Here is a 55,173-nt window from a genome sequence, read left to right as displayed (position 1 = left end):
TGAAAATTGTATTAATAATATTATTGATATACTACGATATGATTTACTCTAGATTAATTATTATTTAATACCAATCAAGCTTTGAAAAGCTTTGAAAGTGTTGTAACTTGAGGGGTAACCTTTGACCTTTCAAAGGTTGAGGTAATTAGGAAAAATTTATTTTATACACTTGTGTGTTAATTAATTATTTATATTTCTGAAACAAATGAATATGTGTGTATATATATCCAAATCTTGAAATTATTGTTTGTAATGCTTATGTGGCTTATTGAGATCGTATAATTTATGACCAAATTAATTGTGGCACATGTAAAGAATTTTAGTATGATGGTCAAATGTGGAGAAAAAGAAATGAATAGGAAAGCTTGCTTGTAATGTGAATTGTTAATATTAATTTATGCTCTCATAGTATAATGTGACATGATTTGAGTAATAAAATTGAGAGCTGATGATAATGTACATACTCTTAATTATAAATTGTGGATTATATATAGTGATGAATTGTACATGAGTATGTTGAGTTTTCACATGATGCTAATGTGATTTATGTGATAGTATGAACATTGATGTATGAGGCATGATTGAGATATGATAATTCTTGATGCTTGTTGAGCAAAAAAATCAATGAACATGTGGGATAATTATACATTACATATATGAGAATTATTGAAATGCATTTTTTCATGAGCATGATCATATGGCGAGAGTTTACCTTAGTGAAGGGGCTAGCGGTTGTGCAAAATCCATATCGTACTTAGCTGTTAACCAATAATCCTAGGGGTTATAACCACTATTTAACTTGTAAGGTATTATAGCATTATTCCTATAAAGGGACTTAACCCCACTATCCTATTTGGAGTTTTGGTAGAGTTAGTCTTGGATATAACACCCTACAGTGTGTGATTTAGAAGAAACCATGTTCATAAGTGAGTAAGGTAACTTTAGCCTTATAGCCTCTCATAATATGTTAAGGCCTTAAATAGTCTTACCATATGGACGATCCCTTTCAGTTGTTGGTCCATGAATTTCATGTCAGAGGAAATAAAGAGGGATATAAGGAAGAGATTAATCATGCATTTTATTATTATTATTATTATTATTATTATTATTATTATACTATTTGAGTGATTAATGGCTATGTTTGATACTATAATTGTAATTGTGGAAATGAGAATATGTGGTGAATATGTGAATAATGTATATGTGGCCACTTATGCCAATTTTGTACGAACATTCAGTACTTGTAGGCAATTGTGCTAATTTTATACTTGACTTTATTCTTGAGATTATTCACATGAGTTAGATGTTAATGTGATTAACATGATCTTGATATGATTGTTTACATGGTCAGTGATGAAATTTTTAGCCATTCATGATTAATTATCATGCATTTGTATAACTTAGATGTACCTTGGTTACTGAATAGTTATAATCACCTTCTATTTTAATATGTTATAGGAGCTAGCTCATCTAAAAAGAATAAAGGAAAGGAACATTAGGCCAAGTGATAATAATCACTTCTATAGGCCTTCTTTTTATTTTAATATATATATTTAGTTTATGATATTAACAACTAGGTAAATATATTCTTGATCCATTTGTGTTATGGGTTTTGTGTTAGGTGAAAATGTATTTTGAGCCCTTAGGAATGTGGTTTAGTGCTTATGTTTATATTAGTGGGCTAAAATATTTTTGCAAGTGAAAATAGTTATTATATGCATGATTTGAGAACTTGAATATTGATATGGTCTCCTCTTGTATTTTTGATATCCAAAGGTAAGAAATTGATATTAACTATATATGAATGAAAAAGAAAATTTATGCATGTGATGAGCTATTGATGAATATATGATATATAGAGTATGATGATTAGGTGATAATCATTGTAATAAATGTGTTTGAGACCTTAGCCCCCCACTGCTAGTTATATAAAATAAGTGGAAAGTTTTTCTCCCATCTTAAGATGTGTTTCTTAATGTTTAATTAATCTCATGCTTTTGCACATGTTTAATTGAATGATATGAGTTTTTGAAATATTTTAAAGACTTAGGATCCCTTTGTTTTAAATAGTTTGTGAAAATACAAGGTAAGAATTTGTTTAGGTTAATCTCTTATAGGATAATCCTTTTGGGTTAATTTTTAATTAAATGTGATTGGTGTGATGATTTAAGTTCTAATTTAGCGCACCCTTTTACATAAAGGGTAAAAGTGTATATTTATAAGATACTTCAAACACTCAAAGGGTTATGTCTTCATTAGTGAAAATGATGATGGCTCAATGACTAAGGTTGAATCTAAGGACATGATGTTTTTAGTAACCAAATTTCCTAAGGGAGAAATTAACCTATCACAAAATCTCTACAAGACTAATGATCAATTCAACAAGAAACTAATAAATATTCCTCAATCTGTTGATTCAAGTGGGAGAGATGAGCCATTTTCATATGAAAACTTCACTCAAATACAAAAAAGATAATCTTGAAACTATCCCATTTTAGAGAAGTGGAAGGGACAAAGCTTTGAGAAGACCATTCTTAATTGAAGGAGTAGCCTTCATCATTGATCCTGATAGAGAATATGAAGATGAAGTGTCCAAGAGGCATTGATAGGGCCTACCAAGGAAAATTGGCAAAAGGCCATGCAAAAGGAAATGGATTCCATGAAGACCAACTAAGTTTGAGAATTGGTTGACTTATTGCTAGCCTAAAGGCAATTTAGGAGAAAGTGGATCCTCAAATACCAAAAAAAAACTGGATGGATTAATTAATAAAGCAAAAGCCCGCTTGTTGGCTAAGGGGTGTACACAACAAGAAGGTGTAGATTATAAGAACACTTTCTCACTAGTTGTGCATTTTAACTCAACCAAGTTAATCCTGACTGTGGTAGCAAGTTTAGACTTGGAATTACATCAAATATATGTAAAGACCACTTTCCATAATAAGGAACTAGATGAGAAAATATTTATGGAGCAACCAGAAGGATTCATACAGAAAGGGAAAGAGCACAAAGTGTGTAGACTCGTTTAATTCATATATGAGTTGAAGCAGTCATCTAGGCAATAGAACTTGAGGTTTTACAAAGTAGTAACCTCATTCAACTTCAAGATGATCAAAGAAGACTATTATGTGTACATTAACTAGTTTAGGGGTGAATTTATCATATTGTCCCTATATGTTGTTGACAAACTATTAGCCGACACTAGCCTTAAGGTAGTTAAACAATCCAGGACTACTTATCCTTGAAATTTGAAATGAAAGATATACTGGAAGCAGAGTATATATTGGGAGTCAAGATAAACAAAGATCGCTTAAGGAAACGCTCATCTTTGTCACAAAAGACTTACATAAGCAAAATCCTTAAGTATTTCAACCTGAGAAATAGCAAACCCATAAACATCCCTATAGTCAAAGGTCATAACCTAAGTGAGGAAATGCATACCACTAAGGACTCTAACATTGAATGAATGAAAAGAGTCCTATACCCAATCACAATTGGCAATCTAATGTATGCAATGCTGTAACTTGACTAGATAATTGTTATGCAATTGGATTTGTGAGCCAATCTTAGTCCAACCTAAGAATTAAGCATTAGGATGCTGTGAAGAGAACAATAAGATACCTAAAAGGCTGTTTCTAAAGGAATAGCCTGCATTTGGAAGATTACATTGATACTGACTAGGTAAGAGATGTAGATTTACAATATTCAACTTCAGGATATGCATTTCTATTAAACACAGAGCCATCTCCTGGAGCAACAAGAAACAAACGTGTGTCTCTGTCCTCCATGGAATCAGAGTATGTAGCATGCTCTGCCATGGTATAAGAAACTATATGGCTCAAGCAATTCCTAGCATGACTAGGAATAAGCTATAGGAAAAAGGTTCCAATCTAGTATACTATGATATGCATAGGTTGTAATGTATTGAACTTATCTCATGAATAAAATTATGCATTTTTCTTAGTAAACATGAGTGCAATAGTATACCATATACAAGTATGACATAGCGGTTTGAATGATTGGTTCTCTCACACAAACACCCACCTTTAATGCTCATAAGGAGCAAAGGAGATGAGACATAATGTGATCACGACCCACTTAGAGAAAATAGTTGGTTAGTTGAGAAGAATCACATATCAAATGTCACCTCAAATAGTGATATCGAGCTTAGATCTAAAACCTAAAAACTTGGATCAAATCATAGATACCTATAATCCATGATACTTGTGGCCAAGCAAATAATTCCTAAATAAAAACATCATGAGTACTGATCTTGTCATAGGATTTCTAGTGCAAACCATCCAAGTTGAGAATGTTATGCCTATATGATCATGGCAGAGCACCAAGTCGGAAGTAAGAGAGAGAAGGGTCACATGATGGTAGTCCCATCAAGTGTGAATGAGAGATGTTTGAATTTATAGATCCACCCTTAATGGAAATTGGATTATTATTTCCAAGCAATAAGTGGATTTGACATTATTCTGAAAATCGTAATGTTTGATTGGAACTAGGAATTAATGCAAGATTAATTTTTGATTGAATTTCAAAATAAGAAATATTCCTCTTCAATTATGGTGATTATTCCAATTAGTTATTCCCTCTATTATAAGGCGGTTTAATGTCATTTGGGTTTTCCTTTACTACAGTGGCCTCCCTTTACTATAAATAAAGAAGGATAGCTAAAGGAAAAACTCACTCTGAAGCGAATAGGTCTTTATCAGTGTTCATTCTTCCTCTCCCTTTCATTTTTCTCTTTGGTGCATTTGCCGTGCATCGTAGTTTAGACTCTAGTAATCTAAACTCGTATGAGTAGTTAGGTAGATTTTGATACACTCAAATTTGGTGACACTCTAACCTAATTCCATTATTTGATATATTATTTATGTTTAATATTCATTCAATAATAGTTAAGTTTTTGAGAAAAAATTCAAGAAATTACTTTCAAATATCAACATATATCGTTGCAAGTAGGAATCTCAAGTTATATTTGAAATATAAATACTTTATTTGCAATTAAAACTTCTAAATTTATAAATATCTAAATTGACATTTTTGACTTATTTTTCAAAAAATTTCGTCAATGATCTAACTATCGTTTTTCCCAAAATGTTTTTGCTTCAAGAAGAAATAGATAGACACAATGTGGCCATCTAAGTATATGTTTGGATATGTCAAAAAATCTATTATGAAAGTCCAAAATGTGAAATTTTTTTTTAAAAATTATTCATACACTTATATTTTGATTAAATCAATTATGAGACTCTCAACTAAACATTCATATTTTGATTAAATCAATAATGAAAATGTCACATCATATATTTTGTCATGGTCATCATAAATCAACACATAACGACCATTTTTGTTTCAACTTTGAAATAGGCGATTTATAAATATTTTATAGATTTTATAAAAAAACAATTTATTGTGTAGAGATTTTATAAGATGTAGAAATTATTTTGTGGTCGATTACAGGTATAAGAAATAATGTATTATCTAGAAATTTTAAGATTTTATGAAATCTTTGGGAATCTTTATTCATGAAAATGATGATAATTCTCCTAACATGTTTTTTTTTTTTTCCCAATCCACTTAGTTGGAATTCAATACCTTGCTAGCTGAACTTTAATATTTTATGATAACTTTGTGAATCTTTATTCATTAAAAAATGACGATAATTTTCTTAACATGTTTTTTTTCCAATCCACTTGGTTCAAATTCAAGACCTCAATCCGCTGGTCGAACTTCTTCTTTGATAAAAAGAGCCGGAGGTTCTAGTTCAATGATTATAAAAGATATTTGCTCTTTTCTTACCAACTTCAATATAGTTTATACCGTGATTTTGTGTTTGAAAGCAGTGCAAGGTCTCTTGTGTTTTAGCTTCTTCTCTTAGCATACAGCCTGTATTGTTTTAATTTTTTTTTTCTTTTTCTTTTTTAGTTTCGGGTTTCTTTGAAACTATTTGTACTTTTTTTCAAAAAAAAAAAATGAAGACCTTGCTTAAAGGATATTGAATATTTTTCTATTCAACCCAACTATTGTTGGCTGTTGGTTAAATTTCTAATGCCATGATTTTATAAAAGGATAAAGGGTAATTTTACTTTAACCTATAAGTCTAGAAGCATGTATAATCCTAATTTATTTTTTGGTGTAATGTTTTCTTGAACATTTAAAAATGATACAATATTGTCCCTAATGTGAACATACATTAATTTTAACTGATAATTGATTAAAAAATTAAAGAAAATGACCTCAATAATTAGAGGAAAGGACAAATTATTAATAAGTACCTTATAAGAAAATTAATTTTTTTATTTTTCTAAATTACAATAAATGCTAATAGATAAACATCATTTTTGTCTAGTAAAAGACCAAATTACAATTTTAACCAACCACTTTGACCAATTACTGGGCAATTAAATCATATCATCGTTGCTAGCAATAACACCGGTAAATAATTAAAATATTATATGTATTTTACTAATATCATATTGTAAAAGTGCCTAAAAGAGGAGTGAATTGGGCAAGATAAAAAATTTAACAAATTTTGCATAATAAAAGAGATGAATCAAGGAATGATATCACCAAATATATATAGAGAGGAAAGGAGAGAAGTCTTGTATAAATATTTATTCTGATTTAGCTCCAACAACTTAAACCTATATCTAGTCCCCAAGACACATGATAAATAATAATTTTATATATTTTTATCCTTTTAATTTAGACTTTTAAATATTTATTTGAGGCTAAATGAATTTAATTAGATATTATTTGATTTTATTAGCTAATATTCAGTTTTTAAATTTTAACTATTTAAATCTTTGATTTTAAAATATAAATGATATCTTTGATATTTTTGCACAGTTGCTATTTAATGTTATCTTATTTGTGCAGATATTCTAGACCAAATTTGGAAGATATCAATAAAGCTTATTTTGGATAAGAAGAATATGGGCATGCTTGGAGATCAAATAAAGAATTAGATCTTTAAAATTTTGTTTAAATTTGTTTTGAATTATTTAGTGTAGTTTTTAATTGGCGTTATTTAGAGTAGTTTTATCATTTTATTAAATTATTAATAGTTTTGCTTTAAAAGCATGCACAGGACGCATCATTTTTTTTTATCTTTATAAAAGCCTCACAAGCTGGGATTTAAAGGGAAAGAGAGACGCAAAACAGCATGCAAACGCATCACTCATACATATAATTGGAGAGTAGAGGAGGATCACGATTTTGTACGAAGAGGAGGAAAGAATCAAAGGCGACGCCAATGTTTTATTTTTAGTTCTATGGAGAGTTAATTTTTTTAGTGTGATCAATCATAAATCATGATCCTAAATTTTAATCAGAGTCTTTGATATTCAGAGAATATTTTATTCTAACTTTATTCCAATTTGCTCTTTTTCTTTCTACCTCTAAATTTTATGTTTTACTTGCTATTGCTGATTAGAGTAGCTTTACTGCATAATTTTTAGGTTATAAATTTTATCTAAGGTTTTACTTGCTATAATCAATTTATATAGCATTATAAGGGTAATATGGCCTAGCTTGGGTGATTATCCATGCTTTGTTTCTGGTATGACTAACATAAAACAGTTATTAGGTTGTGGGTTAAAGAAAATCTCAATTAATCTATAACTTAATTTCTTGTTTAATTGTTGAATGATAATTTGAGAAATATATAATAAAATTACAATAATAAAGTTAAATAAAATTGATTTATTTGGTGGATGAGAAGATTAACTTTAGGTGATTGGGTTGTGATTGATTGCGCTGCTTGTGCTTGATAATTTTCATAGTTGAATTTCCTCTATTTATTTATTTCTAATTTAGTTTTTAATTTTATCATAAAACCCCCCCACTTTTTAGTTTTTCATAATCATAATTCAAATAATTACTCTATTGACTCTTAGAGAGACAACCTAGGTTGTGCTTTACTGCAAAATCTAGTTTTTATTAATTTTGGTATTATTCGACAGTAGTGTCAAAATTTTGGCACCGTTGCTGGGGAGTCAAAAGTCTTAACTTTTTGAGTTTGGTTATTAGTTTTTTTTTCTTCTTTCTCATTATTTTTTATTTTCTAGTATTTTTTATTTTTTTTAGAATTTTTATTTTTTTTCTTTACTCGTTTTAGGTGTTTTTCATTGTTTTTTTTGGTTTATTAGTGCATGACAAGATCTTTGCAAGATAAATTAATTGATTTAAACTCTGAGATTGAGAGAACTTGTCGTAGTAACCGTAAGAAACAAAAGTACCGTAAAATTAGGGATAGTGTGATTTCTAAAACCTTGTCTAAATTGATTGATAGTATTATTAGTAATTTTGAATCTGACTGACTCTACAGTTAAGTTAGAAAACATGACAGAAAATAATAATGATAATAGGACAATTAAAGAATTGGCTGCCCTTAATGTGCACTATCAAAATTTGTGCATTCAATATCCTAAGAAACAAAAGTACTGTAAAATTAGGGATAGTGTGATTTCTAAAACCTTGTCTAAATTGATTGATAGTATTATTAGTAATTTTGAATCTGACTGACTCTACAGTTAAGTTAGAAAACATGGCAGAAAATAATAATGATAATAGGACAATTAAAGAATTGGCTGCCCTTAATGCGCACTATCAAAATTTGTGCATTCAATATCCTAATTTAGATGTAAATGCTAGTTTTGAATTAAAATCTGGTTTAGTACATTTGCTACCTAAATTTCATGGTCTTGCAGGAAAGGACTCAAACAGGCACTTGAAGGAATTTCATATTGTGTACTCTACCATAAAGCCTCAAGGAGTTTCAGAAGGACAAATCAAATTGAGGGCTTTTTCTTTTTCATTAGATGGAGTGGCAAAAGATTAGTTATATTACTTGCAACCAAGTGCCATTTCCTTTTGGGACCAAATGACACAGTTATTCTTGGAAAAATTCTTCCCTGCTTCTTGCACAGCAATAATTAAAAAAGATATTTATGGGATTCATCAAATGACTGGGGAGACATTTCATGAATATTAGGAGATATTTAAGAAATTATGTGCAAGCTACCCTCACCATCAAATACTTGATCAGCAGCTAGTTCAACATTTTTATGAAGGTCTCTTACCAACAGATAAGTGGTTTGTTGATGCCGTAGCTGGTGGTGCTTTAGTAGAACTTACTCCAACTAATGCCATGAATCTCATCTCTAAGATGGCATAGAATTCTCAACAATTTAGTATGCGAGCTAACCAAGTAGTCAACAGGGTAAATGAGATTCAGACACCACAATATGATCCTAAATTTGAGAACAAGATGGAGGAGCTATCTAGCATGGTTAGGCATATTGCCTTAACACAATAAAAATTAATAAATTCACTAGTAGTGCCAACTTTTCCACAAGTGTATCCTTTACAGACATATGCACAACCTCAATTTTATAATCCTCAATAAGCTACTGCATGTTTTGCTTTAGTTGGGCCTCCATGTGGCATCTGTTGTTTGGCCACACACACTACTGATCAATGCCCATAATTGACTGATAAAGTTGAGAATTGTGCTGGGATTTTTCCAACTAGACCTATGCAATAAGGCTAGAAATATAATCCTTTCTCTAACATTTATAATTTAGGGTGGAGAGATCACCCTAATTTCAGATATGGAGGAAGTCGCAGGTTAAAATTCACAACCCATACAACCAATGAGGCAATTTACTCTTATTCAAGAGTCTACAAATGATGGACCAAGTCTAGAACAATTAATAAAGAAAATGGCAAGTAATAACATCCAATTTCAACAACATATTGAGATAGTCATTCAACAATTGGAGAATCAAATTGGGCAATTATCCACTTCTATCAATGAATTGAAGAATCAAGGTTCTGGAAAGTTTCCTTCTTAAACAGTTATGAATCCTAATTGCAGCAATGTTAGTGCCATCACTCTTAGAAGTGAAAAGGGGCTTCCAGAGCCTACTACAACATCTACTAGGGATAAGTCAGCTATAGTAAAAACACAAGTCACATCTGAGGAGTCTAATGAAGAAAAGGAACCAAGGAAAATCTTTCCATTCCCAAATGGGGAGACCCAAAGTAAGAAGTTAAAGGAAGCTAAATTGAAGAAAGAAGTGCTCGACGTTTTCAAAAAGGTTGAAGTCAACATTCCCCTTTTAAAGGAAGTAAAGCAAATTCCTAAACATGTAAAGTTCTTGAAAGATCAATGCACGAAAAAGAGAAGATTTAAAGCTAATGAGAAGGTCAATCTAGGAAGAAGTGTATCAGCTTTATTCCATGGAGGAATGCAATGCCAACCCCCCATGCCCTTAAAATGCAAAGATCCAAAGAGTTTCACTATACCCTGTACTATAAGAAATTTAGAATTTTCTAACGTTTTGATTGATCTTGGTGCAGCAATAAATGTTATGTCCAAGTCTCTATTTTTTTTGCAGGGTTCTGAGATAAAGCCAACTGGGATTGTTGTGCAATTAGCAGAAAGGAGACTTGCCCATCCTAATGGTATGCTTGAAGACATTCTAGTTAAGGTAAAGGATTTAGTCTTTCTTGCTAATTTTTATATTTTGAATATGGGTAAAAATGATAGTCATTGGCCACCACCACTGATTTTGGGTAGGCCATTTCTTAGGACAGCTAATACTATCATCAATTTTAAAGATAGTACTCTTTCTATGGAATTTACAGGAATTGTTGTTCAGTTCAATCTCTTAAAAGATATGAAATATTCTATAGAGGATCATTCTGTTATTAATTTGAGCATGCTTGATATATTAGTTGATGATACATGTGATGAGCCTTGGAATAATTTGACTACTGAGTTGCCTAATGTGGTGAATTATAAAAACATTATGCATTATACATCTGATTGCTTACATAACTGTGCTACTTGTGTTGAAATAGATAAATTCATAAACTCTGATGATTCTTTAGATCCTCTTGTTTGCATTAACTCTATTGAGTGTGGTGATCCACTTGACTGTATTGATTCTACTGAGACTATTAACCCATTTATTTGTGTTGAGCCTCCTGATTATGATAATACTTGTGAGACCATGCAGTCGATAGGTTGCTTAAATAGCACTAATTTTATGATCCCTATGGCCTTTTGTGATGGTATTGACTCTAATGGTCCTTGTATGGAGGATTTTGTTATTTCTGTTGAGTTTTGCGAGCAGATACCTGTGATTAAGAAAATTCTTTCTATTACAATGAGACCATCTTCAATGGAGATATTATCATGCGACCTTCAACCAGATAAAGAAAAGTCATCGCCTAAAGGAGCTTTTGATGAGCTTAGAGAGAAAAATGTTTTGAACAAGCATCTATTCTCCATCAGAGATGAGAATTTTAACTTTAAGAGCTTATAGAGGTTTAAATTATCTGGTTGTCTCTTTTCCTTTCACTTTTACCTCGCATTTTATATTTTTTTTTCTTGATTGATTGAATTGTTCTAAATTGAGTTGCATTGAGGATGATGCAAGATTTAAGTGTGGGGGAAGGGATTTGTCTTTATTTTGAAAAGTTTTTTTTTAAAAAAAATTTAGGTGTTTTCTTGCATTTTTTTTAAATACTTTTAGTGTCTTTTTTTTTTTTTGGTGAAGTTGCAAGTTTAAAACAATTTTAGTTTGGATGCATTTGAGCATGATAAGTAATGGATCTTATATTTGAAATTCAAGTTAAGTAGGGATGAATTTGGTTTCAATGGATTAATGTGATAGTCTTTAGCTTGTAAGAATTTGGGCCTAATATTATTCTCTTCTTATGTGTATTCTCCCATTACTACTCTTACTCTAGAACTTGTCCTAATTCTTAGTTGAGACTATAATTGTATATGCTTTGCATGAAGATGATTTAGAAATTTTCTTTTTTAGCCTACTTAGCCAAATAGTCATCCAATATAATTTATCCCTTGTTAGCCCCTTTAAACCTAGACCTTTTCTTTAAAATTTTAGCCAACTGAAAACATAACCAATGAAATCTTTTCCCTTCATTTTTCTCACCCCACTTTAGATAATGAAAAGTATGTCATAATATTTGTTAGAATGAAAGAATATGCTTGAAGGGAGATTTGGGTTATTTTGAAAAAAAAAAAAAAAGAAGGAGCCAAAAGGCAAAGAAAGAAAAAAGAAAAGAAAAGAAAGAGCCAAAATGGCAGAAAAAATAGAAAAAAAAAAGGTGCATGAAACAAAGGAGATGAAAATAAAACAAAGAGGGAAAAAAAACCCAAATCAATTTATTTTGTTACTTTCATTCTATATGTATCATTTCAAATATGCTTTTCATTATTCTAAAATTTATTAGCCTTCATTTTCCTATTTTTATACCATACCCTTACCTAAGCCCTATTATAACCTAAAATAAAGTCCTATTGATTCTTGTATTGCATATGCCATACATAGTATGGTAGTGAGGTTTTGATAGGGGAACGTGAGTGAAACACTTACTTATATATATATATATTTGAGAGTTGAGAGTTAAACACTTGATCTTTGTGAGGGGTTATTGCTTGATTTATTCTTACCAAATGAAATTGCCATGATACTTGTTATCTTAAATATAAGAAAAATTGATTAGAGTGTTAAAGTGTTGAAGAGCTATGATTGCTTCTTATTCTTTATTGCTTCCACATTTTTTTTCTTGAAATTTGAGATTTAAGTTTTGCTCAGGAGTACAAAAGTCTAAGTGTGGAGGAATTGATAAATAACAATTTTATATATTTTTATCCTTTTAATTTAGACTTTTAAATATTTATTTGAGGCTAAATGAGTTTAATTAAATATTATTTGATTTTATTAGCTAATATTCAGTTTTTGAATTTTAACTATTTAAATCTTTGATTTTAAAATATAAATGATATCTTTGATATTTTTGCACAGTTGCTATTTAATGTTATCTTATTTGTGCAGATATTCTAGATCGAATTTGAAAGATATCAATAAAGATTATTTTGGATAAGAAGAATATGGGCATGCTTGGAGATCAAATCAAGAATTAGATCTTTAAAATTTTGTTTAAATTTGTTTTGGATTATTTAGCGTAGTTTTTAATTGGGGTTATTTAGAGTAGTTTTATCATTTTCTTAAATTATTAATAGTTTTGCTTTAAAAACACGCACAGGATGCATCATTTTTTTTATCTTTATAAAAGCCTCACAAGCTGGGATTTAAAGGGAAAGAGAGACGCAAAATAGCACGCAAACGTATCACTCATACATATAATTAGAGAGCATAGGAGGATCACGATTTTGTACGAAGAGGAGGAAAGAATCAAAGGTGATGCTAATGTTTTATTTTTAGTTTTATGGAGAGTTAATTTTTTTAGTGTGATCAATCATAAACCATGATCTTAAATTTTAATCAGAGTCTTTACTATTCAGGAAAGATTTTATTCTGACTTTATTCCAATTTGCTCTTCTTCTCTCTACCTCTAAATTTTATGCTTTAATTGCTATTGCTAATTAGAGTAGATTTACTGCATAATTTTTAGGTTATAAATTTTATCTAAGCTTTTACTTGCTATAATCGATTGAAATAGCATTGTAAGGGTAATTTGGCCTAGCTTGGGTGATTATCCATGCTTTGTTTCTAGTATGACTAACATAGAATAGTTGTTAGATTATGGGTTAAAGGAGATCTCAATTAATCTGTAACTTAATTTCTTGTTTAATTCTTGAATGATAATTTGATAAATATATAATAAAACTAGAATAATAAAGTTAAATAAAATTGATTTATTTGGTGGATGAGGAAGATTAACTTTAGGTGATTGGGTTGTGATTGATTGCGCTGCTTGTGCTTGATAATTTTCATAGTTGAATTTCCTCTATTTATTTATTTCTAGTTTAGTTTTTAATTTCATCATAAAAAAATCCTCACTTTTTAGTTTTTCATAATCATAATTCAAATAATTACTCTATTAACTCTTAGAGAAACGACCTAGATTGCGCTTTATTGCAAAATCTAGTTTTTATTAATTTTAGTGCTATTCGACAGTAGTGTCAACAAACTTGACATTTTCTTCACTTACTCTATCAAAATTAATCCAAGCTTTTGTTTGCCTTAATACAATTTCAGACTTCAAGTCTAAATCACTCCCTCTTATAAAGGTAATGTGATAATCCACTTAAACTCTATATTTCAAGTATGAAAAATAAGGATAAGACAGCATATTCAAGAATGAATAACTCTTGTCACAAACTCTCTCTAGGATCATTCAATAACTCTTCTACATCCATCTTCATAAATGTGCCTATTTATAGTTGGAGATGATTAATGATCTGTTAGACACATTTAAATAGTCATTAGACTCTTCATCCTCTTTCCATTTGAGTTTCTCTAGAAATAAGGCAATGGTACAATGCTTTTCAAAGGAGTTGCATGCTCATGACAAGTAAGAAAAATAATGGTTATATCCGTAATACTCTAATAAAAGGTAAGTAGGTTAATATTGGTAGAGCCAAATACTATACTGGTATAGTCATATAGAGGATAACCTAAGATTTGATAAGTATTTAATCTACTTGAAGTTGTGTTTAAAAGGCTTCTAGATATAAAAATGTTAACATAACACTTAGGATATGAAGAGACTAAGTGACAAGTGAGAATCAAAACCCATAAGACTTGGAATGAAAAATGGAGAACATTTCTTCATATTTATACTGGTATAAATGTAACATTCATTGCATTGATATAAGCAAGAATATTTTGAGAATAAGTGCTAAGTTAGTATATAGGTATGAATGAATTGTATTGGAATTGCCTTTCATAAAAGATGATTATTAGAGAAACACTATACTAGAATAGTGGACATTATGGGTATAATATGAACTTAGGGAACAACTACCACTATATCTGTATAACTGAGGATTTAAAGGAATAAAAGTTACTATATTAGTATAGTTGAAATTTTTAAGGGAACAAAGGGATACTATATTAGTATAACCAACACAAAGTATAAAAAGAATTCTATAAGCAGAGAAGCTTCAGTGTTCAAAATCAATAAAAGAGAGAATAAATCAACTAAAATATTTCTCAATTAGCTAAAGAAGAATTTTGAGAAAATTGAATACCCAATTAATAAAGAATCCCATAAAATCAAGGCTTAAAATATTAGGAAATTCATGCTTATATTGGTATAGGAAAAATAGTTTGGGTATAAAAAGAAAATAATAATCATAGTTTAAAGCATATGAGTCCACTTATCCTTAATTGCTATTAAATTTTTTTGTTAAACAAAATCTTCTCTATTTTGTAATCACCAAAACTAAGGTTTAACACATTAAAATATTAATAATTTAATGTATATTAATTTAAATAATATTAAGATTTCCATTTTCTCCAACAAGTACAATTGAACTAGTGTATTTGTGATTTAAAATTGAATGCAATTTTTTTATAAATAATAATAATAATTAAACTATTAAATATTAATGCATTAATAGTTTAATAATGTATAATTAAAGAAAATATATTATTTTTAATTACTTATTAGTGTTTCTATCAATAATGATGATTTGATAATCACTTGATAGCCGATTAATGTAACATCCTAAAAATTATTTTCTTAATTAATTAAGCTCATAAAGGGTAATCATGTAAATTTAAGTATAAATGTGTTTGAAAATAATTAGAGATGCCTAATAGGCTTATTAAGTTTGGTTTTAATCATTAGATTGGGATCAAAAGTGAATTGGGCCACCTAGACTCAAACTAAAGGGAGAAAAATTAGAATCTGGCACTATGCATTACACTGCAGTATAATGTATTACCCTAAATTGATTTGTTACCTTATGTGGTATGATTTTCATGCTTCTATATATGTTTCTATTTTAATTTAAATTAGTTATATTTGATTTCAAAGTTCAAGTCATTAAACTTAGGATCCCAACTCTTAGAGGTTTAAATTTTCAAATGACGTTATTGTTTGATTGTGAGTGAGTATTCTAATACCTATTTTGAAACCTTTTAAACTATAGTAGACCTTTGATTTGTCTTTTCCTTCCTACTGTGGTTATTCTTTTAATAATTGTTTAAAGTCTACAACTATGATTTGGTAATCATATGGTTTAATCCATACTTATCATAGAAGTTTTAGTTAAGTGCCCAAGTAATAAGGAGAACATTACAACTTGGTATTAGATTCTTGAGTTTTGAGAACTGGTCTTGTGATTAGTGATAGTGATTGTGCATTTGCATATAGAATTGGCAGTTATCATTATTACACATATATTTTCCTTATTGAGCTAGTGACTAACTTGCTTCCTTTTGGTGATTGTTTCCATCCTTATGAGGAGAGAAAGGATGTGACACGTTTTAACAAAATTTTCCCTTTAAAAGAATGAAATGTTGTGTTGAATAAAGGTAATAAGGTTCAATATGGATGAGGAAATGAAAAGTTGGAGGAAAAAGTAGTTAGTTGAAGGTAAAAGTGCATTTGTCTTGGATGATTCCTTTATGAAGGATAATGCATATACCCATATGTTTAGTATGAAAATAAATCAGATAGTTTATCCCATATTTTGCTTGGAAGAGAAGATATAGACATAAAGTCAAAGCAATAATGGAATCATTAACAAACCCGAATAATATATGTATGTGTGGGCACAGTCATAGTAGGAGTATTGACATTAAAGGAATAAGTGCAAGGGAAATTGAAGAATTAAGAAGTCATGAGAAAATTATATGGTCTAAGTAACTAGGGATGATTTAAGGTAATGAAATGATTATTAAGTTTTAATAGCAAAAAAGTACATGTTTGGATTAGGTGGAAAAGCTAAGAATCAAGGTGAGCCATAAATTAGCCCTTGAGTTTGTAAAAGCTAAGGTGTTCCATAAATTGGTCATCAAGTCTATAAGAGATTCAAGGTGTGCCAGAGGTTGACCCTTGAGGTTATACGATATAGGGGGTGCACTAGAGGTTTTCCCTTAATTTTGATAGAAATTGGACTTTTCTTTTTAGAAAGAGAATTTAACTGTGATTTGATAGGTGTAATTTAGATTAAGATGGTTAAGTCAAATAATGTGCCATTTTAGTGCATGATAAATTGTTGGAGATGTTTTCATTATTAGGTAGAAGAGACTCACTAGAGCATTAATGATGGAATGATATTGTGGTGTAGAGGGAATAGTAAATCGACAAGATAAAGAACAAAGTGATAGAGTCTAAAAAAGTGGTTTTGAAAATCAATTTGCTCCAAGCATGAGAAAAAAAATATGAAAGATATTGGTGTGATTTAATTGCCACAAGTTGGGATGTTTGACAAGAGATTGTTAGTATGGAAGATGAAGTGAACTGAGCTAAGGGTCCCTGTCACAGGCCAGTTGTATGTGAGAGTATGAATAGAGGCTGGCATACCTTCTAGTTTTGAGAATGGCTAGGATATCGATTGTTCATATGAAATTTTGACCTCGCTATTTTGTATTTTTTGTATTTTTCTTTTTTTTCAAATTATAAATATTTTACTTTTTCTTGCTTCATATATCTTTCTCTAGTAGGCATCGCTAAGGCTAACATTTCATCTTTCCCTTTCTTTCAAAACTTGCAATCTAAATTGCACGAATATTGATACGCATATCAGATATAATACATATCTAATACATCAATACTTTAATTTTTAAAAATATAAGATACAATACATTTGTGATACATGTATACATATTAAAAATATAATTTTAATTTTAAAAAATTCAAATTAGTATACATATATAGTCCTTTATAATAATACCAAGTAAAATATAATCATTAATTACATTTTTATTTTATCTATATTTAATTGCCTACCACCTAGTCTTTACTAATAGGTATAGTTTCAATATTTTCTCTTTCTCAACCATCATAAGATTATATTTTCACGTTTTTATAATTAAGAAAAATGGAATATTTATTCACTTATTACATCCAAAACTTATTTCTTAAGGAAAATCTAATCTTTGACTTTAAAAGAAAATAAAAAAATGTTGTTAGTAATAAAAAGTTTAATATTACAAGTTTTAAAGAATTTGATTTTTAAAATTTTTTTATTCTTTAAGTATCAATTAGCAATTTAAAAGTATTGGATATGTATCAAAAATTAAAATTTTTTAAAATTAAAAAATATTATTTTGATACTTTATGGATACGTATAGAAGAGGTATTAATGAGTATTAGTATCAAATACAATACCGATATGGACACATGAGGTAATTTGAAGTATCGGCGTTTCATAGCTTGTAATTTCACTAACTAATAAAAATACTATATTAATTACTTTTTAAACATTTAAAGGACATGTTGATTGAAATTAAGGTTTCAACATTTTTTGAGTATTCTTGGATATTAAAATAAAAAATTAATTTCAAATTGAGATAAAAGGATCAATTTGGTTAATTTTTATAAAAAGTGATTTTAATTAGAAAAAATATGAGAAAGTTGTTAGAAGTATGAGAGGGTTTTTGGGAGAATTTAAGCAAAACACATATGAAATATGTTAGAAAAAACTTATTTTGATAGGCTATTTTGAATAACTTATAAAAAAAGTTAAAAGTGATTTTTATGTCAACAAAACTTTTATCATTAGCTTAAAATTCTTCCAATAATTGAAGTGTTAGACTTAATTAATTGATTAAACTAATTTTCTTAAAAAAAATATAAAGAACTAGCCCTAAATTAGTTTCTTTTAAATTAAAGGTAAAAGGACAAAAATACTCACAAAGTGATCAGTGTAACATCCTAAATTTCTTAATCCTGAGATTAGTCATTAATTGAGGGTAAAAGTAATAATTTGTGTGGGATTAGAGATTTAGATGAATACTTAATGATTTGACTTGTTGGTGTGCTATATGAGTAGATACGGGTGAAAGGAGTGTGTTTCAGGTCTAAGCAAGTACGTATGGTGAGAATACATCTCACTATACCATGCACTGAGGCTTATGCTACATGTGTAACATCTTAAGTTTCCTCATTAGTAATTATCAATGTTTTCAAGGGTAATTTGGTCAATTTAGATAAATTTTTGATTTAGCGAGGGTTATGGAGATTGATATGTTTTTTGGATCCTTGGATAGCCTTAAAAGAGGACTAGATCGATGTTCAAACGGGTTATGGCATGGAAGGGAGTTTAAAATTTTGTAGGGTATTCTGTGCCATGTGCTGTGGTGGGCATGTTGACGTGCTGCGGCGCACGTGCGAAATCAGCACTTATCAAATCAAGAATTAGACTTGAAAAATATAAGAGAGAAAGAAAGATAATGAGATAGCAATGGAGGAGAGATTATGGTTTGCTAGGGCACAATCCTTAGGCTACTTTGAGGGAATTTGGAGCTTAAATTACCATTGGGTAAGTTGTACATTCCCTCTTCTCCCTCTTTTATAAGAAAATCTAAATAGTTAGGGGTAATGGGGGCTTTGATTTTGGTTCCCTTGAGTTTAGACCAAACCCATTAGTTTATTTAAGATTTTAGGGAGTTAAATCAAGCTTCTAACCTTAAGTTTAAGAGTTTTGTGGTGATTGAGAATTTTTGGTAAGGGTTTGGATGAACCCTAAATATCATTTGAAGATTTTGAGACAATGTGGGACATTGATTAGCGAATTTGGTGTATTGGGATGCTTAATAGGATGGCTAAAGTGTTTGGATATCGTTGATGTTGTGAGAAAGAGGAAATTGGGTGTTATAAGCACTTAGAACCTAGAGAATGTGGAGTTATCCAGAGTGATAATTGACGATTGTCACTTATTAGTGTAGATTGAGTATTGCTCGAGCCATATTGTACATATAGAATGTGTGGAGCTAACATTAAGCCACGGTAACCCTTTTTGTGTGACAAAGGATTAAGGTAACCATATAGTTTATTATGTTTATTAACTATCATAACTGTATAGAAATAATTACTAAAGATGAAGTTATGGTTTTGAAGAGTTTTGTGCATAATTTGACATCATAAATGATTTTTAGCATGAAAAATGGATTTGTAAATGGTTATTGATTTTAATTGACAATTATATACTCTGTATATAAGTTTGTGATGTGAAAATGTGATGAAAAGTAGTGGAAATTGTGAAAGAGCATGATCATAAAGGTTGAGAGTTCACTCGAGATATGTGGGGATATGTGTGTGTGGAGATATATAGGTGAAAAATTCATATGATCGAGCTGACACCATGGGACATTCGGTGCAGCATTATATGGGATTATTACCATGGGACATCCAGGAAGTCTAGCAACTCCTTAGTACCTGTGAGGGTGTGGCTAGGAGTCAACGATGCCTTTATCACAAGTGTATGAAGAAGGAAAAACCATAGTCCGTAGGTAGGTTAGATTACCTTTGGTTGGGTATTTTTACTACCGAAAGTGTGCTTGGGTTAACAAGTGGTTGATCCACGAAAGCCTATGGTTTCATATCGGGGAGCATTAAAGGGTCGATGGTTAAATGATCATACTAGTGTGAAACTATGTGTTTTGTTATGAAAAGATACACTTACCTCATAATTATGGTAAACTTGTTATTACTATAGTTTTGATACTTGTTCATGGTTATTTGAGGTAATATACATTAATGAACTATATTGGTTACTGAGATGTTTATCTCACCCCATGGTTATATTTTATAGGCGAAGGCTCCGGTAGGGGCAAGGGAAAGGAAGGGAAATTTGAAGAGTGAAGAGCATCAGTATAGCTCTTCCCTTTCTCTTTTTAAGTATTGTAATGAATATTGTCACTAAATATTGCCAACTTAGAAACATGACATTATTTGGATATCACTTGTATGAATTTGTGATAAGTGTGTGTATCTTGGTCTAAGATTGATGTTGTGGATTAATTGTGTGCTTGCAGTGACATATATTTCAAGTGTTTTAAGTATCAAAATGACCAATTGATTTGTGTGTTGAATTTTATTCGCCCCGTTGTGTTATTATCAACCGGGAGTTTGGTAGTCATTTTGAGCGTGACTACTCAATTGTGTGTTATGATTGAATTGTTATATGGTGTGTGGTACATTTGAGGTGGTCAAAGTGTCTCCGGGGCTAATGGCATTTAGTATTGTGAGTTGGACACCATAGTGTGTGTTTTATTGTAAAAACAAACCATTTTAGGTCCGAGTGTCCATCTTTTAAATGGATGATTGTTTGAGTGTGAGACTAGTGTCATTAGCTAAAGGGCTCAAAGAGCTTCGTGGATACTTGAACCGCTCAAATTGAATGTTGGATGGCGAAACGACACGCTCTGAAAGTTCAAAGAGAAGCTATGACAGCAATCTGCTATCATGACAATAGGTGCGTACCGCGGCACAAGAGGCCTTTGAGGGATTTGTCCCTTTTTGCCATCCGTCGCAGCGGACTAACTAGTATTACTAGAAAATGGTATTTTTAGCCTAATTTTGATGTGGTTTGTTTCCCATGCTTCCATACTTGTTCTAAATTAATTTTTAGTCATGGTTTGAGCTCAAACAATATTTTAAAATAAAAAAATTCTTGAGATCCCAATGTTTTAAACTAAATATCTTTAAACCCTTGAGATGTGGTAGCTTCGGTAGGGGATTCTATTTAGCCTTAGTTATCTTAAAGATGTGTGAGTATTGTCCTGGTAATGTCAAGGTGGACATTACAGCATGCGCAGCCACTACTACAAAATTGCTCATATATGACACTTTTTATTGGACGGTTATATATACAACTGTCCAATAGGTAGCAGTAGAGAAGCATATTGGACAATTAAAAAAATAACTGTCTAATATATATTTATATATTGGATGGTTATTTTAAAAACTGTCCAATATGTATTTTAGAATTTTAATTTTTTAACATTAAATACATACTAGACAGTTGAGAAATACAATTATCCAATACATATTTATTATACTGGTCATTTAATAACAATTATCTAATATTATGTTTTAAATCCCTAATTGGAGAACAGAGCCATCAGAACCAAGCTCATCTTCTTTATTCTCACCTTTGCCACTCCCCCAACCATTCTCCCTTCGAAGCTTGTATCCTCCCAGTGTGCCTTTGTGACGTCTTCCTTCCACTCATCCCTCCTCTTTCGTCACTACTCTAGATGTCTTTCTCTCTATTCTTTGATATGCTACATGAAGCAGCTCCATTTGATCGACCATCACTCCAGATCTAGTGAATGGCCATTCTTCATCAGTGTGGATTGAATAGGACAAGCATGTTTTATTTGCATATCAAAACTCTAAGGACTGGCTTTGCTAAGAGTTTACATTGTACTATCAATTGTAGTTTTTAAAATTTATACTGCGGACCAAATCCAAAACTTCTTTAAATTTATTTTTCTAATATATTTTATTTTATAAATTTTATACAAAGGGTTCGATCATATTTTGTCTAATGCTTTCACAATATAACTAGTTTCGGTTAGCTTGTGTTTGGTCTTAGGTACTATGAAAGTGTAGATGATGATTTTATATTATATTCTACATCTTCTAACCTTTGATTATTTACTTTGTTAACTGTTCATTTATTTTATGGATATTTTAGCTCTTTCGTTATTAGAGTTGGAGATGTTGATTTGTCAAATTAAAGGTGTAGGTGTAATGCTTCTTATTACTATTATTTTGCCAGATTTTGATATTAGTTATATGATTAAGATATGCAAGATACGTGGTGGACGATTGCTCTTGTAGAGGTAGAAGTGATGCTTTTTTGTTTGTTCTGTTACTTATATTGCGCATTAATTCTATTTGCTAAAATTAAACAAAATTGTGGTAAAACTCTATCATTTTGATGCTCAAATCTCAAGCATTTTACTTATGGCCTTACATTGATAAATACACCTAAACCTCTTTATGGATGAGCCCTTTGTTATTTGCGACAAAGAGCTTAACACTTCCCTAATATATTGTCCCCTTTATTTAGACTACAAAAAAGTACACTCATAATATCATAATGTAAATAACTTCAATTCAATTTTCCTAAATCCTTGGCTGTGTATGTATGGCATGTTTAATTTGCTAGTTTTGTTATTTCCAACTCAAAATCTCTAGGGCCTATTGTATTGTAAGTTCATTCTTTTTATTTGATGATAACTAGTAGAAAATATCTATTTATTTTGAATCTTTGACTTGGTTTAATATCAAAGACTTTGTTTTGCTCTTGTTGATGGTCTCCATCTTCAATCTCGAATACCAAGGGTGAAACTAGCTTAATTGTATGGGAACTCTTTCTTGAAAACTTGTCCTTCTTATGGAGCTAAGTAAGACTATTTAAATTCCAATTTTTACACATTCTATTTCTAGCATTAGTTAATGACTCAAGCATATTTAAATCAAATGCTTTATGCAATGTTGTTAACTTTGACAAACCAAATTGACACATGAATGGAGAACTTTGACAGTGAAGATGCTAGGAGGTGTTAAAAAACTAAGCAATCACAAACCATTTAATTAGTGATGTATTTGCTCTGCTTTATAGATGCAGTCATGATTATGGATGAAAACTATCATACAATACTAATTTTGAAGGATGCTTTTGTGATTGACATTAACATCAATGGACATGCATAATTATGGTCATATCTTATTTGTTTTCTTTCTTTGCAAACAATAATTTGTGAAGATAAAGAGAGGTCCTAAGAAAGAGGATACAAAATGCTTTCTTTAGATGCTTCTTACTTTGAACTAAGTTAGACGATTGTTGATACTTGATTGATTTTTTTTTAATTCAATGATTAGAATATTGAAAATATTAGAGTTACCTTCTTATATGAATTTTTTGTGTTGTAGAGAAATCATAAAGTGTGATTTCAAGATAAAAGCTCCATCATGTCTATATTTCTCATCAGTTTCACTTTGCACAATCAAATCTTATGATCACTATTGTCACTCAGCATTGTTTTACTCCTCATTTGTGCTTTCAATAGTTGCTGCAAAACCAAGAGTGGACATTGATGATGACATGAGATCTGCATATATACTTTAGTAAGTTTCTCACTTTCTTTCTTAGTTTTTCTTTGTTTTTTAGTGTTGTAGATGCATAGTAGTCTTGTCATTTTAGTCAGCACAAGAATCTTCTTGAATAAGAGACAACAAAATGAAATAAAAAAGTGAGACTCATTTGTGTGAATTGATTTCTTTTTCTCTTTATTGTCTAGTAATGGCACTAGCAGAAGGTTTCACTTGGCTCCTCATTTTGAACTCTTACTATGCTTAATTCTATATTTGTTGTTTAAAGTTATCTTGGACTTTATATGCCTTTATTTAAATGTATCAAAATTGCCAATTACATATAATTTATAATGTGTTTGTTTTGTTATATAAATTTTGGTCACCATTTTTAGGGAAGCCGCTAGCGTTTACAGCTTGTGGGGGAACTAGAAAGGCTACCAAAGCTCTTGCTTCTTTTGCACCTCAGTTTTTTGGTTATAGCAGAGGTTGGGGTTATTTCTAATAGATCACATTTGTTCGAGCAGTTAGATTCAAATGATTGTCAGAGTTATGTATTCATGAAATGATATGAATTTCATTATTATAATTAGTGGAATGTAGAAACATTTTTGTTAGATGTGTGATTATGGATTGTGATTAGAAATTTCACTATTAGTTAGTTTTGTAACCATACAAAAATCAAAATCTTGATTGTGAGAAAATAAATAATTTAATAGGCAATTTAGTGAGAAATTGAATTTTAGGGATTTTTTCCCCAATCCCAAAAAACCCTAATTTTTTTTAAAAAAATGCCACCCCATGTTGGACGGTTATTACTATAACCGTCCAATATTGGCCCCTATTTTTTTAAAAAATGCCACCCTATATTGGACGGTTATTACTATAACGTCCAATATTGGGTTTCAAATATTGGACGGTTCATATAAATGTCCAATATTTATTTTATGAATATATGATGGCCTTATGAACCGTCCAATATAAACTAAAATAACCGTCCAATATTACCTTTTTATAGTAGTGCATGGTGTATGGACTAGAAAATCACTTCTTAAGTCATGAAATTTGATGATTGTCAGAAGTAAAAATTTAAAAACACACGAGAGAAGGAGAGGTGAAGGGCTGAGAAGTTAGGGCAAGTCATTTCAAACCATTAGAAGGTACTCTAGATCAATTACTTATTAGGTAAGCTATGTATAACTCTTACCTTCCATTCTACACAAATTTCTTTGAAAGTGAGTTATAGTGAAATTGAATTGATGGAATTTAGAGGGTTTGATTCTTGCCAAATAGTAATAAAAAGGTTTTCAGAAGTTAAATTAGAGTTTTGCGATTAGTTTTAAGCTGAACAGTAAAGCTTTAAACTCATAGGCTCAATTTGACCTCTAGAGAAAGAAAGTTTAGGGCAAAATTATGTTTGAGTAAAACAAGACCGGTTAAGGTGATGTAAAGTAGTAATCAAGTAGTAATGAACCTAGAATGCATAAATAGAAAAGAGTTTATGGATGAATATAGTCCTAAGTAGTAAATATAATTTTTTGGTCAAAATGGACTAAATGACTAAAATGTGTTTAGATTGGCATATTGGACGTGTGATTAGAGAAAAGAAGCTTGAGATAAGCAGTTATATAGTTAAAATCTAATGGTAACCTTTCTAGTGATAGAAGGGTTGAGATAACTGAATAACTTTTCTTGTTTGACTATTTATTGCAAATGAATGTTAGTATGCTATATAGTACATGAACTTATTTTAGATTAAGCATGATTTATAGCATCATGTGAATATTTCATGAGAAAGCTTTTAATTGAAATAAAGCATTGAAATGGGTGTTTTCAAATGGTATGTTAACATATATGCTATGTGTGAGAAAATAAATAAAATGGTATATGAGAACCTTAAATGGTTTGAAAAGCATGATTATAAGGGTGGGAGTTCACTTGAGTGGAGGTGGTAATAAAGACCATATAGCAAGGTTTTCTTAATACCTAACAAGGTATGGTGTTGGAAACAAATCTCCTTAGTGCCCCATGAGGTGTGATGTTAGAGAAGATCTCCTTAGTACATATTGAGGTGTAGTGTTGGAGACGTGAGACTCCTTAGTGTCTATGTGATACGGTGTTGGAGTCAACAACACCCCATTGTGTGTGTTGGGAAAAACCATAGTCCGTATGTGTGATAGCACATCTTTGGCTGGGTGATTCTACCACTGTAGGTGAGCTCAAAATTAATAAGAGTATATATTGGTCTAAGGCAAGCTTATGGTTTCGTGTCGGGGTGATTTAGAAGTTCGGTCTGTAGTGATCATGTTATGTGATGTTATGAGATGTTGTAGAATGGATATGTGTTATGTGAAAGTGAATGGAAATGAGATATATGATATAAATGCCATTTAATGAGGTTTTAAATGGTATAATATGCTTTGGTTTCATATTGTTCATGTGATAGTCAATAGGAGTGAGTTATTTTATTACTAAGATTTTTATCTCACCCTGTGGTTACATGTTTACAGGACCAGGAAGTGATCAGGGCAAGGGAAGAGTCTAAATCGGCTTGAGTTGTGAAGTCATGTAAACTTAGAGTTGTGTAATGAACTGAACGAAGAATTTATATATATGTGTGTGTATACGAGTTGCCATAAGTGACTTTTGCACCCCAGGTATCTAAATTTTGATCCAACCATTAGATCGTGTCCAAACCTGTCTCATTAGCTAGATTACAAGCTAATCTTCCTGCGGCCGTTTGAATCACATCGATCGAACATCATATGTGAAAACAGCACACGTCAAAAGTTCATCATTTTTGCTATCAAAATGACAGCAAAAATCTGGATAGGCACATTGCAACGTATGGTAGCACATGCCGCAATGCATGACACAAAAAAGTTGAGCATGTAGCTCCGTGCCACATGTCGTGGCACTTGTACTGCACGCCACAGTATACGAACCTTTTTCCTAGTTTTTTGTGATGGAAATGCATGCAATTGAGATGAGAATGTGTATGGGTTGTGTTCATTATGCATTAGATAAATATATAATTATCTTCCGCTGTCTATTGCCCTGATTGTATTGTGATTTTTGATGATTTTATAAATCGATTCTTGGGCCCAAGTTTTTCAAACAAAATATTTGATTATTGATTGGTGTTTTTGAGGTGGTAGTTCCATAATCTTCTCCTGTATTTGGAAGATATAGAAGAAGGTTACAGTTAGCCATGGGCACTCAATAGCCTAAAGTGAGCAAAAGGGCATAAATACTCATGGAATTACATGAATGGGTGTAAAAGTGATCAAACCATTAACTTTGCCCTAATGCCATTAGTTTCTGGTGTTAAATGCTAACTATGCATGTCACATGTTAGTCTTTGCTTATGTGAATTGAAAAAGGGGTAAAAATACCCACGAAGTCATCAGCCAGGAGCATCTAGTAGCCTAAAGTAAGAAAAAAAAGATAAAAATACTCACAACATTACCAGAGTTGGTGCTAAAATAACTAATCCATCAAATCCATTAAATGTTGATCGTTTAGCTAATATCTTAATAAAAATTGACTATTTTTTGTTGATATAGACAAAAAATATTCCCAAGTGAATTTCTACGAAAGTTGATTGATCATTGTATAGTGCCTATAATGTTATTTTAGTAAATGCAATAGTGACCAATCCGTCAAAATTCATGCCACTTCTTTCTATTGCCATGTATCCTACCCACTTCCTCCCTTCCTCTCCTCTTATTTTTCTTGTTTGTAAAAATTTAAGATTCAACATAGTGAGATAGATTGTACACAATCAAAGATCGAAACTAGGTGTACCTCCTACACTGCCCTACCTTAAAAACATTGTGGTAACTTTAAACAATTTCATTTATGATAGATTCAAAATTTTCAAATTGTTTTCATTACTACTGCAAAGAAACGAGCAATTTAATTTGATATTCAGTCAAAATGACTTTTTTTTGCCCACGTTACTAAAAAAATAGTCAACTTCTACTTAGGTGTCAACTAATGGTCAATATTTAAGGGAATTAAGGTATTGGTCACTTTTACACTAACTTTGGTAGTTGTGGATATTTTTGCCTTTTTTCTCACTTTAAACTACTGGATACTTCTGTCCGATGACTTCATGAGTATTTTTTCCCCTTTTTATTCTACATCAGTAAAAATTGACACATGACATGCATACTCATCATTTAACACCAAAAACTAATGACGTTAGGGAAAAGTTAACGATTTAGTTACTTTTGTACCCACTCATGTAACGTTATAAGTATTTATATTTTTTTTATTTTAGGCTACGTGGTGCCTTAAATTGATAACTTTATAAATATTTTTATCCTTTTATCCTTTAAATTATTAGATTTCATTTTCACTGTGAAACGAATTTGAAAATTTAAAGGGATCAGGCATGTACGCTGCAAAGAAAAACTAGGCCCACATGTTTTGTTTTTAGTGTGGAAAGAAAAAGAATGGAACCAACAAAGCATGAGTAACGTCAAGAAAACTGGAGGGAAAAAAAGCCCACAACTTTTCTTCATCAAATCCCAAATCACCACTTTTTTTTTTTTCCACACATCACAATCTTAATAATTGCAGAGAAAATTAATCACAATAAATAATTACACAAAATCTCTCTCTCTCTCTCTCTCTCTCTCTCTCTCTCTCTCTCATATTTTAAGAGAGACGTATGTTTTCTTCTCTAACTTTAAATTGAAAAAACCCATTGTCTTACCTTGTTTAAAGATTAAAAAAAATGAAAAAAAGAAATTCAAAGATTCCTATTTCACATGATATATTGCAATCAAAATTTATTTTACACATGTAAGGGCGCTTTCTACGCATGGTCAAAGTTAAATTAATTTATCTTAAAATTTTAAATTCAAATTATGGAATATGTTACTGTATTAAACAAAAATATTGAAAACATCTTCGAAGTACTCATAAAACTATTGTTGATAAAAATAATCCCACATATAATAAAGGTCTTAGATCAGTCTTGGCAACGGTAGCAACACTAGCAGCTAGATTTTCTAGGATACCAAGCAATGAAATCAAAATCTTTAAAAAAAAAAAACAAAAGAAAAAAAATTATCTTACACATAAGGAGTGTGACGGGTAGAAAAGTGTCCCACTCCAGATTTGGTAGGAGAAGACAGTTTTGCCCTAATCTTTTTATATTTTTCCATCTCATCTTAGCAACAGTATGCTTGAAATATATGTATTATGGAATATATAATAATCTATTTTATTATGGAATATATTTATATGTATATATGTATATGTATATATATACGGGTGGGTGGGTGTGAATGTATTATACTAATTATATAAACTATTAACGAATAATATGAGATTATTTTTTAAAAAAAATCACATGAGCAAGATTGCCATAAAAATTCAATAAATTGTTGATAATTTATAACCAAAAATAACTAATTTCATAATTTTAATACAATTAGCATATATAATTTTAGTAAAAATTTTATATAAATTTATCTTTTTGTATTCTATCAAAAATTTAATCTTTTTTTTTGTAAAATATTATGATATCCTTTTTTTTGGTTGTGGGGGTGAGGGAATTTGCTTCTCACTACATTCTATTGGCCTATTTGTGTCTTGATTCATTATATAGAACAAATAATGCTTCCTATTAATCAAAGATTGAAGCAGAACTTCTGATCAGCTTGACAAAAATATTAAAAGAGTATCATATAATAACATGCTTTCGTAAATACAAATATTTATAATTTTGAAAATATCTTGCATTAATATACTATCACTTGTCATATCAAATTAAGGTACTTTAAGAAAGATCGATGTATTTATTCTCTTTCTGATTGATTTTTCTAATATTTAAATCTACATCCATTTCCATAAAAAAAAAAGTTCAAATGAAAAAAAATATTGTAAAATTTAGTTAAAAATCCAAAATATATCTATATAAAATTAACAAGCATGCAAAAAAAATTCCTCAAATAATATTTGGTAAAATAAGTATCTCAAATATATAATTATTAATATATAATTTAAAAAAATAATAATTTCTTTTGAAACTTGTAAAACCGTAGACTAAGACGTTGTTGCCTCTGCGGATGAGGAAGGGAGAGAAAGTCTCTTTCATGCTGCTTCATCATGAAATATAATATTAAGATGTCCATTTCCGAAAAATCAATGACATGAATCTTGATTTATTTAATATATATATATATATATATATATTAATGTTCAAATCTTTTGATTGATGAACGAAAATAAGATACAATGATCCATGGATGTTACAATTAGTATCTTTGAATCTGAAGAAGCCAGATTTGATAAATTCATTGGAAAAATGACAGAAAAATCTATTTAAAATAGCGAATTGATAGATTGGTCTCATGAAATGATATAATTTTACTTAGGTCCCTTGGGATCTTTTTATTATTAGGAAATCAAATGAAATGATCAAATTACCCTCAAAGTAAATAAAAATCTCAATCCTCACTGAAGAAAAATTCCTGCATGTTTAGGCTCTGATTCATGCTGTCCATATTCTCATCTTCTCTGCCTTGCGGTATTGGTCCATCTCCCTCTCCCTTTGCTTCTTTGTCTCCTTCTCCTCTCCTTCTTGTTCTCGTTATGGCGTTCCTTTTTTTTTTTTTTTAAGTTTTTGTACATGGGTTGTTTGTTTTGATTGGCTATTGCATGTGGGTATATATTAGCATACAATCTTCCTCTGTTGGGTCAGATGTACGTGAATAAATTTCCTCTCCTCCTTGAAATTTTCTCCTCCCATATGTGATAGTTGAAGTTGGTGTGGATTATTGTGTGTAAATGATTGAGATCTTCATTTTCTCTTCATGCTTGAAGCTGAAAAACGTGAGTACTGATACTTACTCAACATAGATAAATGATAGATAATAAATGATATATCATTTTCAATTCTATTGTAAATGTATAAACCAAAAGTTGTAAATAACAAATACAAAGTTGTGAATATAAGAACAATAGTTGTTATTGGATAAAACATAACAGATATGTGATCATGATATTTAAAAAATAGACATATTGATGAATGACTATTTCATTATTTCAAGGTTGGCATGAGAAATAGCTTGTTCTTCTTCTAGTTGTGGAAAGGAACTATTTTGTTATTTTCACATAAGGGGACATTTTGTAAAAAATATTGAAGATAAAATACAATATGATGGAGGGAGTATGGGGGTGAAAATGATAAGAGAAGGGATGACACTCAAAGAATTCAGAATAATGATAACATCTTGTTTTGGCATTAACATTAATTTGAGTGATATGAAATATACTATGAGATATGATAAAATGACCCTTATAGACCTTGTTGATAATGGTGAAATTGCTACCCTATTTGAGCATAATGTTGGAAGCAATCATGTATATATAGGTTGTAAAGGAAATGGCAATGGAGAAACAATAATTGAGGAAGCACCAATATAAGTTACTATGTTTAATTTCTCTAAAGAAAGTTGTCTTTTGCTATAGCATAGTTGTTATTTTAGTAATTGAAGTTATGATTGTCAATGCAAGTATAAATGAGACATAAAGTTGGATGGATTATAAATGCAGGATGGAGCAATTTTTGTCACTTTCATATACAAACTCTCCTTCTCCTCCTAATGAAGATCATGATTCCGAACATGTAGCCTTTAAAAGCGGGGTAGAATGTGTAATCTACCAAACTTGTGGAGAACTTCTAACAATATCATATAGAGTAGAAAGTGTTCCTACACCGATGCCAAAGCTTAATTTTTTTAAGTGGAAGGATTTATTATCACGTGCAGGGCAAACCTTTTCCCATGCTAAAGCCTTTAGAAAAGCATTGTACAAATATAGCATTGCCCATAAGTTTCCGTATAAATATAAGGACAATAGGACAAAGAAGATGAGAGTGATATGTGACATTGAAGGTTGCCCTTGGAAGATCATAGCATTTGCATTGGGAAAGAAAACTTCATTTTTATGTGTGAAGACGTTTAAAAATGAGCACATACATTATGCACAAGATAGTCTAATTGTTACCCACAGGGAAAGTTTAAGTCTAACATCATGTATTGTAATTGAGGATGTGAGATCTCATGTAGACAAATGTCCTAATGATATTAGGAGAGAGTTGCAAATAGAATATGGTGTCAATCTAACTTACCGAGAAGCATGTAGAGCCAAAGGGAAGGCGTTAAAAGAGATCTATGATAGACCCGACCAATATTATATGTTAATTCCATCAATTTGTGATCGATTAGTGGAAATAGACCCAAAAAAAATTACTAAGTGGGCAGCAGCTGATGGTAATAGGTTTGAGCGTGTCTTTACAACTTATGGCTATTATATAGAGAGGGTCATGTATAATGCATGACACATATTATACATAGATTGTAGTCATCTAAGTGGTCCTTATAAAAGGACTTTGCTATCAGCATCTGCCTATAACGCTGTTAATGAGTTGTTTCCCTTTGCTTATGCCATTATGAAAGGGGAGACACTTAAAGATTGGACTTAGTTCTTATACATGGTGAAAGAAATAATAGGCTCAATGCAACTCACAATAGTTTCAGACTGACACAATGCCATAATAGGTGCTATTCAAGTTATATTTGGAGGTGAGCAACATGCATTTTGTTATCGTCACATTAAAGGAGAATTTCAGTGCAATAAATTTTTAAAATTAATAGAGGTAAGAGAAGGACCAGTGGGTAGGGCAAGGATGATGCATTAAACTTGCTCGATGGCATTGCATATGCAAGGCTTGAAGATGACTTTAATGAAGTAATGGGAAACATGAGAAATTTCAATTCAAAATTAGCTCAATGGCTTGAAAATCATGGAGACATTGATAAGTGGTTTTTATTTAAGTTTTCATATAGAAGATGGGATAATATAGCTATAAATCTTGCAGAGTCATTTAATTTATGGATGGTCACCGAGAGAAGGTATAGTGTTGCATAATTGATCCATAAGCATAGAGAAAAGGTAGCATACAAAATGCATGCATCCAAAATGGCTCTCTCTACTTGGAAAAATGGTGTCGGTCTAAAGACTAAGGAAGAACTAAGAGACCACGTAGCTAGAGCTAAACAAATGTTTGCAGAACATTATGTAGGAAATAAGGTTTTTGTACATACTACATATTGAGACTTACGTGTTAATCTTAGCTTACGTAAATGTACTATGTAGCATGGCAAATGTTAGGGATTCCTTGTCCACACGTTTGCTCTGCCATCAAGATAACACATGGCAATGTGTATAGTTATGTGAAAGATTGTTACAAAATCACCCCACAAGAGAAGATATATTATTGTAGCATGATTCCTGTTACAATAGACATGCCTCATCCAAATGACTACAAAACTCCAAATATTAGGGGCCAAATCTTCCTCCAACCTCTAAGGACCCATCATCTTCTTGGGAGGCCACGAACTTCTAGGAAGGAGTCATAATTTCAGAACAAGAAGATTTATCACTATTCACTATGCCATCAACCAGGTCATACACACAAGATTTGTAGGAATCCTAATCCAAGCTAGGATATGATATAGATATGACACCCTTTTTGCATATATTTTGTGAATTCAGCTGTCTTTTGTCTTGTACAATGTGCAAAGATGACTATTGTTTTCTTGAATTGTGAATATAATAAAGTTGAAACTTTTTATGTATAGAAGATTCAACCCATCATATATTTTTGCAAAAGAGTTGTAGGGTATTTTGATGCAAGTTATGAATCATGTAACTAATAATGAAACCTTAGAGTCATTTATGTATCTTTTTAAGGTTTTCTTGTCATTTAAATTAATGAAAGTTTTTATTTGTTGGATTGGAGTGGTATTTCATTTTTTGCTGATTCAGTTAATTTACAGAGGGTGCTGATAAATTGTAATTCCTTGTTGTATAGTTGTGAATATAAGCACAAAACTTGCTAATATTGAAACCAAAGTTGTGAATGGGAACTTGCGAATTTCCAACTCTAATGCTTGTCTAGACTTGCACTCCAGGACTTATGAATGACTAATAAATAGTTGTGAATATAGGGACAAAACTTGTCAATATTGAAACCAAAATTGTTAACGGAGACTTGTGAATTTTCAACTTTGATACTTATCAATACTTGCACTCCAAGACCTACGAATGGCTAATAAATAGTTGCGAATATAGGGACAAAACTTGTTAATATTAGAACCAAAGTTGTAAATGGGGACTTGCAAATTTTCAACTTTAATGCTTGTCTAGACTTGCACTCCAGAACTTGCAAATGGCTAATAAATAGTTATAAATATAGGGACAAAACTTGTTAATATTAGAACCAAAGTTATAAACGAGGACTTACAAATTTTCAACTCTGATGCTTGTCTAGATTTGCACTCTAGGACTTGTGAATGGCTAAAAAATAGTTGCAAATATAGGCACAAAACTTGTTAATGTTGGAACTAAAGTTGTGAACAGGGACTTACGAATTTCCAACTACCAAACTTTCCTTGTTGATTTTTTTCCCTTAATTCCTTTATTAGTTTAATTTACCTAGGTTTTATATTCAAAAAGGTAAAAATACCAAACACACTTTTATATTCATGAATAGATTAATATATCGAATAGATTAAACTTATCATGAAATAATTTAACTTTTTTTAATTTCAAAATTATACAAAGTTGTATCTTTATAATCACTTGATTATTTTTGTTATATAATTACCTTTTTTATCAAAGGTAAAAACTATAATATATATATATATATATATATATTACAATTTATTTGACTACAATCTAACTATAATCTAATTATAATCAAATTGATCAATTATAAACTAACTTCATTCCTTAAAGGCAACATTAGTATCAATTGGCATAGGCAACAAATCTGATCGTATAAGAATAAAGGCAATAGAGCAGCCTTACAACTGTAGGCATTCTACTCTAGCCAAATGCATCAAAGTATTGCTAAGAGAATACAAAGCCTTATGATACTTTTTTGTCCTAAAAACAAGCCAGACAAACAGCTCTAATTAGTGCCAAGCAGTTTTATTCCTTGAGAAAAACACCACCCAAGAATCAGAATGAAAATAAATGAGCAACATTTCAGAACCATACAAACACATAACACAATATATATTAGAGGAAATGGCTATGTTAGGTGAGTGAAAGTTAAATATGACATTAGTATCAATTTTATTAAGTACCACACAATTAGCAGTCCTTATTCAAGAGGTCATTACACATATTAACAAATATTCAAACAGTAGCTATCCCTTTATATGCTAAGCAATCATTGACAAATATTAACATCCCTCTTATACTAAAGTGGCTACCCCTTTCTCGTTCTTGTCTTCTCTTTATCAAGTAATTTCAAGGCCACCTTTGTTTTTTCATTTTTTGGATGATTAATTAGCCACCACAAAAGCTCAGCCCTGAAGTTAGTAACTTCTTCCGACACCAAAGGAAAAATAACACACAAGTAGAAAGAATAACCACCAACAAAGAACAGCCCTGATGTAGAAATAACAACATCAAAGAAAATACAAGCATACATCACTGATGTCCTACAACTCTGTGGGATCCAATGTCTTCAACCAAATCATGACAAGAACTCCATAATCTTTCCTGTAAACATGTAGCATGTAAACAATAATCACAATTGGTCAAAGGAAATAAAGGTACTACATAAACAAGCTGTAGCAATAGGTGGAGAACACATAGATTATTTTGTTAAGGTACCAGAGGCCAAATAACATTAGCTGTTGGTTTCTTTCTGATCAAGTCTAGGTTTACCAACTTAATGATGTCGAAGAACCTATTTCGTTGCAAAGGAAACAAATTCATATTATCAAAACAACATGCACACAAGACACATCATGAAAGTTGACTAATAGATCATACATATGCATTTGTCAATAATTTTTTTGCATCTAAAGCTCGGTCCTTTTTCCTTTTCTTTCTCCTTAGTTCAAGATCACTATCCCCCTTTAACAAGTCAAGGACATAGAAGTTCAATGTCTTCGACTCTAGCACGAAACACATCCAATAATGGTTTACAAGAGCTAGATCAAGGATGAAATCACATTCAACTATATTGTATCCTACATATTAAAGTAGGATATCCCTCTTGTTCTTTTCTACCTTCCAAACGAGGGGATTTGATGTCATTTTTCACTACAAACAAGAACACATGATGCTACAAATTACAAAAAACAAAACATATTAAATAGGACATTTTAAATTTAATTTCACTGGAAGCTAACCATGAAGTCAGCATCAAATATATGTCGATAGATTGGACCTGAATTCTTGATATCACCTATTAATGCATGGCACAACAAAGTCATGAACTATAACCATAAAGGAGTTCATGTTATTCATACATTGCTATGTGTAATTTATAAAAAAAAAATTTAAATACTGTCTCATCTTGTTACTAATCCATTGCATTCCTCCCAAACATTAAAGTTCATTACGGGTGAGATATTAATCATACATTTCAACTAAGATCTTGAAACAGGGAATATAAATAACTTCTCTTAAACTTTCAGAAATGAATGAAAAATTAGGCAACAAAGGCTACTTACTCATCACCTTCCTTCCTTTTACACATGTGTGATACCATTGAAAACAATTGTTGCTTTTCATCAATCTTCTTTTTCATCCTATTCACCGACTTCAATAGAACCCAAGGAGACCTAATAGTTGGTATTTTTGTCCTTGTAGATCTCCTAAGTCATCATTCACCATCATCTTCCTTAACTTTCTCCTCTAATTTTTCCTCTTCGTCCTCTTCTTAGGAAGATACATGAATTGGAGATGACAAATTATCATTTTATTCTTCTTCTTCTCCTCCTTCATCAACTATACCTTCCTTTTCATCATCTTCTTCTTCCTTATCTTCTCCTTTATCTTCTTCTTCTTCATCTTCACCTTCTCCATCACCTCCATCTTCTTCTTTTTCATCTTCTTTAGACTCAAAATCTGCCTTGTTTTGTTCTTTAAACTCGGAGGCCAGATTGTCTTCACTACCATATCCTACCTAGTCATCTTCTTCCTCAACTTCAATAGTTGACTTGCCTTCCCCTTTTAATTTCCTCAATGCTTCCTTTTTCATTTTCTCCTTTCTGAATGGGGATTCAACATAAGCAATTAATCTTAGGTAGTTTTCTTCAATAACCCCTATTACTGTTGAAAATAAGTCCTTCAATTCCTACACATTTGTAAAATGTAAGCAAAGAAATAACTTGTTTTAAATGCTATTCTTTCCAAAACAGTGAGAAATAAATACCGAATCTAGATATGATGTTGTCAGTCTCTTCTTGGTGATAGTGGAAGTGAGCTCTCCTATAGAAGCACCATAAAGCAGCCCAATATTGTTGGCTCTCTCTTTTTGTAGTCTTTCCTTGGCTTGACTATCATTTCAATATTGGACAGTATTTCTTAAATCATGGTCGCTTGTTTCAACTAATGAAAAATGCTCAAAAAAATAGATCTGCAAGAACATACATATAATTATTACATTATACTTAATATAAAGGCATTATAATGAAAAGAATACTATAAATCCATCTATACATACCACTAAAAAATACAAACATCCTCCAACATTTGCAATCTGATCCTTCTTCTTTTTCCTCATTTGTTTCAAATACTCTTCCAACTCGTCACACAAGTCATCTAATATGTATCTTGACCAATTGAAGCCTTTTAGTGCATTCTTAGTGCAATACATTACCTTAACCATCCGTTCACTAACATCAGCACTAGCACTTAGACGTAAAAGTATTCCCAATGTGTACAACAAAAATGAAAACTCAAAGTTTTCATCCTCTACTCTAGATTTAATCAATGCCAATATCTTCTTATATGGCATTTTATAATATTTTTCCCTTAACCTCAAGAATGCTTCCTCTTGGTCATCCACCTCTATTGACACCCTACCAAAGGATAATCCCATCAATGTGTGAACATCTTCTACTTTCATTTCTTTTCACTTCCTTCTAATGTAAAATTATGGGTAGGTGGATCATATGAAGATAATAATTGAAAACAGAGGTCTCGAGGGAGTGTTTTCCATCAGATATTAAGTAACACACCAAACCCAATGTTCTCTACCCTCGTTCTTAGGTTCTCATTCTCTTTCACTAACTCTGCAAGCTCCATAAACTACCTCATAGAGCACCTCGTGTGAAAAGGAACCTTGTATTTACTTTTTGCAACATGTCTATCAAATTTTAATTACCTAGCCTTCTCAACATACTTGGCTTTTTCAGCCTTTAGCAACTCTTCTCAAGCCTTGAGTTCATCTTTTATTCTATGTTTCAACCTCATTTTCTTACACTTATCTTCATTTTCTTTGAGAAGGTCCTTCTTGAAAAGACTTAACACATTCACCATCTTCCCTATCCTAAACAATCAAGTCTCCTTGTTAATAATTTACAATCTTCAAAGAATATACATAATCCCACAATAAGGCAATAAAAATGACAGGCGCCCAAATGTTGTACTCATGAGCTCCAAAGCCATATTCCATGCCTAAATCAGACTTAATCAGATAATAAAAACTCCTTATGATTATTTTGTATGTGTACTGAAAATATTTGCACAAAATTAATATGCTTTTGTCCTCAGTGACTAAACCAGACTTATAATTCTATTAAAGAATGACTATAATACAAGACTAGAGAGATTTTAAATTTAGAAAAGAGTCACAAGATTAGGCTGCTAAATAACTGCAAAGAATGAATAGAAGTTATGGTCTGTGATGATAAAATATGCAAACTTCAAATTAAGTAGGACCAGAAGAGTGCTTTAGAAGCTATGTACCGACATTGTATTATCCACAGCTCTACCTTAGTATGATAAAGTACCAACCAATCGCTTAAATAAAGTATACAAGAAAAGTAGTATATCTACAAGCTTGAGATGCTTTTTCTTAAAACATTGAAAACGGGGAACATAGATTATTTTGTTCATCAATTTTTGGTATATTATTTTCATTGTTATAAAAATGAAACTTGAAAATTTAGCTACTCTGAACCATTTTTCAACAACGTTGAGAAGAGGAATGAATACCTTAAACCAACGACGCTTACTAGGAACTCAAGTGCGATTGGGGAGAGAGGGAGAGAAGCTGTTGGACTTACTTCCAGCAACACAAACACATCCACAAACTAACAACGATAGACCCACTACCGGGAATGCCAAGACAAAGCTGACAGTCAAAGCTGCTGGAGATAAACCAAATCGCAAACTAGAATGCTACAGCCACACTGCTATGGCGACACTACGATGGTGAGATGGCAACAGAGACACACACAGCTCAAGCGACATGTGATGATAGAGAGACAAAGCATACAATATAACACGACTAAAATGGGGGAACTGACTTTTTTTTTAATTTGAATAAAAGAAAAAAGTATCATTTCCTTAAATTCTCTAATGAGAAAAACATCCCTTGAGACCTCAGAGGAATTATATTATTTCGAGAGACCAATCTGTTAATTAGCTAATTTAAAGCTATCATTTTCCCATGCTAATTTACTTGATGAAATAAATATAAAAACAAATATACAACATAATGGGGTACATTGAAGTTTAAGATAATACATTTATAGATTCTATGTTGAATTAATGTCAGTATTTTTTGTTCATTATTTCTTAATAATATAGAATTTAAATATGTTATATCTATAAATAATTTTTTCACCATGTTTGAATTTTTTTTTTTTTTTTGCCAATGAGGTTAAGTCTAGTGGAAAGAACGCTAATCCCTTATAATGTGATGAATTAAGGTTCAAATTCTTATTGAGAAAAATGCTTATATTAAATACTCAACTATGCCTCAAACAATATTGCCTTCAATAAGATAGGAAGATACATGTGCACAATAAAAAAAATTACTTTTAGACACAGTTTAATCTATATTTATTTATTTTCATTTATAAAGATAGGCTTGTAAGAGTTTACTTTGAGTTTATTTTATGGAAAAATGAGAATGAAGATCTGAAACAAGGAATAAATGACAGTCCCCCATAATTTTTTTAAAAATAAATTATAAATATCAATTCAAATACAATTGTAAATTCAAAAATTTTAATTGTAAATAAGATATTTAAATTCTAAATATAACTCTCACTTTGAAATTAGAATTATAATTGTTTAAATTAATATTTATATTTAATTTTTCAAAACTTGAGAAAATTATTATGAAGTGGCACCCAAGGATTTCAATTAAATTAAAATTTTAAGAAATGAAGTACTACCAAGTCTCAAATCCCTACGACTTGGATATGAGAGAGTAATAACTTGAATATGAGTTTAATATAAAGTTATTATTATTATTAACCAGGCTGTTATTTTCTCATACTCAAATTGTGATTGTAAGGGAATTTAAGATTCGGTGTCAATTTATATGTTTCATGAGAATTTAAGATAATTGAAATAACTTCACAGTAATTTTTTCAGGACCTAACAATCATTTTCCCTCCTTTAAGACTTTAATGCCATTCTGCCTTATTTTATGTCAATTGAGCTTATCTACTGTTCTCTCACTCGTTTGACAACGACATGAGCTTATCTTCTCCTCGTGAACTTATCTGCACTAACCAATTTGATAACCTTCCTACTATCCTCGCTCTCTTGGCTTGTGTTCATTGTACATTTGCATAAATATGCTGATTTTTTCCTCCCTCAAATAAATATAATTCCATAGATCTTTGCCTTCGTGTGTGTGTGTGTCTATAAATATACTCACCACAAAGAACGAAATTCATATCAGCTCATTGTATACCATCTAACATCAAAAAAGCTTGCTCCCAGTCTCCACCATGGCCGCAAGTGCTTCAGAGGTTGCCTCAGCTCCCATTAAAAGGTACCTAACCTAAATTTATAACTTCACCTATATATATGTATGTATGTATGTATGTATGTATCTCTATCGTCTATCTTCTCAGTTTTCTTTTCAGGTGTTCTCACTGTTTAGTTTTGAGAGAGAAAATCCAAATATGAGAAATTCTGAGGGAAATTATGTGAACTTCTTTTGGAGAGGAAGCTACTATTTTCTTGAAAGTTTATTAATTATATCTCTTCTTTTGAATCCTATTTAGTGAGAGTAATGGAGAAGATGGTGGAGGAACAGAGTTTCTAATAACTTTGACTTAGAAAAAAAATAAATAATTGAGGTTATAAAATTTTAATAGAAGGAATATGTAAATTAAAAAGAGTAAGAACTATTAATTAAATTCATTGAAATATAGGCTCATCTTTCATTGCCCTTCAACCAAAACAGAGCCATAAGTTTGAATATGTTCTTGAAGCTCCAATCTTGTTGCAGGCTTGAAGGCAAGGTGGCTCTCATCACCGGCGCTGCAAGAGGACTCGGCGAGTGTACTGCAAGACTCTTCACCCAACATGGGGCTAAAGTGGTAATTGCAGACATTCTAGACGACCTTGGACACTCTGTTTCCCAGACCATACCTGGATCTACCTACGTTCACTGTGACGTTACAAACGAGAAAGACGTCGAAAACGCCGTCGACACCGCAGTTTCAAAATACGGCAAGCTCGACATCATGTTCAACAACGCCGGTCTCGGCGATTACAACAAGGACAACATTCTCGACAACGACTTGGCCGATTTTCAGAAAGTCGTTAACGTGAATCTCATCGGAGTGTTTCTCGGTACCAAGCATGCCGCAAGGGTGATGATTCCGGCACGGAGCGGCAACATTATCAATACTGCTAGTGTTTGTAGTATCGCCGGCGGGCTATCATCGCATGCGTACACGAGCTCCAAGCACGGTGTTCTAGGGCTGACGAAGAACACAGCGGTGGAGCTTGGCCGGTACGGGATTCGAGTGAACTGTGTATCGCCATATGTGGTGGCGACTCCCATGGCGAAGGAATTCTTCAGGCTTGACGATGAAGGAGTTCATAACATTTATTCACCACTTAAGGGCGCTGCTATTGAACCACAAGATTTCGCTGAGGCTGCTCTGTTCTTAGCGAGTAATGAGTCCAAGTTTGTGAATGGCCACAATCTCGTGGCTGATGGAGGATATACTATTACAAACTATGGTTTCACTATTTTCAAGTAAGTATGTGTTTTAAAAAAATGGGCTTCGTATTTGCCCCTCTCCCCAAAAAAAAAAAAAAAGGACTTCATCAGTATTGTTGGGAAAATATGTGTCTTAAGATGTTTGTGAAGTGCTCTTTGTTCGTGTTTATGTATTCACCTGTTTGAATAATTACGCACATGCACGGCGTGTGCTTAGTTCTTGTTTATATGTTCAAATAATCACGCCTATGGCATGTGCTTATAATGTAATAAAGTTGTTAACTTTGTTTTATAATTTAAGAATGTTACCTTCTTAACCGCCATCTAGAGCTGTCAATTAGGACCGACTTTTGAAAGGTTAAGACTTAAATAAGCTAGTCCAATTAAGCCTAATTATGTCTCAAGACTCTATTTTGGTCTGTCTAGCCCTAACCCTATGGGCTGAAGGGCCAGTCTTCAATGTCCTAATTTTTTTATTTTTTAATTTAAAAATATAAAAATATATATTTAAAATTTTAAAATAGTTATTATGTATAACATTAAGTCTAAAAAAATAAATTTAAATTAATACACACAACAATACATTTAAGTCTAATAAAAAAAATAATATCATAAAATTAACATCGATAACGATCAAACTTTTCTAGTACCGTCAATTAAATCTTAATAATTTTTATTATCATCAACATCAATATAATTTTATCATTATCTTTGTGGAGCCTCATTAGTGATAAAGATTAAGATTTTCATATATTTCTTCTTCATTCTCATGAAATGAGGCTACAGTGTTTTAATTAATATAATATTTAATTTCTTTAATATCAAATTTTAAAAAAATCATAAAAAATCTTAAAAGAGCAGCCTTTTTATTTTAAGGCTTAAAAGGATTAAAGGACTAAATCTTTTTAAGCCCGAATTGTCATTTACAATTTAAAATAGCGGTCTAGCCGTGAATTTTTTTTAACTTAAAAATCAAGCTCAACCTTAATTGATGACTCTATTGTAATTCTTAGGATTCTAAGATTTGTATCCTCTCTTTAGTCTCGCTTTGTACCTCTCTTTACACCTAATCTTATTCATTCATTTAATTATTTATTTGATTTAACAGTATAAAATTGTTAATTATAGTATTAAACTAAATATATTATTCATTTAATTAATAACATGATTTTGTTTTAAAAAACATTTAATCGAATAGATAATCAAATTGATGAATAAGATACAGAGAAATGTATAAACAGAGCATGGAAGGTCAAAATCTAGTGTACCAAGAAATTGAGATTTTGGCTTCTATTAAATTACTAGCTTTAAATTTCTTTATCAATATACTCCATTCGTCCTTTTTTATGAAATCCCATTTCAAAATTCATGCACTACAAATTACAATGAAGTGGCAGTGAAGTTAAGTTAGTGACTTGGTGTCCAATTCAAGGTGAAGCAATTGACAATTTATTTTTACACTGTTCTTTTGCTAGAGTTGTTTGGTTTGGATCTGATGTAAATTCACCAACGCATTCTATGATTTCCAGATTTTCGATCCAATGGCTCATTGATTGGATCTCTGAAGTTCAGAGGCGATGAGTGTTTAACACTGATTTCATATCTTCCATTTTTTATTATTCATGCTTTATGATTTCGCAAGAACTAACTAATATTTCATAACAAGCATATATGTTACAAGGCCATTACCCTCTTCTCAAAAAACTCATTTAGTGGAGTGTGTAATATCCATTTATATAATCAGGATCTTCCCAAAGTCCTTCTAATGTGAGATGTAATAATTTTCCTAGCTAATCTGTGAAGCCCACATCACAAGTGACCCCACCGATTGGACAAACCCAGGACCAGCTCTAATACAGTTTTTGTCACAAAGCCATAACTCTTTTCTCAAAAAACTAGTTTAATGAATGTACAATGTACCCGTTTATGTAACCAGGCCCTCTTGAAATCCTTCCAATGTGAGATATAACATACAACTCTAACTTGACAAAATAGTCCGTTCTTCCTCCACTGTCATAGGTTCTGTGAGTCAGGGAACAATACTCAGCGATGCTGGCAGCCTCTACTGGTGCGATCACCTATGCTTCCAAATGTACATTTGCCTGATAGTAACAATGTTCTTCAGTGGAAGCCATGCTGTTCAATATACAAGATGAGAAAGAGGAAGGGCGGTTCCATCGGGCCTTCTTTTTCCAAAATTAACAGATGCATCAATGGCCTTGGCAAGCAATACGTCGAAGAGGACTACATATGCTGCTAGAATCATTTCGTTATGTTCTTCTATTTATTAAGCATCAACGGTGACTTGCCAATCCAATGTCTTTTCCGCTGGTGCTGCTTTTGCAGAATATTTTTTATCTTAATTTTGTTTTTGGTTGACAACAGCCTCAATGTATTTAAACATTGCTGCAAAAGGAAGCACAGAAGAGTGAAGATTGTATGAGAGTTTATTTTATTTTATTATTTTTTTATCTTTGGGCACCTGTGGAATGACAAAATTGAAGAGGGTATATTAGTCAGAAAAAATAGCTCCCCTCCAATAAAACCCCAATTTAGAAGGGAGGACCAATACCCCACAACTAAACACACCCTAAAAATTACTAGCATGTTTGGATTAGTTTATAACTTAAGTTAGAGTGGATCAAACTGAGGTTAGAGTATGAAAAGCTCAAAAAAGTTGTTTGGATGAGCAAAAATTTTCAACTGAAGTTAGGTGGCAACGAGCGTTTTTCTCCAAGCCGTGAGACCTAGCTTTTGCTTCTCCATTCACGTTAACGTTGATCCACTGGAAAGCGTTAAAAGATTTTTAAATTTTCATGCTTTCTCTCTCTTCACCCAAGCTCCAGCTCTGCTTCACCTTCCTCGCATGCGTGATCATTCTTGTGCTCATGGCCTCCCTTGTTTGCGTTGCGCACAGGTGACGTCGTCGCCGACGGCTGATCTCCACTGTGTGGGTTGTTCACAGTAACTTCCGGCCGATCTCAAACTCTATCGTCCTTGCTCACACCTAACGTATCCCTGCTCTAAAGTGTGGTTCTCCATGTCGCCTCTCAATCTCCATTGTAGTCTAGCAAATCTGCGCTTCTCATGGTCCACCATCGTCGTCAAAACTTTGCACCCTCTGCTTCACGACTTTCGACCATTGTTGCCACTGTTTTGTGATCATGTTTTGCCCCTGCTTCACTAATAGGTATTGTCTTTTTATTTTTTGGCCAACCACTGATGGTTATTATTATGTGTTGCCCTTTTTTAAAATATGCAAGGAAAATTAAAATTAGAAAATAAGTATTAAAAAATCAGTGATATAATTTACATATTAGCTTCTTTTAATGGTTAATTTGCATTTTAAAATTTAAAGGATTAATGCAATGATTGAAAAAACTTTAAAGAATTGAATCAATAAATATTAAATATAAGAGATCAAATTGATAACTCATGCAAACATGAGGGATTAAAATTTATATTATTCTAATTTTCAATTAGGTTTTTGCTATTTAGTTCTACTTTTGTTTACAAGAATTACTATCTTTTCATTGAACACTAAAAGTCTAAAACATTAATGCATATTTTTATTTTTATTTCTTGCTCATTTATTATTTAGATTTTCCATCACTTTATTTTCCCTCAACTTTACAGATTTATTTTATTTCAATTTAATTTGTATAAAACTAGAGTGCATTTTTTTAAAAAAAGTCTTGCTTTTAATGAATATATATATATATATATATATATAATAACTACTACTTTTGTATATATAACATAAAACTGAAATTATATAAAACTTGATTTTTAAGTTTAATATTTTTTACTCATTAGTCAGTCAAAAAATATAAAAAAATCATACTTAATTTTTTGATTAAATATCTCAATTGACTTTTGAATCAAATCATCTAAACAAATTTCAATTTATCTAACTGACTTTTGAAGAAAAGATATCCAAACATAAATCACATTATATTAACTGACTTTTCCTCTAACTTCAGTTTGCTAATCTCAATTGAATCCTAACTTAAGTTGTAAATTTTTTAATCCAAACACACACTACATGTCACAGCGGCTCCCCCAGCTAAAGAGTAATAGTTCCACTTTCATTTCCACTTCAATTACAATTCCGTGTTACCAAATGGGGTATAAGAGAAGAACCATAACTGCCAAGTTTAACTTCTACTTCTAGACATCTTTGTACAGTAGCTGGTATTTTGGTATCCGTTCTGGTGGAAGAGGGCACTTCACAATAGGCTTTCCCTTCATTGCTCCTCTATATATTGCCTGCAATAATTTAATCAATAAATTTAAAAAGAAAAAAAAAATCATGCACCTGATAGATAACTTCATAATATTGAAGGATTGATTCAGAACATGAGAAAGAAGAAATGTATCCATAGTAGTATTTTCCAAAAAAATTGGCCTCCTAGGAAAATCTATTACACTTAAACAGTAAGAAATACAGATCGATGCTGGTTGAACCACAAAACTGGACGTAGATCAACCAGTTCCTTTGATTTGACACTCAAAACCAACAGAGAGGGCAAAATCCGTCCGGGGGAAAAAAAACACGGGGGTCAAACCATAAAACTAGGTGGATTTGGCACAGATCTTATCAAATCCCAATTGCTTTAGAAACAGAATTTTGGCATATTGTGATAGAGATTTAATCTCCTCAACTTGTCTCACAAGGATATTGTTCATACATAGAATGATTTAATCGGTCTTATATTTCTAATATTTACATCCATTTTAAATATTATTTTATAATATATGTATTGATTTCATTGTAAAATATTATCTGTGTGTGACTCGACTTCAGTTCAACTACAGTCAGACAATCGAACTATGAACCGCTTTTTACCCTGAATCAATTTACAACATCAAACTAAAATACACTCCAACAGAAGGAGACCTGGATTGCTTTGGCACAAGATGATATAAACTCCCTCCACTCCTATACGTGAAACGGTTAAAAGTGTCCTATAATAAAGACCGGAGGGAGTATATCACACTTGATAATACTGATCAAACACTAAAATCATCCTAGGCATGAAATTAGAATAAAACATGGTCAAAAATGGCTAAGCAAAATCAAACCAGAAAAGCCATTTTCAAGCATTCCCAGTTTCTTAACTCTCAACTACAACCAGTTTCAAGCAAAGAGGCAGAAACAGGAAGATAATATTATGCCTATCAAAACCAAACTAATACATAGAAATAAGGCAGGAAGGCTACAAGAGACACTGGCTTTCTTAACTCTGAACTACAGCCTTATAGAGTCAGGACCATTTTAAAGAATTATATACTTTTCTAATAGTCGATGTTTCACAAACCCAACCTATAATTCCACCTCCTTTAACCAGGATCAAACTGATAACTATATCATTGTTTTTCTTCCCTCGTGAATTCCCTGTTTTCTTCCCGTAGTCCCGTTATTGGGATGTTCTAGTAACATTCATTTTATCAATTGATTAACAATTTGCAATCATATGATGCTAGTGTGAAAGTCCAAATTCAAAACAATTGATAACCATGCCAAGTCAATAAGCAATTTACTACAAAAGGAATGATTTTGAAGAAATGGAAAATTTACCTCTACAACATCAATAAAGTCTTGCTTTCGGTGAAAAGTACCAATCCATTTAGTATGGTCAGCAGTCCTACATAACAGATCATAAAATTAAAACAATAAGTAGAGTTAATTTCAAAAGACATAAGAGTATCGCCAGGTCTCAAATTCAAAATTGGGGTAGAATGGTATGAAATAAGCATTTAAGAATTCAGATTTGAAGATCACAGATGCATACCCTGAATCCATTTTCATGTGATGCGCATTGAAGAAGAAAACTGTAGATGGAATCAGGGTAATGTCAAAATACTTGAGATAGACTTGAATGTCCTTGGAGTCAACATCTACAAGAGCCACAGTTGCAAACTTGGACACATCCCTCGCTGATTTAGAAAGCTGGAACAATATCAACAAAATTTTACGACGTTAGAGCACTTGAATGTCTGGTCTGAGTTTTAAATCATTGCTGAACATATTATGGATTACTAGCATTTTGAATTTTCCAGCTCAAACCATGATAATCAATTTTGTGGCGTAAGGTTCAGATGATTCCCCGATGCTCCATTACAAAATTTCACTATAAATATCAGCCAAACATAAACTTTATAATTTAGAACCTACCAAAACAATTATCAAATGAAAAATCATGAAACAAATGTTATATTTGATGTGCTAACCAAAAATATACAGTGCTGACAGAAGTCATACCCAACTAATTTGATTATCTTATACCAACTTACAAGGAAAAAGCACTTTACACGCACCTTGAATGATATTCACATGGATTACAATTACTCAATTATTGAGGAATTTTAACAATCAGATTGTGATCTAATGGCGTTGAGGGTGAAGTTACAAATTTATTTTTTAAAAAAAATACATAAAGGTCTTTACTTTAACATCACTAGATCATGGATAATAACTGAAACTCAACTGAGGGGATCAAATTAGATTTAACCCTAAATGAAATAACAAGTGTTCGGTAATTTTGACTCCCTTCGCACGCAAGGGGATCGACAAAGCAGAAAAAGGGCAAGGGGTTTAATTCCGAGGTTTTTCCTCATATAAATGAATCGTTTAGCAAGAATTTAATTCCTTGTCCCCTCTTTTCAGTACTATTGAACATCACCGCAAATTAGACTCAGATAACCCGAAACCTGTAAACAGATATTATTTATAACACCAAAGTCTGAAACAATTAATGTTTCATGGCCAAAGAGTACGACAAAGAGGATACAAAATATGAGGAACAGAAGAAGAGAAAAGGCATACAATATCGTCAAGCACGAGACATGCAGGGTCGGAGGAGCGGCCGAAACGCAGGACAAGGACCTTCTCTAAGGTGTCTCTGATAACGGTATCGACGTCGTGCTTCTTCTTCAAAGTTGTTAGCAGAAAACTCATTTTACTTCACTGTGAAAGTGACGAACCAAAGAGAGGCGATTGAAAAATAGTCAAATTCCAAAGCACAAATGCGCGCAAGAATTGGGAGAGAATCCGATGAGGAAGACTGTTTCCCTCAAGAGTATAATTATTAATTTCATTATTAATCTTCGTTGGTATCTTTGAATCGAGAAGCCTCTTCTTTTAGTGTAAAAATTTCAAAACCACTCTACAAATCGGGGCCGATGGTCCTCGAACGCCCTGAACCTCAAAAAAACGACATCGTTTTGATTAGAGTGGTGGTCTGGCTCGGACAGCGCAGATGAAAGACAAATTTATTACTTTTTTTTTTTTTACCAAAATATTTATTTATTGGTTGAATGATTTGGTTAATAAGAATTATAAATTCATAAAATTATAAATTTCGATTCTGCCGCTAATGTAAGGACTTGTTGATGAGTAATGTACAATTACCTCTTTTGCTGTCTTTGAATTTAAAAGCGTGACCTAATCATTGTAATTTTTAGACTCAACTCACATCAATTTTTAATAATAAAAAGGAAATGACATATTCTTTTTTCTTATAATAGAAAAGACATTCTATTGATCTTGATTATTTTTTAGATATTAACATCAATTCGAGAAATTTTAGCATTTTTTAACTTTTAAAAGTTGTCAAAATTTGGAGAGAGAAAAAAAAGGAAGCATAATTTTAATTATTTTGAGAATGTTAATCAAAATATGAAAGTACTGCCCCCGGGTTTATTTATAGAAAACAAGTAATATAAATAGGCCGGATGGATGTACAAAAGTCATACCATAAAATCAACTAAATAATAATATTTTTTCTTGGTTGTAATAAAATGAAACATGATTTCAATTTTTTTCATATATAATTCTTTTAATAAAATATATAAATTATCTAAAAAGAAATTTTTTATAAGATAAAAATGATTTGTTTTCAAAGTTAAAAAAGCAAACTATGCAAATATATAAAATATATCATCACTTCTGCTTCTTCTTCTTTGTAAGAGTTTTAAGTTAAAAACAAAAACAAAAACAAGGAGGGTTATCATCTTCTTCTTCATGGTTTGAAGGAGTTTTAAGTTTAAAAAACAAAAGCAAGGAGGGTTAGGGCCTGTTTGGTTTCTATGTTTATTTTTTATTTTTAAAAATTGTTTTGTAATATAGTTTTCAAAATTATTTTTCAAAACAAAATAAAATAAAAATTTGTTTGGTTATATCAATTAAAAAACAGTTTTAAAATTTAAAAATGGACTGATAGTGATAATTATAGGCAATTAAAGATGATGATTAATAATAAAAATTTGTTAAGGTAGTTATAATTTTTAATAATCAAATGTAATGTATTTTAAAAACAAGAAAAATAAAACGAGAAAAACTTGAAGTTATTTCTATTTTTTATTTTTAAAAAATAAAAAAAAAACAATTTTAAAAATAATTAAATGAAAAAAATTTATCCAAATAAATTTTGAAGTTTTTCTATTTTCAGAAAAAAACAGTTTTTTTTTTAAAAAGAAATAGGCCCTTACTTCCTTGTATTATAGTAATTTTTTTTAACCAACAAAGATGATTCTCATTCATTCCAACTCATTCAAAATAAACAAGGCAAAAAACATAGAATCTAAAATGACATAAAGGAAACCAAAAAAAAAAAAAAACAGAAAAGCATAAAAATAATAAAAACCTAAAATAAGGGGACTTCAAAAGTAAGTTACACTAATCTAAAATGAACCAAGACAGGACCTTTTTGAATAGAAGCTCTACTACTAACGTTATTACATTTTTAAAACTTGAACTCTGAGACATCCAATTAAATCAGTATAACTTGCTTACTAATTAAACTAAGGTGTGGTTAGCATAAATTCTTTGGCTCGAGTAAATATCCCAATAAGACATTTCATGTTTGGATGTATTCCATTGAAGAACATTTGGCAGCATAACTTCAATATTTTCCAGAAGATCATTGCAATGTAAGCGTTAGTAAATTTTATTTAGTATCTCCACAATTATTTTGAGGTATAGTCATTGTCTTTTTTTAAAAATACTCCTATTGATAGTAACTTTATATTTATTATAGGGTATTTAATAGGGATAAATTTAAAAAAATATGATTAGTTTGAAAATAGGTAACTACTTTATTAAATGGTGAGATTCGATTAAAAATGTTTTACATTTTTGAACAGAAGAAATGCATATTATTTTTAATAAGAATATTATATTTCCATTTAATTTTTATTATGTATCCTACATGATCTTTTAAACTATAAAAATCTTATTATTTTTTACATCTTGTCTATAATTTTAACATTTACAAATAAAAATTTATATGGAAAATATTTTTCATCCTATATAAATAAATTTTATTAATTAAATTATAGTTCCCACATACATTTTTTTACTATTGGTAATTTATTTGCATATTTAATATCAATTATTTTTACTAATAATTTTATATCTACTGTCAAGTTTAACTAATGAATTCTATATGATATTTCAAAATATAAAAATCTTAATATTTTTTTTACATATTTTCTAAATTTTTAACATTTAAAAATGTAGGTACCACACTCAATTTTTTTAATGGTAGATCCCACACATGTTTGTTTACAATGAATCCCATAGCTATATTTTTTTTTATTTTTTTAAAAGAATCAATTAACTAATTTAAAAAGGTCTCTCACTTTTTTATTATTATTAATTTCTTTACATATCTAACACTTATTATTTTTATTAAAAATTTTATATTTAGTTAATTTTTATTATAGATCCTACATGATCTTTCAAAATGTAAAAATTTTATTATTTTTTATATCTTGTTTAAGTTTTTAAAATTTACAAATGTAGGTTCTACAATCACATTTTTTTAATGGTAGGTCCCATAACCAATTTGCTAATGATAAGTCCCGCGCTCAATTTTTTTATAATGGGTTCCACAACTATATTTTTTTATATTTTTTAAATAAAATCATCCATTAATTAATTTTTTAAAAAAAGTAAAAAAAAAGAAATGCACTGTAGGTCCAACAACCAATTTTCTAATGATAGGTCCCACGCTCAATTTTTTTTATAATGGGTTCCACAACTATATTTTTTTATATTTTTTAAATAAAATCATCCATTAATTAATTTTTTTAAAAAAGTCAAAAAAAAAAGAAGAAGTGCACTGTTTTTGTTTTTGTTTTTGCTTTTGCTTTTGCTTTGCTCGCACTACACCCTTCCAAAAGAACTCACATACCCCAAAAGGATTCGCAACTATCACCCATCTGATTTGGGGATGGCTGAGGTGCCAGTAAGCTTTTATCCTAGACCTATAGTGCTTTGACATTGTGCTTTATAATAAATATAGATAGGATATAGATAGATTGCAAATGTGTATTTTCCCTTTCTGATTTATGAAGTGATAAATCATAAATTAAGGCATTTCTAATAGTATATTATCTAGGTAGGTCCAACTGTTTGATTTCCTCGTATGATAAATTTTTGAAAAAAATTAATTTACACGTCCTTATATTTTTTCTTGATCTTGAATCAATTGCCTTGTAGTTTGATTGATTAAATATGTTAATCTTTAAATGTTAAAGTTATTAATAGATGATTAACTTTCTCAAAATAAAAAAAATTTAAAATTGTTAGAAAGTTTGATATAATGTATTTGGATAAAAAATAGAAAAATTGATTTGATATAATTTTTTACATTTTTATCAAATTTTTCATGAAAAATTTTAAATGTATAAAAATTATTTAGAAGACATAACTTAATTATATAAATTTTGAGTTATAAAAATAAAAAAAAAACACAATCATTAATACCTTTAATTTATTGAGTTTTTCTTTTAATTCATGTAGTTTTTTTCAATATTTTCAAAGATAAATTGGCCCACTAGCCTAAAAAAAAAATCTTGTATCCAAAAAATATAGATCAAATTTTTAAAAATTTAGATGTGTGTTTGGTTCATATTGATATATAAAAGTTTTCTTAATGATATATAAGAAATTTATTATTAATATATAAGGGCTTTGTATCATTGAAAATTTAAAAATTTACAATATATTTATCATTGATATACATCATTAAATTAATGACAAAAATAATTAACCAATTATAATATAAAATATAATAAATATTGGATTGTTTACTTGATTTGATTTTATAATATGGGCTATATCTATAAAAGCCAAGATTGAGTGATATTTATTTATTAAGTACTTAAGAATATTAAATTACAGGAACTATAAAAATTGAAAACACTAAAAAAATTATAAAAATTAAAAAATATTAAAAAAATTATAAAAATTAAAAGTAAAATTTAATAAAATTTATATGAATCAATGATTATAATTTCATAAAAGGGATGACAATTATTTTTAGTTTTTATAGAAATCGGCAAAGAACAACGTCGGATACGAGGAACCGCAAAAAGCAAAGAAAAATCAAAATGAAAGCCCAATACAAATAGTACAAACATCTATACATGATTGCAACTGAAACAACGAGCCCATACAGAATTTAATCAAAGGAAAACAAATTAAAAGTCTAATAAAATATTATGCAACAACGCTACGGGCCCACAAACATTCTAAAGCAACGGATCTTATGTTAATGTAGATCAACAATAAATGACCGACGGTGTTTACAAAGGATTAAGATAAGATTAAAGATAAGATTAAGATTTTCAGCTCTAGGAATCCACGGATCTCTCCAACCTTTTCTGTATAGGTACCACTCCCAACATGCCAATACAGCTCCTTTTTGAGAAATTCGTGACCAATTTAGTATATTGTCCCGTATCCGCTATCCACCAAGCTTTTCATGTCCTTTCTCAGCATTCATGAACGACTTGCGAAGAAAATAAACACTTTCTAAAATTCTTACTCCAAGGCTATCCAGATTTTGAATAACATGCTAAATAGTTTTTCTTTTTTTTTTTTAGGATTAAATGGTAAATTTGCCTTAAAAGTTTTTTGCTAGATGCAAGTGGTATCCTTAATTTTTGATTGATGCAAAATCATCAATGTTAAAAATGATTCTTATTTTTGAATTTTGACAAAAGGTCTTACATAAGATTGCTTCGATGCAAAATCAAATCTACCCTAAGTACTCCAAAGAATTGTTCTCAAAGAATAGGCTTGCCTTTATTTTGTCCATGAATAGTTCTTGGCTTACACAAACTTAAATTCATACTTGTTCATACTTGTCTATGGACAACATAGAGTAGTTTGAATTTTGACTTAGAAGCTTCAGTGTAATTCAACCAAAAATTCTATTCTAATTTTTTGTTACAACAAGTTATGTTAAATATTTCTTTTAATTTGAAAGTAAATAAGCCAAAAATATTATACCATTTAAAATTTTAGGATAACAATTACTCATTCAGACAAATTTTTTAAAAAAAATTGCCCTATAACATTCCAAACAAGAGTCAACGTTGGTCAAATGTTAGTTTAAGGTGACACAGCACCATTTTTTAAACTTCTCAAGCAACATTGTGTTAATCAAAAATTAAAGATACTACTTGCACCTAGTAGAAAAGTTCTAAGATAAATTTGTCCTTTAACCTTTTTAGTTAATAAGGCTTATTAAATCTCATGAAGTCCTTGAAGCATAAACCTCCCTCATTCTTTGGCTGTTAAAATGTTTCCAAGCTCTCCGATTGATCTTGCCCCCCATTTCACTATTACTGTAGAAAAAAGTTTGATACCATTTTGCACTAATATGCCTATAAAGGTCAATAGTTTATGTTTTCAACCCAAAATTTTACAACCCATTTGGTCTCTAACATATATCCAAGAGCAGTATTTTTAAATCTAACCCATAAGTTAGGGAGTTCCAAGTATTTGCAAGGATTTTCAATGTCTTCAATATTAAGAAAACATAGACTCCTCTCTATTATTCTCAAGAGTAATAGCTGAAAAGAAAATGCTTGATTTATCATAATTGATCCACTGACCAGAAGGCGGATAGTAGCATTCATAAAGATGACTAAGCATATGGCTGCTTTCTACTAATCTTGATACCCTCACCTTTGATAGAATGACCCAAAACCATAGTTGAAAAGCCCTCAAAAAATTATAGTTTTTAACTTAGGTAAAAGTCGATCCTTAAACTTTGACTGAATAGTGTAACTTAATTTCTATTATTTTAATTTGGTTGAAATTTAATTCCTAAGCTTTGACTCAGTACAATTTAAGTTATATAATTTAGCCATATAAAATATTGTTTACTATATTTAAAAAAATAAAATTATAAGAACTAAATTTATTTTTTCAAACTTTCTGTTTTGCTAAAACTATAGGAATGAATTACATGAAATTAAAGTTTAAG

The 55,173-nt window shown here is 30.7% G+C and overlaps 2 protein-coding genes across 2 annotated transcripts; one reads left to right on the top strand and one right to left on the bottom strand.

Moving 5' to 3' along the window:
• Positions 1-40,482: 40,482 nt before the first annotated feature.
• Positions 40,483-42,182, top strand: LOC129318548 (borneol dehydrogenase, mitochondrial-like). Its single transcript, XM_054963388.1, has 2 exons — positions 40,483-40,702; positions 41,165-42,182. The coding sequence occupies exons 1-2, from the start codon at positions 40,659-40,661 to the stop codon at positions 41,925-41,927; spliced, it is 807 nt and encodes a 268-aa protein (XP_054819363.1). The 5' UTR covers positions 40,483-40,658; the 3' UTR covers positions 41,928-42,182.
• Positions 42,183-45,820: 3,638 nt separating this feature from the next.
• On the bottom strand, positions 45,821-49,009 carry LOC129318690 (uncharacterized). The gene is made up of 4 exons (XM_054963591.1): positions 48,717-49,009; positions 47,683-47,840; positions 47,469-47,535; positions 45,821-46,156 (listed from the first exon to the last, which is right to left on the bottom strand). Exons 1-4 carry the CDS (start codon positions 48,846-48,848, stop codon positions 46,058-46,060), a joined length of 456 nt encoding a protein of 151 aa, XP_054819566.1. The 5' UTR covers positions 48,849-49,009; the 3' UTR covers positions 45,821-46,057.
• Between the last annotated feature and the right edge of the window lie 6,164 nt (positions 49,010-55,173).

This window comes from Prosopis cineraria, unplaced genomic scaffold (genome assembly GCF_029017545.1).
Source record: "Prosopis cineraria cultivar Desert tree isolate PC_DT_omini unplaced genomic scaffold, ASM2901754v1 PC8, whole genome shotgun sequence".
Taxonomy (NCBI): domain Eukaryota; kingdom Viridiplantae; phylum Streptophyta; class Magnoliopsida; order Fabales; family Fabaceae; genus Prosopis; species Prosopis cineraria.
Note: the sequence above shows the minus strand (reverse complement) of the source record. Positions and strands in the feature narration are given on the sequence as shown.

What these genes read in the sequence shown, in the direction of transcription:
- LOC129318548 (XM_054963388.1), top strand. Translation starts at nt 40,659, where the DNA reads ATGGCCGCAAGTGCTTCAGAGGTTGCCTCAGCTCCCATTAAAAG. An exon ending in GCCTCAGCTCCCATTAAAAG is followed by an intron (nt 40,703 to 41,164) that starts GTACCTAACCTA and finishes ATCTTGTTGCAG; the next exon opens with GCTTGAAGGCAAGGTGGCTC.
- LOC129318690 (XM_054963591.1), bottom strand. Translation starts at nt 48,848, where the DNA reads ATGAGTTTTCTGCTAACAACTTTGAAGAAGAAGCACGACGTCGATACC. An exon ending in GTCTCGTGCTTGACGATATT is followed by an intron (nt 47,841 to 48,716) that starts GTATGCCTTTTC and finishes ATATTGTTCCAG; the next exon opens with CTTTCTAAATCAGCGAGGGA. An exon ending in ACTTTATTGATGTTGTAGAG is followed by an intron (nt 46,157 to 47,468) that starts GTAAATTTTCCA and finishes AAATTATTGCAG; the next exon opens with GCAATATATAGAGGAGCAAT.